Raw genomic sequence first — 55,430 nt, 5'->3', positions numbered from 1 at the left:
CCGTTTGATACGGATCAAGAAAGTTGTGTCTGGATAGATGATTTGATAGGCTATCGTAGGCGATTCGCTCCAACAGCTTTACATGCAACAGAGTTGAGAAATAGGACCATAGTCAGAAGGGGAAGACGGATTATTATTTTTAGGAAGGGGAAGGACATGGGAGAGCTTCCAGAATAAAGGGAAAGTGGATGGGCTGAATGAGGCGTTAAATAGGTCGAGGACGATGGGAAAGATGACTGGGAGGCAGAGATGTAAAAAATGGCGAGTTATATCATCTGGGCCAGCTGAGTTAGAGGAACGAGATCTAATAATCCTCAGCAGGGTATTCGGTAAAATGTACGGAAGATAGAACAACTTCGGCCCAGAGAACCCGTCTGTAGGATTCGAGAAGAGAGAGAGGGAAGAGGAGAAGGAAGAGGCGGAAAGAGGGAGAGAGAAGGGGGGATGGGAAAAGGGAGAGGCGGAAAGGGGTGGAGGGAGGGAGAAGGGTGAGGGAAGGAGGGTAATAACGCTTTTGATTGCAGTAAGTTTTAAAATTCAATCTAAATTAGGTTAACGTCGTATATCAGAATCATCCAACCAAAACTTAAAATAAAGCATGTGACGTCATTAAAACAAGCGAGATAGCGCGCATGTGCTCAACGTCGCGCTGATTGGGTTCTTCAGTATGATGAAGTTGTGGGACGATTTTCTCTCACCAGTTGCTTGTGTGCATGCGTTGAGAACATCCACAGCTTAAAATTGGCTTATATGTGATGGACGCATGCGCACGGAAGATTGGTAAAACAGATCGTTCCATAACCTTCTCACACTGTTTTAGTCGAGCGGATCCTGATAGCACACGGGTCTGATAGCACACCACCACTCGCAGCGGCCAATGCCTAGAGTTTTTCCGTTGGTTTGGTTAAGTCAAGATGATTGGTTGGTGGGCTATCGCACCGTGCGCTATCGGATCCGTTTCAATCATTAACATGGCCACGTTGGGCTATTAACATAAGTCTTCTAGTCTTGTGTTTTAAAACATTTTGATCTGATTATATTATATTTATAATTTAATTCAAATAATTAATATATAATTAAAATGATGTACTGTCAGGCCGTTTCCACGTGACCGGTGGGAACGGCGCGATCAAAGAATGCTAAAGATTACACATTTGTTGTAGTCACCTCTCGCTAAAATTATCTCGCGTTGCTCAGACGATTGTTCCCAATATCGCGACAATTAACTAACGCAAAAATCTATAAGTTGGGTGCCAGGCGTGCTCTCCGGCACGTCAAGTCACTAATTAACCAATCACAAAAAGTATTCACGCAATAACAGTCATTTAAACAAGCGAGAGCCGGCTAACACTACCCAATGGCCAGGGGCGTCTCTAGCTTAACTGCCGCCGGGGTACAAGGACTCATATGTCGCTCCCCCCCTCTAGTTTGCGGGTTTAATGATTAGGGACTTAGAGATGATGGCTAATTTGAGTGAAGTAAAGCTAAATATAGAAAATTATTCTTAATATAAATTAAACAACATTTTTATTTTTTTAAATATTAGTTATAATATTGAAAATAATTTTTTAACAGCTAAAATCAACTTTTCTTTTCACAAATCTTTTCACAAGATTTTCACAAATTCTTTTACAACATCATTTATATCTATGTTAATGTCATTTTTACTACTTATTATAGCTAAATTTGATAGCCTTGCTGGTGTTATAATTGATCTTAAATAATTTTTTATAATTTTTAATTTAGAAAATGATCTTTCACCTTCAGCAACAGTAACAGGTAATGTTAAGTAAATGCGTAAAGCAACCGATAAATTTGGAAATGTGCTAATTAAGTTATTTTTAAACAAATGTTTTAAAATATCAAGCGATGAAGCGGTAGATTTTAAATAGGTCGGTAAAATCTTTATTTCATTTTGTAAGTTGATTGCATTTATGTCGAAATGATTAGTTCCAAATTCTGTCAATTTATTTTGTAAATCCGTGCAGTATTTAAATTTATCATTTGAATTTATTTTTGTTAAAATGTCATGGTTGTGTAAAAAAGAGACAACTATTGTGATCAGTTAGTAATTCAAACCTTTTATCTAGTTTAGTTATAGCGGTGTCTAATAGAAAAAATAAATAAAAATTAACTTTAAAGTGCAACTCTGGATTTTGTATAGCGTCATCTCTACTTTCATAATCAAACATAGGCCTCCGTTTCCTAAGTTGTACAGTATTGATTGCTGAAAAACTGATCTCACAATCTAATTCTTCAGCAGTAACTTTTGATTCATTAAGCATTTCTGTATAAACTAAATCCGTCCGACGTTCAATCAAGTATCTTTTTACTTTTTCTAACATTTTAACAGCCTCTGGAAGTATTACAGTGGATTTTTGCATTATTTTACTTAGAATATTAATTTTTAAGAAAATAACATACTAAGTAATTAATGAACAAACAAATTTGAATGACTTTATTTTTGACTTCAAAGAATTTGCTAAGTTCTTTATGTCATTGTCCTTATTTAAATCGTTATAATTAAAAAACAAAGCATTATAAATGATTTCCAAATTGAAACAAAGAGTTTTCACGGCATCAATTCTGCTTTCCCATTGTGTATCAGACAGTGGCTTTAAAGTTAAAGTAGGAAATTCTTTTTTTAAGATTTGCCATCGCGATGTTGATCCCGAAAAAATACATATATTTCTTGGATAATAACAAAAAAATTAGTAACTTCCAGAAAACTTTTTGCTGCATCATTTATAACTAAATTAAAACTGTGTGTTGCACATGGTACATAAAATGTTCTAGAATTTATATTCGAAATTTTTTTTGTAAGCCATTTCTTTTACCTTTCATATTAGCACCATTGTCATAGCCTTGACCACGCATATCATTAATATCAGTATTTGAGTCTTTTTAAAAATCCAGTAAAAACGTTGTTAATCCTTGTTCCATTGTGTTAGTAATAGGACAAAATCCAAGAAAATGCTCCCTTATCTCAACATTTTTCGTTGAGGGATTTAAATAAACAAATCTAAAAACTACCGTAATTTGTTCCTCATGGCTGGTATCTAGTGTACAATCTAAAATAACAAAATAATATTTGGAATGTTTTAGAGTATTAATTATAGTTTGTTTAATTTTTTCGTCTTTTATAGTGATTAGTTCATTTTGAATGTTATGATCAAGGTAATGAGGCATCTTGCGTTGTTAAGCTTTTTCAATGCGATTAATATGTTCTGCTGTAACGTTATCAAATTTTGAAATAGTTTCTATTAATTGTAAAAAATTTCCATTATTTTTTTCAAACAATTTTTCCGTGTGTCCTCTAAAAGCTAAATTTTGTCTGGCTAAAAATTGAATAACGTATATAATTCTTTCAATAACTGCCATCCACCTCTTTTTTTCACGATTTATCTGGACCTGATTTATGCAATCTATAGGTTTTTCTTTCTTTAAATTTTGTTTTAAATTTACATATTGCCTCACATTTTGAAAATGTGCTGCACTTTTTTCATGTCGTTCTATATTCCTAGACAAATGACTCCAATCTTTGTAACCTGCTTATCATTAAATGCAGAATTATTAAATAACTTACAATAAAAACAGAATACAGAATTACTAGATTTTGAATAAAGGAGCCAATCCCATATGACAGTTTTGTTATTACTAAGCTTTTTAAAAAAATACGCAGTTGAAAAAGATCGATTTGATTCATCTGTTGGAAACTTTATATTTTTTAATTGTACTGACCCTATTTCAACTATTGACAATTTAACATTATCTGACATAACATGCCAAAGAGCAGGATCTGTCAATAAATCGATACTAAGTAACGGCTCGGACGACTCCAAAATATCATTACTAAGCTTAATGACTGATGTTGAAGCTGAGACTATTGTTGAAGTTCATGATTCTAATGTCGGCATTGTTGCAGCGACTTCTTCAAATATTAGATTCGTATCTGAACTCGTTGAAGGTTCTGACTGAAGAAATTTTTTGATTGAACTTGTACATTTTTTTTGCGTTGTCTTCTTTTTCCAATTTTTGTTTTTGATATTAAAAATCAAAAAGTCTTTTTCTTCCATCAGCCATTTATAATTATCTAATAAATAGTATAATAACAAAAATAATATCTATATTACTATAATCAAATAAATGAATAGCAGAATAGAAACAATGCGTAACTACTGTACATTCTCTGACTTACTGAAATTTGGAGATCGTTATGCATAAAGATATGATCGCGACGTGGGAAAAAGATTTATTTTAGGGAACATCTTCCCTTGGTGATTCAATGCAACAAAAGTTTTCGAAAAATTGCTCTTCATCGCGACCATATGTAATAGATAAAATAAATAGTTTGTGTAATATAATTGTATTACTAACATTTATCGCAGCTATTGTACTTTCAAAATTTTATAAATTATTAGAAAATTTTCTCGAAATCGGTAACTATATTTTACAAAAAAAAAAAAAAAACTAATGCAACTTACCTTTTATTCTACAGTTAATTGATGATACTTCGTAAAATAATGTTCCACTAAATAGGTAATATATCTAAACTAAAGAGCAAATGTCCAGAGAGAAAAGAAGGAAAAAAGTAAACTTTTTTACAAAAGAAGTACCCTTTTACAAATCTTCGGCCAAACACAATACAATTCCGTAGCGATAACGTACACAACAAAAATCACGTATATCTGAGGTTTCGCGAGCTCACAGTGGTGCGACGGCAATGGGCGATTGCGCAGCCTTTGAAACAAAATACGGCGACGAAAAGAGAAAGGGACAGAACAAATAATAGAGTTGACGCGTTTATATAAAATTCTTCCTTTAATTCATATACAAATGTAAATTTATTTTGCAACTGTATATGAATTGAAGGAAAAATTATATTTTCATAACACTTTCGAGTTTTTGTTTATTCTACTAGTGTTAAATTTTTTTTCATTATAATATTAGTAAAAAAGATTTTGGCTGGCTTCAAATTAAAAAAAAATACGGTCTAGCTACCGCCTAAGCTCTGCCGCCCGGGTGCCGTGCATCCTTTGCACCCCCGCTTAAGACGCCTCTGCTAATGGCAGAGGCGGGGTGAGGCAAGGGAAGTTTCTTACGCTAACTTCACGAGGAAGTCAAAAAGCAGGCGAGAAATTCGACGTAGATTAGTAGCAAAAATAATTAGAACATTTTTGGGATTTTGTACAGTCATCAATTTGTGGCGAACGAAAATCCGCCACATGCGCGCGCGCGAGCGCGTAGGCAAGCCGCGGGCGCTAGCGTGGTCGCGAGCGCCGGCGCTAGTTCAGGCGCTGCCGCTAGGCGGCTGTTTTCTCAGGAGTCAAATGCATCCATCGAACACATATAAAACGCGACCGCAACCCGTCAATCACGCACCCTCCGATCGAGGCTGAGCTCCTCCCTGGGCCCTTCAATAACGAGAATTGTCACTAGAGGTGCGTTCCTTTCCGGGCCCTCTATCTTGGTGTAACCAGAAGTGCGCTCCCTTCAGAGCCCTCAGTTTTTTGGTCAAAGAGCTTCGCGGCACGTCAAACTGCCTTGTCAACGTCTTCGACGGGACCGTCCCGGTCCATATCCGCATCCAGATTGTCCGGGCTGGATCTGCCCCAATGATTGCCAGGGTATCTTGATACTCGATCAAGGTGTAGCGTTCCTTCCTTGGAAGCTACGGGAGATCGAGCTACACCTACACGACGACCCTCGGTGCCGGTTCACCGCAGTCTGCACGAGGAGTTAAGAGACCCAGACGTCGCCGTCTGCTCCGACTATGTCCAGCGATACTCAGACGTCGCCTACGTCTACCACAGGCACTCCGTCGAGGCTCAGGAGTGTTGTTGTCGTCTCCGTTGCACCATCGCCTCGTTCTCCGCGTCCTAGTACGCCAGGGCGTTTCCTCTGCATAGAGAAACGCGAGAAGAAGAAGAAAGACAAACTGATCCGCAATCTATTCGGCAACTGACCGACATTTTTAGACGCCTCCGGGCGCCGCCTGAGTCAAAACCAAAGACAATATAAATCACACACTTACGCAATTATACTTGTATCACGAAGTAATTTTATTAAAAAACACGTTGAACATAGAGTGTGTGCTCATTTGTGGAACCTTTTGACACAATAAGCTAACCCACAAATTAATTTAAACCTTTGATGGTTTTTCGTCTTTGACTCCAATTAGGTTTTTTAGTGAGAGGGCCCTAAAAAGGGCCGTTTGGTTTTTTGAAGTTTTGGTTACGCCGGGCTAGTGTTCGACGATCCTCCAGAAAATTTACCGTGTTTCTTCGTCCATTGCTTCTTCCAACGAGGTGGCAGTTGTATTGAAGTCACCTTTCACTGGGTTCCCAATGTATCCTTGTTAATGGAACCGAGCTCAATGGTATTGCTGTCGGACCGGAGATCGCACCTCTCAGCTGTCGTGTTCAGCCGTTGCCGAATGCGAGAGATCTCGCTCAATGTGCAATTAATTTTGCGCATTCTTCTTCCTTGGGTGCGCGCGACGCTCGCGCGTGGCGACATCCAATCCGCGCTTCCTCGCGATCGCTGCTGTGCCAATGTCGTATCCTGGCCTGTCGCCAAAGAGCATTTGCAGGACCCTGGCACAAATCTATGAAGTATCACGGTGGAATTGGGTCCTTGCTTTTTCCTCTGTTGCGCCATCGTCGCTGTTGTTTAAATTTGACATAGGAGGTAGTCTCCGTCACCGCTCGCTTGATAAAGTTTCCGCTCCTCCATACTTCCAGCCAGCGTCGCGACAGTTTCCTCGGTGATTACGAGCCTCGTATGTTCCCAGAGTTTTCCACGCGACGTTCCGCGCTTGTTCTCCAGGTACGACACTCCGGCCGCATTTACGTTCCAACTTTACCTCCTCCTGGTAGCGTGGTTGCCTCTCGTTCACTGTTTCCCGTTGCCGGCTTCTTTGTTGACAACGATGGTGCCCGCAAATTACAAGTGAAAATAAATTAGTAATTAGTACTATACTTAATTATGCGGATTTGACCTTCTCCTGGAGACCGCGGTAATTGAGATGCGATTTTTGGTCCGGCGCGAACGCGAACCCGCGCTCTGTGACGGCTGCGGGACGCTGCTCCGCTGCAGCGGACTACAACGTCACAGTTCATTAATAGGAAATAAAAATATGTACAATAATAAGAAATATAATTTATTTATTGTATTTAGTATTTTAGTTATAATTAATAAATTTTTATAATTGCCAAATTAGTTCAAGGATAATTAAAAAAAATATTGGCTGTGTTTAGCAGAAAAAGTAGATTCTTTAATATGATTGATTTGTACATTTTGTTGAGAAAATAATTCCAAAATTTTGCTATCTTTAATAATAATAATCTTTTTTAAAATTTTCCTAAAAGTAAAAACATTTTTATGACAAAAATCTCACACATTTGGTTAACATTTTTCTTAAGAACATTATCCGTTAGATTTTACTTTTTCTATGATTTTTTTTAGATTGAAATACCTTTTTTATAAAAACGACATCAACAAAGGAAAACCTAAAGCGAAAAAATTTTTCACCATCCCTTATATCAATTCGGTATCGGAAAAATTTTTGTCTTTTTCACATAAGTATGACTGCAACGTGGCTTTCATAATCCCTCATAAAATAAACAAATTTGTAACTATGGGGAAAGATCATAGTCTATCCTGTAACGATGTAGTTTATACAATCAACTGTAAGGATTGTGATTCATCTTATGTGGGACAGACAAAACGACAATTAAAAACGAGAGTCACAGAATATGAAGTAGATATTAAGAAGGGCAGCTCCCCTTCTGTTATCTCCATACACCGTATGGGAAATAATCATGATTTTCATTGGGAGAATATTAAAATATTAGACAAAGAATCTTTGTATGTAAAAAGATCTATATCTGAGATGTTATTTATTAAGAAACAACAAAACGGACTCAACAAGCAAAGCGATACCGAACTCCTCTCAGAGGCATATCTTCCCATTCTTAATTTCCCTCTCTTAGAATCTGTACTCATCCCTTCTCCTATCCTTATCTAGCCGTTTCGACAATTCTCTCTCATATGTTCCCTGATATTCGTCTCTAAGCATTCCGTGCTGTCAACATCCTTCCTCAATTGTCTGTGATATAATTTCTGGAACTCTTAGGTTTGTTAATCGTTTGTTAATTTTTACTTTTTCACAATTTTATAATTATTGACTTGTACAGCTTACTTTATTATCTTTTTATTTTATTTATCATGGTTTTATTTTATTTATTTATTTGTTACGTCCTTCTTTACAAACTTTTTAAATGTTTGACTCATTGCTTATATTATTATTCCTTTAAATTTTAAAAAATTATTTTTTTTTGTTATCTTATTGTGACCGGTTGCATTTTTTTTATCTTATTGTGACCGGTTGCATTTTTTTTAACTTACAGTCTGTGTTACTATCAACTGTTCCAAAAATTCTATCTATTTGACACGTTCCACAAGGCCACCACAGAATGAGGCGTCTCATTTCAATAAACGGATAGCGCAGAGTTTTTGACTTCCAATTTTTGGTATATTTTTACATATATATATACCGGGTGTCCCAGACCACCCGTCCCACCCGATTTTTTCGTAAACGCGACATTTTAAAGAAAAATGTTTCAGACAAAAGTTGTAGGGTTTTAAAAGATCTATTTACTGATTTTATCAGTTTGACCTTGGATGGCGTCGCCAAGGTCAGATCAAAATAACATTAACTTTTTTAAATAGGACACCTCATTTTTGGTTCCAGAATCTAATAGCTGGTGTCAAGACCTTTCCAAAACACTATAAGAAAGTTTATTTTTGTTGAGTACTTTCCGAGTTGTGAGGCTTGAAAGTTACGGTGTACTGTTACCTTCAAGCGTCATAACTCGGAAAGTCCTTAACCAAAATAAACTTATTTATAGTGTTTTGGAAAGCTCTCGAAATCGACTACAAGAAAATGCAATGAAAAATATACCTGTTTCAGACCACCCGTCCCACCCTTTTAAAACGTAGGGATGTGCTTGTACAAAAAAATGGCTCAGACAAAATTTGCATGATTTCGAGGGATCAACCTGATGATGATCTTGAATTCGACCTTGAGATCGATCTTGGGCATAAAGGTATAAGTCAAAGTAACATTTTTAAAATGTAAAAACGAAATAATCGGTGCCGCCTGTAGGTATTAGCGTTACCTAAGGTGTACCACGTGTAGGTAACAAGATCGTACTTACACCTTATCGGGGTGCTTTTTTAAGGTGGTTCCCCTCGCCGTCACCTTTGTCGGGGTGCTTTCATAAGGTGGTTCCCCTTGCCGTCACCTTTGTCGGGGTGCTTTCATAAGGTGGTTCCCCTTGCCGTCACCTTTGTCGGGGTGCTTTTTTAAGGTGGTTCCCCTCGCCGTCACCTTTGTCGGGGTGCTTTCCTAAGGTGGTTCCCCTTGCCGTCACCTTTGTCGGGGTGCTTTCATAAGGTGGTTCCCCTTGCCGTCACCTTTGTCGGGGTGCTTTTTTAAGGTGGTTCCCCTCGCCGTCACCTTTGTCGGGGTGCTTTCCTAAGGTGGTTCCCCTTGCCGTCACCTTTGTCGGGGTGCTTTCATAAGGTGGTTCCCCTTGCCGTCACCTTTGTCGGGGTGCTTTTTTAAGGTGGTTCCCCTCGCCGTCACCTTTGTCGGGGTGCTTTCATAAGGTGGTTCCCCTTGCCGTCACCTTTGTCGGGGTGCTTTCATAAGGTGGTTCCCCTTGCCGTCACCTTTGTCGGGGTGCTTTTTTAAGGTGGTTCCCCTCGCCGTCACCTTTGTCGGGGTGCTTTCATAAGGTGGTTCCCCTTGCCGTCACCTTTGTGCATACGCATGTTGTTCAGTCTCGATGTTCAAAATGTCCACCACGTGCATTTATACAGGCTGTTACCCTACTTTGGAAATCATCCGTCGCCCGACGAATTTCGTCAGTATCTAGAGACTGAATGACTTGTCGAATTCTGTTTTTCATATCTTCTGCAGTCGTAGGTCGTTCGCGGTATACAAGGTCTTTTATTCGTCCCCACAAATAATAATCTAAAATTGTAAGGTCCGGTGATCGTGGTGGCCAATTATGTGGACCATGTTTACCTATCCATCGGCCGCGAAATATGCGGTTCAGTTGATGACGAGCAATGACAGACGTGTGGGCGGGACATCCATCCTGTTGAAACCACGTAATTTAGACGTAATTGGAGTGGAATATCTTCAAGTAAACGTGGAAGTTCGTTTTCGAGTAAATCGGCGTATAAAAAACGGTTTAAATTCTCTTGAAAGAAAAATGGTCCCACGATATGCGTATCAACAATTCCGCACCAAACATTGACTTTCCAGATACGTTGATGATCCATTTCTCGATACCAATGTGGATTCTCTTGTGTCCAATAACGAAAATTATGTGTGTTTATTTCGCCGTCACTTTTAAAGGTGCACTCATCAGAAAATAAAATACTTCTATGGAAATTAGGTAATTGTTGAGTAATCCAATTACAGAATATCAGTCTTTGTCTATGATCGTTCAATGTCATGGCCTGGTGAAGTGACATTCGATATGGATGGAATGAATTTTCACGAAAAATTCGACTGATCGTGCTTCGACTTATTCCACTATCTCTTGCTCGTCGCTTTAAAGAATCATTCGGGGTTACAAAGGCAGATGCAATTACATCAGGTGCTCTTACTGAACGAACTGATCGATGAATTTGCCTTCCCTTATTATGATCCGGCTGAACAATACCTTTTACAATTATTCGACGTTGTAAGCGACTGAAAACTTTGCGCGAATGTGGTGTATGATCGGGATATTCATTTCGCCACATTATTTCAGCTGCTCGAAAACTTCCAGCTCTACCCAAAACTGACATCATTAACGCAGCTTCTTCGTTCGGGTAAGGCATAACTACAAATTACGCTTACGACCGGGTTGCTTATTAGAAAACGTGAATTGGTGACGAGTTGCGTAATATTATGAATTCTAAGCAATGACTTTTAGGAGTGGTATGTAAGGGTGCTTTTTCGTGAAAATTACTTTATTGCTACAATAATCAACATTAAATGAAGATTAATATTAATAAATCAAGAATAAACGGCATCATAGAGCTGTACCGAATGTTAGAGATCTCGGTAATTAGGTATCTTCAAAACTCTACGCGTAGGACTATAGGTACACGCACCGGCAGAAATGGTGTCTCTCGACGCTAGCGCTCGGCTGCCGCACACACGCGGAGCCGCGCTCGTACGTGTGTCTAGGCTGCGCGGCGACGATCGGGGTGCGGGCGGAAAGTGGTGGGGGGCTTTACGATAGTGCATCCTCCTCGCTCGACGCTGGGTCGAGAGAGAAAGCATTATTCGACGTGATACCATGGGCGAAGTCGGTGTCCTCTGCTTATATTTTTCATTGCATTTTCTTGTAATCGATTTCGAGAGCTTTCCAAAACACTATAAATAAGTTTATTTTGGTTAAGGACTTTCCGAGTTATGACGCTTGAAGGTAACAGTACACCGTAACTTTCAAGCCTCACAACTCGGAAAGTACTCAACAAAAATAAACTTTCTTATAGTGTTTTGGAAAGGTCTTGACAACAGCTATTAGATTCTGGAACCAAAAATGAGGTGTCCTATTTAAAAAAGTTAATGTTATTTTGATCTGACCTTGGCGACGCCATCCAAGGTCAAACTGATAAAATCAGTAAATAGATCTTTTAAAACCCTACAACTTTTGTCTGAAACATTTTTCTTTAAAATGTCGCGTTTACGAAAAAATCGGGTGGGACGGGTGGTCTGGGACACCCGGTATATATATATTAGGGTGGTCCTTATTTATATAGGAAATTTTTTTTTTTTTCAATTTAAATAGTAGGACCCCCTAGTTCTCTTTCATTATACAAAAAAACAACCCATATAAAATTTTAGATCGATCGGATAATATTAACCTGTGCCCCATCGAATTTAAATTTGAAAAAATCGATTTTTTAATTCTTTTAACTAATCAGTTTCTAAAAATTATGTTACGATTAAATAAATACCAAAATTGTGTAATATAGAACTTGTTTATTTATTTTATAAGTACAAAATCTGATATTTATAACTATAAGTATGGTTTATTTAACGTCTCTCGACTATGTCCTGGATACCTTTTACGATAATCTTGTACCGCCTACAAAAGAAAGAACATTAAATTATATATAATAAAAATTAACAAAAATAGAGGCACAATACAAATGGAAAAGTTGAAAAAATATCAGAAACGAGATCTTGCAAACCTGTAAAATAAATTGTTTTTGAGATTCGTCATACGTAAATTTTGAGTTAAACTCTTCCATCAATTTTACACCTCTTTCCGCTGTATCGTTTACCACTCTCAAAGAATTTATGATTTTCCTTCCTTTTTTATAACTATCCTGATCTTTCCAGTGCATAGGATCTAGTTGTAGAAAATCTTGAGAAATTTCGAACCTACCAAATAATTTTTTCGAATTATTCGTAATTATTTCCTGGGGAAGATCTTTATTAAGGAAGTATTCCAAATCATCTAATTTGATAAATAGTTTCTTTCTCATTTCTTCTGGTTCTTTATCGTTTTTTTCGTCCGCTTCATTTGTTTCTCTGTCCAGAAGTATCTTTTGTGCTATATCTCTTCTCTCTTCATCACTTATTCTTTCATCAAATATAGAAAAAGCCGCACATTCTTCATTCAAATACCATAAATGGTTAATAAACTTATTAATTGCTTTTTCCGCAACTAATTTGTCGTCGATCTTATAAGCTATCAATTTTTTTAGAAAATTGATATCGTTAAGAGGAGCTTCGATCGCGTTCGGAGCAGAAAACCATGCCTCTGCATAGCATTTTATTATAAAACAACAAATCCGTCTTAGAGCTTTTTCCTCCTTATGGGTTAATTTGAATTGTTGTCTAAACATATATATTTTTAAGCAATATATTGCTTTGGCCATCCATCGAGCTAAATGACATGCTCCAGGCTGATGAAAATGTATTCCTCGTGATGGTGTCTCTCCTAAGAATATTATAATTAATTCTAAAAATTCTTGATAATCGTCACGAGGTAGATCTTCTTCAATTTTTTTTTTAGCATAGAGTAATATCTCATTTGCATCGTCTTTTAACATTTCTCTAACACTTGCATCTGACAACCATGTTAAATATTGCGTTTGGTCAATATCTTTCCATGTATTTTTGAACCTTTTGAATAGGGGTACGTCTGGTCCTTTACTAGGAAAAAGTTGTATTTCGTCAAATACGCCTTGCAGTACAATTTCGAAAATGTGATGACGGCAAGCCAGAAATAAAATATCACGATCCAGTTTTTGTTCCAAAAGATAACATGCACCTTTCAAACGACCTGTATTGCTTGCAGTGGTATCAAAAACGACAGCTTGAACAATATCTAATAATGACCATTCGTGTAAGGTATCGTAAACAGCCGATGATATTTCACGTCCAGTTCCCGACGAAAGTTCAGGAACTCCTAAAAGTTGCTCTACGTTTGGAGCTGTAGCTATGACTGGAAGACGATCAACATTTTTTTTTCCAGTAATGTCTGGAAGTATCTTAGAATCCCAATGAATAACCACAAAATTTAAATTCAAATTGTAGAATTTTGACTTTACATCCAGTGAGATCTTTTTACGATAATATTCTCGAGCTGTCTTAATGGAAGTTCGATTAATGACGAACTCTTGTGGATTTAAATTGATAGCATCTACGCAAGCTGTCAATATGTGAACAGCGTCCCTATCACTAATTTTACATCTGTCTAATGCTGCTGAGAGTCGAGCAGTCAAAATATTTTTTCTAGCTCTTTTACTTTTTGACAGCTTAGGACTCGAAGAAAAATTATTTTCTGTTTCCGTTTCTGCATATTCTTCACTTTTTGATGTGCCGGGTTGGCTAGAAAATGGTATATCTGTTTCAATTTCCATTTCCGACTCGTTAGAAGAATCAGTAAAAGAAGACAGATAATCATGTACTGAAATATATAGAAAAAAAATAAAAGGTTGTATTAAATTACATCTCACATCACAATTGCAAGGACGCAAGATAAATACAGAATTACTGGAAAGAAAAAATTCTAACACTAAAAGTTACTTTGTAGAATTATATTAAATAAATGTCACTTACCTGTACTTGCAATTTCACAATATTGTTTTCTTCTTCTTTGCAATTCCTTTTCTTCTTGCGCAGCTTTCTTCAATTCGGCAGTAGTTAATTTCATATCTATTCCCAACATACAACCAGGTCGTCCATTTTTCCTTTGCATAAGTAAAAATTCCTTATCTTCATTGATTTTTATTATATCTAATGCATTAGCATGTGCTATATCAAAGAGATTATTTAAGCTGTCTTCAAATTCTTTCTCTTTTTGTCTACAAGATATACTCGCTCGCGTTTTATGCTTTCCCAGCTTTTTGAAGTTTTCATACAGCTTCTTGCATTTTTTAATACAATCAGAACGATCTTGAGTTGGTATACGAGCCTTTTTCCAAAATATTAAACATTCGTCAATTACAAGAGAAGCACTGTCATGTAAGTTTAATTTCACTTCACGCATATTGTAAAACAATACACTTAAAACATCTCTTTGGCATGGTAATTTACTACCAGTAATTTGTTTTCTCATTGAACCGACAAGAAAAATAGGTTTTCGTGACATTTTCAAATTTGAAGAATAATGTATCAATGTAACTACTACGGTGTGGACGATTCGTGCACGATCCTGTTTCTGAGCGCCTCTGCGTGCGAGTTGTGTGTGTTAGTGACCGTGCACCAGCAAGAATTGACAATCGTCACACACACGAACACACATTGATTCGCACATTGCGGTTCTCCGTGCGCGACATAGGAACGTGTACGAACATCCGCAGCTTAGTAATTACAAAAAACAATTTTTATTTTTAAAATCAGCTGGCTAAGTGTACAGCGTTGTTGCCACAAAAAACAAAAGTCGACAATTATACTATTAACAATTATTATTACAATTATATTACCAATTTTTTTATTTGTTTTATCGTGTGTACAATTGACTCTTTGTACGACAAAACGAATGAAGGGAAGAACGATGTAAGTCCAATTTCTTTGAAAATGAGTTTGACACTTGTACAATTATTTTAAATTTTGGGTCCTATGGGGCACGGGTTAATATTTACTGATCGGTCCCAACTTTTGCAAGAAATAGTTATTTATATAATGGAACAAATTGAAGGGGTCCTGCATAAAAATATGTTAAGTTCGAAAATAAGGACCACCCTAATATATATATATCCTGCGAAATTTATAACATAAGCTTATTGTTTATAGATCAATTTGTATTTCACTGAGGATGACTAATAATTAAAAGGTCGAAACGTTTGAATTTCGTAAACATATCTTGTTTCGTTTTTGGCGTATAACAACCCGCGCTGCTCGTCAGCTCTTATTCTCTTTCATTTTGTATTTATTATGAGGTAAATGTCGCAATTATTGACAGTGTCCCAATTTATGACAATCGCACTCGTTTTCCTTAATAAGTCAGCTATATTGATCCAATATTTATTCTAAACATGTATTCAAACTCTAAATTTTATTTATGTTTGATTACAATACATTTCGAATAAAATTAAAGTTGTAAGAAATGTTAAAACAACATAATTACAAGCTTATTCTGACGGCGACAGTCTAAACGGTTGCTCTTCGTCATCTTAGAAAGTGACAGCTGATACTAGATGTCTGTTTTCTGGCTCTATGCAGTTGTGCTTTAAATAATTTAAAATAAGTGAAATGTTTTGTCAAGTTGAAAAAAAGTTACGAATATTTTTAAGCATAAAAATATCAAGGTTTGAAATTTTTGTAGTTAATTTATGTATGTCACTAATCGGTATTAGAATATCTATTTGTCCCTATTATTGACAACTCAGAAATAAATACATATAAAATGATATAAACGTATATATTTCTAACAGAACATGTAGTTTATAAATCTTATTCATTATGAAGTTAAAAATAACATTAATATCATAATTGACCTCTGTACAATTTAGAAAATAGTATAAATATCAGTTCTTACAAAATCTCATGTTTAAGTCAGTAATCGGGACACTCAATTCTGTACCAATTTATGATATCTCAATAATTATTACCGTTCCGAAAAAAGAACTACCATGAAAGGGGAAGGTTCCTTAAAGCGTGAAAGAGAGAGAAAATCGAACTTAAAAAGAGAGAGAGATTAAAACAAGCTTTGGAAAAAGAGGAAAAAATTAAAAAACGAGGAGGAATAAAAAGGAAAAAACGTTGAAATATAAAAAAAAATACTACAAAAGTTTTAGAAAAAACAGAACATGTCTAATAGATAGGGCAAAAAATAAATATGTTTTAAACAACATGTAATAAATAAATAAATATATTTTGTTAAATACTAAACGGTATATTTAAATATGTTTAATGTTTTTTATAAAAGCAGTAATATGTAATCAGTAATAAGAAAGTTAATATATAGTTTCTGTCAGCAATAGGAACAGTCGTATATTCACTTCCTCTCAATAACAGGGACGTTCATACGTTTGTCAGTAATAGAGGCATGCATATGTTATAAATTGGGACAAAACCAAATTGACATGTCATTAAATAGTACATCAGCTACTTTTCAGAAAATATTATAAACAAATTAAAATCTGCTCATAAATAAAAAAAAACAATACAATTAAAATCTCAAATGTTCAAGCTTCTTAACAAAATCAATTTTGTATACTTTCTTTAACATGTACATTATTAATTTATTAATTTATTATTATGATGAGGTTACTACATCACTAATTGGGACATTTATCTTATGAGCCTAACTATATCTATTTATTTTGTTTCTTTTGTGTTAATGATATCAATTTTAATCTTTATGTCCAATCTCTTTGCTGGAAATGTCTATATATCTTCTGGATCTGATAATTAATACTCACGTTTACTTTTCCCAGCTTGATTGTAATTAATTTTATTTGCCTCTTCTGCAGCGTATTTAATATGGATAAATTCATCTTATGCATCTCTCTTCGCCTATTATCTATGGTTCTAAGATACCCGAGCCAAATAAAGCCCACCTAACTTATTTTATTTTTTATAAATTTTATTTACAAAGATATTGAAATGAACTAAATGAGAATAAAATGTTTATTTCAACCACTTGCCAAAATAAAATTATCATCTATATAAAACATTTTTAAATAAACAAAAAAGAAATTTTTTAAACTCTGACATTAGGCTTTATTAAATTCTTGTGCTTTTAATAAGGCCCAAATTAAAAATAAATTGAAAATAACAAAAGAATTGAAGAGGTTTGCTTGTCAAATCTCGCGCTACCGCTCTCACAGCAGGAGAGCAGCACTCGCGCGCACTGAGCGCCACCGTACACACTTACTCGTTCATGCACTCAGACATTCATTACTGAACACACTCTCTCTTCTATGGCATGTGCCGCTTTGTATCAGCACGAATAAATAGATCTGTCTAATCCAATCGCTTCGCTCATTTCACACCCACGTTATCATGGTTATGGGCCCAGGTACGTAAGAAATAGGAAGCGAATCGTGCAAGCGCCAGTCCGGCACACGAGAAGATATAGATTCATAGCATTCGCGCGTAGACGATCGCCCGACAAGAACATAACCTCAACATGGCCACCCACGAAGCAAAGACCGAGACCCGTATAACGAAGCTATCGGATTGCAATTATAGAACGTGGAAAACAGAAATGAAGTGGTACTTGAGAGGTAAAGGCCTTCTAGATTACGTTTTAGGCACCGTTGCGCTGAACGAGAATGCCACCGAGGCGGAAAGAAAAGTCTTTCGCACCAACGATGACAAAGCCATGGCTGCTATCGGACTGCACATAGAGCCGAACCAACAGATACACATCAAGGACTGCAACAACGCCTACGAGGCGTGGTCATCGCTAGAACAGGTACATCAACCTATAAATAGAATTCGCATAATGCAGTTAAAGAAAGAATTTTATCACATTAAAATGAAAGACGATGAAACGATGTCATCATACGTAGCCAGAACTAAGATTGCGGCGGCTAACCTCAAACAGGCGGGTGCAGAGGTAAAAGATGAAGACCTCGCGTACGCTGTACTCGCCGGCCTGCCCGATACATACGAAAATTTAAATATGGCACTAGCGAGTCTGCCCGATGACAGATTCACATCTGTTGAGGTAATAAGAGTCTTACTAGCCGAGCACGACAGACGAAAGTCACGCAACGACGATACCTCCGCAGAAGCGATGGAAGCATTACAAATAAACAAAGGATCGAAAGGTACTAAAAGCGACAAGACATCGAACGCGTCTGCAGCAGAAAAGACGGCAACCTGCTTCAATTGCAAGAAGCCAGGCCATTACGCAAGAAATTGCCGATCAAAAACAGGTAACAAACAAGCCCAACGAGGCAACAATAGTAAAAAGAATCTTGATGCATTCTTAGTGTCTCTGAACAACCTCGACGTTGAAGAAAGCTGGTTGTTGGACAGCGGATGTACACATCACGTGTGCAAACGGAAAGACTGGTTTCAGAACTTCCATGAGATAGAAGGAGAGACCATCAACTCCGCAGCGAATCCCGAGAAGCAAAAGGGCACTCAACTATGCGCGAAGGGCAAAGGCGACATCGTATTGAAGACATTTGTCGGCAATGCACAGAAAGCTATAGTACTACGCAATGTTTACTACGTTCCGCACATTAGAAAAAATTTAATGTCTGTTTCACAGATTGAAAGAAAAGGGAAGGAGCTCACAATAAAAGATGGCAAAGTGAGAATACGCAACACACATACAGGAAAAATAATGTGCGAAGCCTACAGAAAGAACGACCTGTACGTCGTCTGAGCTGAAGTCGATTTGAAAACTGAGGCTCCAGCCGAAACAAACTTTGCTTCAGTCAAAGACAGCAGCATATGGCATCGTCGATTCTGCCATGTAAATAACAGAGCAATCAAAGAACTCGCTACACACAATAGAGTGAGAGGTCTGAACGATACCAAAATGGATAAATACAAATGCGACGCGTGTTACATTGGAAAATCAACGAAGAGTCCTTGTAAAAAGATTAAAAGGAGACAAAGCAACGACGTATGCGAACTGATACACTCGGATCTCTGTGGTCCGATGCCCGTCAAGTCTTGGAGCGGCAACAGATACTTTATCACCTTCACCGATGATTACTCGAGGAAAACGACCGTCATGTGCATACAATCCAAGGATGAGGTCACAGACTGCGTCAAGAAATACATAGCTAGAGTGGAGCGTGAGAAAGGAAAAAAGGTAAAGAGATTCCGAACAGATAACGGACTCGAGTACTGCAACAGACAACTTACAGATTTCTTTGAGGACACAGGCATAAAACACGAAAGATCCAACGTAGAAACTCCTCAGATGAATGGGATCGCCGAGCGAATTAATAGAACGCTTATGGATCTGATGAGATCAATGTTGAAATCTGCAAAGCTCCCCCAAAGGTTCTGGGCGGAAGCTGTCGTGACAGCCGCTTACATTCGAGACAGAGTCGGACATTCGTCAATCAAGGGAGACGTGCCACTCGCCATTTGGACAGGACGAACGCCTAGCGTTCAACATCTCAAAGTGTATGGATGTCTAGCATACGCAAACTTACCAAGACAAGGTCGAAAGAAACTCGACGACAGAGCAACAGAATGTTTCCTAGTTGGTTATGCATCGCAAACCAAGGGATACCGTCTTTGGTGTCTAGACAAATCAGATGTGATTACAACGAAACACGTACGTTTCGCTGAAGATAAAATAGGCTACGAATGGCTCTACAGAGATAACACGCTACACAGGTACAGATACAACAACACTTGGTCAGAGAGCGACAGCGAATCGGAACCAGAACCGACGACAACGCGTCGACACAGCCGATCAAGTACGAAGAAAGAAGAATCTTCGTCATCCCCAGAAGACGACTCGGAAAATAGTAAGGAAAGTCCAACGAAGAAAGCAATAAGCCAGACTAAAGCATGTCGGATAGTGGGGGAAACCGATGAACCTCCAAGGAAAGTTGGCAGACCGAAGAAGAAGAAGGTAATAAGAAACCTATACGGCAGAAAAGGGAAGCCTAAATCCAATACAGATGACCAAAGTACGTGCGACACAGAGGATAATAGCGAGGTAGAGATTCATCATGTCGAAGTTGTCAAGCCTCGTGATCTAAACGACGCACTTGCCTCACCACAGGCTACAGAGTGGAAGCGAGCCATCCGCGAAGAAATCAAGAGTCTAGAGAAACAAGGAACTTGGAAAGTGACAGAACTACCACGAGGTAAACGATGCATAGGATGCAGATGGACTTTCAAGCTCAAGACGGACTCCGATGGCAAGATATGTAGATTTAAAGCAAGGTTAGTAGCGCAAGGGTTCTCACAGGAGAAGGGTGTCGACTATCACGAAACATACGCACCCGTTGCTAACTTCTCAATTATACGCTTCATGTTAGCTGCAACAGCAAATTTTTCATGGTACACTCGCCACATAGACATAAAGTGCGCCTACTTGAACGGAAGACTAGACGAAGAGCTGTACATGAAGGTGCCACCCCTATACAAAGTTGAAGAAGGAAAGGTAGTCAAACTCAAGCGACCAATCTACGGATTGAAACAGTCAGGAAGAAGCTGGAATACTGAGATCAACAATTTCCTTATCGAAAATGGATTTAAAAGACTACGTTCTGCAAACTGTGTATACTGCAAGTGGCGCTGGACAATACTGGTAATTTATGTCGATGACATTTTTATATTCTCCCGAAAGAAGGCTCCGTTACTAGAAGCAGTGCAACTAATAAAGAATGGCTACGAGACAAGAGATCTTGGTAATATTACATACGCTCTAGGAGTGAAAATTCAACGAAACGAATCTGGCGATCTATAGTTAAGTCAGAGAGCATACATCGAGTCATTGTTGTCCAGGTTCAATATGGAAGAATGTCGAGCTGCCTCGACACCACTCGAACACGGGCTAAAATTGTCAAAAGAAGATAGCGCCAAGTCACCAGACGAAAAGGCAAGGATGATCAACGTGCCATACCGGCAACTCATAGGATCGCTGATGCACTTGGCGCTGTATACGCGACCAGACATCATGCACGCAGTAACGAAGCTATCGCAATACAACACAGATCCTGGCCAACTACATTGGAATCAAGCCAAGCACATATTGCGCTACCTGAGCGGAACCAGAGACTACGCCCTATCATACCGTGCCGAGAAGGCACCTGCAATTCAGATCTACAGCGACACTGACTGGGCAGGCGACCTCGACGATAGACATTCGTACTCAGGAACGGTCGTCGCCTTGGGCCAGAGCGTGATCCAGTGGAGATCGGCGAAACAAAAGAGTATCACCACTTCAAGCATGGAGGCGGAATACGTCGCATTATCTACAGGAGTGAAGGAAGCCATTTGGATCCAGATGTTCATCACCGAACTGGGTATGTCAGAACTACTTCCTCAAACCAGTGAATTGCGATGCGACAACCGAGCGGCGATAGACTTCTCGAAGAACTGCGTCGAGAAGGGGCATACGAAGCATATCGATATTGCCCATCATTTCGTACGCGAAAAACTAGACGAAAAGACAATCACATTGTCTTACATCGCATCGAACGAGAATCCGGCGGACATCATGACGAAGCCACTACGACGGGTTGCACATCAAGGAGGAGTGCATAAACTTGGATTGAACGTCGCAAAAGTGGGGGATTGAAGAGGTTTGCTTGTCAAATCTCGCGCTACCGCTCTCACAGCAGGAGAGCAGCACTCGCGCGCACTGAGCGCCACCGTACACACTTACTCGTTCATACACTCAGACATTCATTACTGAACACACTCTCTCTTCTATGGCATGTGCCGCTTTGTATCAGCACGAATAAATAGATCTATCTAATCCAATCGCTTCGCTCATTTCACACCCACGTTATCAAGAATTAAACATATTTTCTAACTCACTGTTAAAATGATTATTAATCACAAATACGAAATACTTTAAGATCTATTTTACTGTAAAACATCACAATTATTTTTAATTTTGTATATAATTAATATTTTAACTTTAAGGAATTCTGGCTATTTTAGTGCAATTTTAGCTTATGAAAAGTTAGCGTCATTGGAAATCATTATTCTCTGTTGCAAGCCACATACATAATAAACAAATGGCAATGGCTATAACAATAAATGTATAAGTGAGCCTTATTTAATAATACATTATTTATAATAAAGTATACTTATTCCAAAAAATCAATATATATATTTGTTTTTTTTTTCTACAGTTAGAATGTTAAATAATATTATAATATGTTGTAATAAATCATAAAATAATGTATACTTATTAAATTTACAACAAATTTTTATGAAAACGGCTGATTTCCCCACTTTGTTACAAGCCTTTGTTGCACTGAATAAACGTGTTGCTACCAGTATTAATTTCCAAGTCCCTCTTTATCTACTTCCTATGACACATTTTTTAAGCATATATTCTAAATATAAAGCGCATTTTTAAATGGTAAATTTTAAAGTGGGCCTTATTTAGTACTGGGCTTTATTTGGCTCAAGTACTTTAGTAGTAACTCGGTTATCTTCCAACGTACTTTCTGTTTTGTTTTGCTAATTTCTTCCTCAATGGCTTTTGTTATGCTTTGTCTAATTAAACTTTTTACTTAATTAATTGTCTAATTAATTGTCTAAAAAGAAAACTTAATTATATCTATAAACAGCTAAGCATCAAAAGTTAATTTTTGCGTTTTAATTTGCTAATTCTGAATAACGAAGAGCATGCGAAGAAAGTCGGAAGTCTCAAGTTTCTTTTCACAAAAATAACTTGTATTTTGCGAGTGTTAAAACTTGACATAATAACAATTTTATTGTACAGTAAAACGTGATGTGTGTCTCACGGGAGATGACGTGCGCGCAAGAGCCGAAAAAGATGTCGAGAGAGACGCGGCAAAAACACGATAAGGATTTACTTTCTTTATTCCGAATTTTTGCGCGAGATTGAAAACTGAACTGATGCTTCGATAACTATATATTCAACTTCCTTTACTTTGGAATCAAACATCTTACAATTATTTTATGGAGTTAGCATAAAGAGTGGGGGAAAAAGGTATTGTAAAAGTGATGATTTTGTTCATAACATTTTCTTTTTTAATTGAATTGTTCTATTTGTGGAATTCAAAAATCTATGAAATTATTTTTTTTAATGCATAAACAATATTAATAGATGTTCATTGTTATATTTCCAAATATAGCACGATGAACTCATTAACGTAAAATAATTAATCTGTTTTAATGTATTCCTGGAAAAGTATCTTTACTAAATTAACGATAGAGTGCCTTTTTGTAAGATTACACAGAATATTTGATTATCATGATTAGGTTTGATATACAAGTTTGACTATAAAGGTATAGTTAGCATTTCTTAATTTATCTATAAAACTTACAGTAGTACGTGTTACCTCTTACAGATGGGTGCGGCCAAATCTTGTTTTTTGTAATTAAGAGAACGTTAATGATAAGTCTGTGTTATCGATTAAACACTATTACTTTTAGACACAAAAATATTTTTATTGATTATACATAATTGTACATTCTTTTCTACACTTTAAGTATAATCAATAACACAAAGTGGAATTAACTATTTCATATAAGAAATAAAAAACAAATTAAAAAATTAGTTATGTTATTGATTTCTGCGGTTGACTTGTTACAACATTATTTCACATATAAGTTTTAGACTGTAAATAATATAATATAAGCATACTTCTTCGTCGGAATTACATAAAAGAATAATATTGTGTTTTTAGAAATGAGCTAGAAACTTCAGAATAAGAAAAAACTTAGAAAATTTGTGCACATGTGTGAGTGCGTTATTGATGTAGTAGTTTGTAGAGATATGTTTAAATGTTCTCTTTACATCAATATCGTACACGTAGGTCAATTCAAATGATAAAATTAATATCGCCAGGATTTCCTTAAAATGTACATCATGAGATAAAATTGGGAGATTTTTTATCACTATTCTAATACAATTCCTCTCTTTTGAATGTGATCTTCAATTTTGCTTCAAAGGAAATAAGAAATGACATATATTTTAACAGTTTATAGTTCCATAAAGTTATTTAGAAATTAGAGACAACTCCTTGAAATTATACGTCAAAATATATTAATAATATCTCAAATATTGTTTGAATGTTAAAAACATTAAAACCGTCTCTGTCAGTACAATTGGGTTTGTAAATAAATTTTTTAATTGAAAAATTTAATTGTTTTATCAAAATATAAGAACTATGATAACGATTTATTAAAATAAAATCAGTTAATTTGTTTATATTTATTTAATAATAAAGTTCAAATATTCATAAACATTCAAATGGATGAAAACGCATGCAACGCTATTGGTGTGACGTCACGATGTTGTTCCTTTTCCGCGCGCTTCGAGCCTTCCGCTGCGAGATATTTTCGGACAATTATTATTATCAAATTATAAACAAAAAGTAGCTCCAAATATGGGAAATTAGAATCAGGTTTTATTAAAGCTGACTCAACAAATTTGTTTAAAATAAACGCATTTATGGTTTGTGAGTTTATTAAGGTAAATAACAAATTCAACGTTCCTGAAGTTAAGAATGCAAAAGCTGCAATATAAGTTCATTTATTTCTAACATCAAACAAAGAGCATCGTGCAGCCAAAATATCAATAATCTCTGCTTTACGTTTTCGTATCTCATTGTCAGTAAGATGAAGGGAATATGTTGCAGTTCGTTCTCTATCGAGTTGACAGGAACAAATATGTGGCATAACTCCAGATTTTATTTTTATAGGCTCACCCATTGAAGAGAAACGAATATAATTTTTCATGTTATCTTTTAATTAAAAAGTTTCAACTAAAGAATTATTTGTACAACATGTCATTCTTAGATATTATTCTCATAACCTAACCTAATCTCAAAACTTTAAAAATATAAATACTAATGGAAATAATAGTTTGATATTGAATATTTACAACAAAATGACCCTCACAACAAAAATAATTCGATTTTGTTGGTTCATCCGAACCAATCGAAACCATAACTATAACCTTATTACTTCTTTGTGTAGTACTGTCACAAATACTTTAGCGGGTGCACTTTTCGTAATATTTTTGCACAAGGGCACAAAACATCATCGATAATTAGTCATGTTTATTTATCATGTTTATAACACGCACAGCCTAAATTAAATAAAAATCGAACATACAACTGTACTGAGTACTGTGTACAACTATAGGTTTGTTTTCTATTCCTGCACTAAACTGCACTGAAACGTTCCTTCTTGCTTTTGCTAACTTTCAAGCATCTATCTATTTCATTTTAAGTGCAAACTAATTCAGGGAGTTCAAAAATAGAAAACAAACGGCATACTGCGCTTTCGTAAACAACATCGTAAAGTCATCTTCGAGTTCGGATATTTTCGGGTAATTCCGGAGCGTTTAAATGATCAGACGCCTGACTGTGTTTTAAAATTGCTATAACTTTATAAATATAGTGTATATTGCAAAAATAAAAAAGTTACAAAAAAATTTTAATGTATTCTATCGATTAACAAAATGTTACCAAAATGGACTTAAGAACCGAATTGCTCTTCAATCGCTACCACATAAAGATTATAAATAAATTTAATATTATTGTTAAGGAATTCTGATATATAATATTAAACAGGGAAGAATTAAACATATCATTCAGTAATTTGTACAAAAATTCTGATTTATTCATTTTCTAATGGATATATCCCAGTCAGCACACAATATTTTTTAAATGTTTTTTAAATATTTATTTAATATTAATTTTTTATTGTACAATTCATTATAACAAAAATATTTATTAAACATTTATTAAATATTTATTTAACATTAATTAAATATTTAAAATAATGATTTAGAGAAAATATTTATTTAATACTTATTTAACGTTTATTTAACATTTATTTAACATTAATTAAATATTTAAAATAATGATTTATGAAAATATTTATTTAACGTTCATTTAATATTTATTTCACATTAATTTTTCATTTTAAAAAACATTTTTTAGAAACATTAATTTAACATTTATTTGTAACGCTGGTACTTTTCGGTACGGTTACTGGATTGCGTTCGGGATCGGTTGCTTGGATGTGCTCGCTGGATGACAAGGTTAGTGTAAATAATAACGCCGTGGTTTAATTGTGATAACGATACGAAACTACTTAAATGTATTCTTGAAGTGAGAGTGAGTACACAAAATAATAACGTCGTGGTTTAGATACAAAAGTATGAACGTGTAAAGACCTTTGTCAAATGTAGTTCAAATAACAATAATCACAATCTACCGGAGTGCTCGGTTAGGCAACGGCTGTTTACGCGGTTTAACCAAGGAACGGATTCGGGTAGCTCAGGAAACCAAACGAACGGTCTCGCGCAAGATAAGTGAACGGTGATTGGTCGGGACGGACAAAATATAAGTCTCTACGCGACCGAATATTTATACAACAGAACGACTTCAAACAAACTAAAGAAACTAAACGGACGGGTTTCGTCTTACGCGTTATGCGCTTGTAATTAATAATCGGAGTTGTTCGGTTAAACAGGATAACTCGGACAACGAACAGACGGATTCGGATTACGCACTAAGCGTGCGGAATTAATGCTCAAAGATGCCGCACTGCGGCAAACTCCGAGAGCCGTGAAACGGGTCGTGATTGGCCCGTGCGGTCAATCGGTTGCGATCGCGGTATCGACGATTCGCGGCGCAGCGGACGGTTCCGCGCTGCGCGAGTGTCGACGACGGTGACAGCCTGAGTGGCCTCATCTAGCGGGGTGAACACCCCGTGAGGTACGGTGTGTCGGACACGGGAGCGGCGTCGGCTGGATCGATCCCTGAGAATGCCCGGGGCGTGCGGAACGGTCGGACCGGATTGGTCGGACGACGAGAATGCCCGTCGCACGGCTAAGCGGATTGGATTGGCCGCGCGACGAGAATGCCCATCGCGTGACTGAGCAGATCGGATTGGGCCAAGCATACTTGGCCTCTGGGATGACGAGAATCCCCGTCGTACGGAGGTGGAAGCTGGGGTACGGGTACTCGAGGAGGTGCTCGAGTATGCCCGGCGCAGGAAAGGATCCGGTGAGATCAGATGGTCTGGGAGATCTCTCGTTCGGTCGCCCACCGCTGGCTTATATACGATTCCGCGCGGCTGGACCCACCAATCAGCGCGCCCGGTTGGGCTGGCCGGAGTGGGAACGCTTACTGAACGCGGCGCGTGGCGTGTCGGTCGCGCGTGGTAGCACGTGGTCGCGCTATCGTTAAGCTGAGCGTACGCACGTGCTCGGCTTTGATGCGTCGGACGGTTGGTCGGTCCGGAGTGGCGGCATGGTGGAGGGGTGTAACGTTACATATTAAACATTAATTTAATATTTATTTCACATTAATTTTTAGTTTAAAAAAACATTCTTTTAAAAACATCAATTTAACACTTCTTTAACATTAATTTAATATTTATTTCACATTAATTTTTTATTTGAGAAAACATTTTTTAAAAACATTAATTTAACATTTATTCAACATTTATTTAATATTTATTTTACATTAATTTTACATTTAAAAAATTTTAAAAACATTAATTTAACATTTATTGAACATTAATTTATTATTTATTTAATATTTATGTTTTTTTAAATAAACATTTTTTAACGTTTATTTAATATTGTTTAAGTATTTATTTTTCATTTTTATAAAATTATGTTTATTTATTATTTATTTAACATTTAAACTTTTAAACTATTTATTTTTCAATTATTATTGATTTTAAAATTTGTTTAAAAAATGTTTTGTTGTACTTGAGGTGTGGCGAAGGCAGAAAGGAGATGCACGCCTAGACTCCGGAGGAACACACTATTTACTGTAAAAGATAATCTGGGAGTCAATCATGTAATTTCACGTGGAACTTTTCACGTTTCACTTTTCACTTTTCATTTTTTCATTTTTCATTCATAGAGAGTGAATCATTCACGTGAATCTTTTCACGCACAGCGATTATGTATGGACAATGCGCGGAAGTGAATTTAGGTTGCGTTCCGAAATTCACCTTTAGGGGCTCGAATCTGTCATCGCAACTATCAAGCGGTCGTGAAAAAGGTTTCTAGCTGCTTTTATAGTATAACTTTTACTGTAAAAATTTAATTATATAAAAAAAGAAATTGTAAAAAAATATATTCATAAATAAATAGCAATATTTCTTAATTATATTGCATAAACTTATTTTACAAATATAATATATATTACATTTATTTTTGATGATCCATATATTGTAACAACTATTTTATTATGTAATAATCTAATTCTAAAATTTACATTGTAATTTAATACAAACATTGTTTTTCAAAATTAACTTTAATTTAGTTTTATATTTATGCAAATTTTAAAGTAAATTAATTTCATTAGTCATTAAATTTAACTTTGTTTAATTAAAAAATATTGAATAATTTAGAATACGGACTTTTATCAAAACTGAATTCCCCGTTCACACATGTATTTTCCAAATTTATAAGTTAGAAACACTTACATGATTGATTAATATTCTATTTCACAAGATACACCTTTCTTATATCATTGTGTATCAAAATACGTTAAAATATATTTTCATCTAAATTTGCATTTGATGAAGACTCACTCTATATAATTATCAAAATATCAACTTGTCAAATATAAATATCAAACCTAATTATATCACAAAAGCATTATTTTTATTGGGAGGGTTCCGATAGCGCACATCCCGATAGCCCACCAATCAATCATCTTGACTTATCTAACCCAACCTACGGAAAATCTCTAGGCATCTGCCATTGTGAGTAGTTTGTGTGCTATCGGGATGTGTGCTATCAGGATTTGCCGCCGATTTTTATTTACTTATGTACATTAGCTTATCCTGTTAAAAAGGTTAACCCTTTCAATAATACCTCTTCAAACTGTTACCACACCGTTACCACACTTTTATTTTAATTTCGAAATACATACAATTTATTTATTCCCTAAATTTTCACCTTTTCGCTATCACGGCTGATGGCAAAAAAGTTCACGTGAAAAAGTTCATTTTTCCGCTCATGAGTGAGTTACCTGATCCCGTGGAATCGTACGTGATTGTGCAGTTCACGTGAAACTTTTCACTTTTCACGTTTCCGCCCTAAGGAAAATGTTACATGATCGACCCACTGAGCTGGACGCAACGCGGACACTCTCGTGCACACAGATTGCGCGGGGAGAGACAGACACGCCGCAGGCGAACGGCGATCGTGCAGACGCACACGTAGACAAGACAGGACTTGCATGGTTATGGCCGGTCGCTCTTGGCGCGCCATCTCGCATACATCACACATAGGCACTCGCCGCCCTCCACTCATTCGTGAAGCGCGGAAAACAATTTTGTCTTAACACTCCCGCCGTTTGAGCGCATAAAAGCTCTTTAAACCCAGCATGGAACACAGCAAACCAAAGTGATTTTTTGGTAGCGGTTTGGTAAACACGTCGGCTCTTTGCTTTTCAGTGGGAACATATGTGATATTAATATCTTCTTCCGATACTTGTTTTCTTAAGAAGTAGTAACGTATGTCAATGTGCTTGCTTCGCTTGTGGAATTCGGAGTTCCTTGCTAGTTTGATAGCGCTCTGGTTATCAACGTATAGTGTCGTAGAACTAAGGCTCGTGCCCTCGACACTGCTTACAAGTTTTCTGAGCCACGTGACTTTGTTTGCTGCCGCTGCAACCTCTACATACTCGGATTTTGTCATACTTAGTGTAACATGCTTTTGCAGTTGTGATGACCACGTCACAACACCATTAGACAAGAAAAATGCGTACCCGGTGGTTGAACGACAGGTGTTTATGTCCTTAGCCAAATTCCCATCGGAATATTCGGTTAATTCTCTTTCGCTTCTGCCGCCTATATACGCGATACCCCAAGTTGCTTGTACCGATTAGATAGCGAATAATACGTTTTACAGCCTGCCAGTGGCTATTATTATGTTTATTTAAGTAACGATTGACAGCGTTTACCGCGTGGGCTAGGTCTGGTCGCAAAACTACCATCAAGAACATAAGGGAGCCTATTGCTTCCTTGTATGGCACATTGTCTAAACTTAACTCTCCTTCAACGTCGCGCAAATCTATATGGGGATCGAAAGATACGCTAATGGTTTTGGCGTTGTGCATCCCGAATTTCTCTATTATCCGTCGCTTGTATACTTGTTAATAAATAAATACAATTTTGTTGCATCGGTCGCGCTTGATTTGTAACCTGGCAAACACTTTCGCGTTTCCGACTGTAATATTGAAGCAAGAACTTAGAGTTTTAAGTACATTTTCTAGCACGCGTTGGGATTTCGATGCCAAGAGATTTATGATTCCAACACCGTGGAAATTATTTTAGGCCGTACAATGATTTTTCGAGTTACAGGCTAGGCTGTTTTTCTCACCTTCTACAACTAAAGCTTTGGGAATCTTCATCCACATTTCTTCTTCTAACTCGCCGTAGAGAAAGGCAGTCTGCACGTCGAATTGTGTTAGCTCGAGATCTTTTGCGGCTACCAAAGCCAGCATCACTCGGAGCGAGTCGTAGCGTACACCGGGCGAGAAGATCTCCTTGTAGTCCAGGCTGTTGTTGAAAGCCTCGAGCACAGAGTCGGGTTTTGTACCAACACACTTTTCCTTCTGCGTCTCTGAGTATTTTAAATACCCACTTCGAGTCAATTAGCTTCTGGCCGCTCTTTCTCGGTTTGATCTCCCAAGTACGGTTCTTTTAGTGTGCCTCCAGCTTACCTTTCACCGCCTCTTTCCACCGATTAGAGTCCGGACCTGTGATTGCTTTCCTGAAAGTACATTGAATTCAACGATATTTGCTTTATTCCTATCTGGTGCCTTAGGGTGGTCCTGTCTCATAACACTCGTGTTTCTTTAGCTAGAGCTGGCTTATCCTCAGCTTTGTTAGCTTGAGACTCGTTTTGTAAGGCTGCTGCTTTTCCTTCTTCATTTTTGGTTTCTTGATCTTTGTCCATTTGGATCGTTGGGAGTTTGAGATCTGAGCTGGATTTGTCGTCTTCGATGATTCGGTCTTCACGATGTTTCTCGACATTCTTGTTTATCCTGACGTTACGAGAAATGACAATCTTCCTCGTCTTTGTGTCGTATAATCTGTAGTTCGTGGACTCAGCATGGTAACCGACAAGTATCATTCTTTTCGCTTTTGGGTCGAGTTTTTTTTAGAATTGTTTGTCTACGTAAACATACGCATCCGATCCAAATACTCTCACATGTGACAGCTCGAGCTTCTTATTCATCCACATTTCATATGAAGTTACAGTCGAATCCGTTCGAGATGTTGTTCGATTGAGAATGTAGATGGCCGTGGATACGGCTTCGGCCCATAGGAATAGCGGTAGCTTCTTGGCGTGTAGCATTGTACGAGTGCTCTCCACGATGGTTCGGTTGTCCTTTTTCGCATTGCCGTTTTGTTCCGCCGTGTATGGGGCGGTTGTTTGCATCTGTATGCCTCGGTTTGACAAATAACTCGCCATGTGAGCGTTGACGTATTCCTTTCCGTTGTCAATTTGTAGTAACTTTATTCGACGTCCGAATTTTATTTCCACTATCTTGTCGAAAATCTTGAATTGATTGAAGACATCTGATTTGTGTTTCAAGAAGTACACTACTCGGAAACCTGAGGCGTTTTCCTTGAACGTGACGAAGTATCTCGATCCGCCAAGAGATTCCGTTAAAAATGGCCTGCACACGTCCGAGAGTATGTACTCCTTTGGTTTTATAACTGCTCGTTCGTGGTCGCTTTGCTTAAATTTCAGTCAATGTGCCTTCCCTAACTGGCACGCTTTGCAAAAGAATTTCTTGACGTCTGTCATCGTCACACCTTTGATTAATTTCTTGTTGGTCATTTCTTCCTTTGTTCTAGCGTTGACATGACCCAGTCTCTCATGCCATGTTCTGATAGTTGCTGCAACATTTGCATCCTGCGTTGGAGGTTTCTTAACTCGGAACAGCATTTTATATAAATTATCTTCTTGTTGGATTTCGCTGTGACTTCCTTATCACGCTTTACAGTGACACATCGATTCTTAAAGGTTATATTGTAACTTCTTGACGTGCACTCGCCAACTGAAAAAAGATTCTTTCGCACGCGCGGGATGTATAGAACGTTCTTCAGCTGGGCTTCGCGCCATTTTCCGTCTACTAATGCCTCAATTTGGATCGTTCTGATTTCTGCTGCTTTGCACACGCCGTCGTCGCCGAGAGATACTGATTCGCCCTTGGAGAGAATACGTCGAACCACTCGCGATGTGCCTTGAGGCACCGCTATCTATGCCACACTTCATTTGTGTCTGCACATAACAGTTTCTTTTCGTTGGCGTTCGAGGGACGTGCTTTACCGACACGACACTCTCTACCGGATGTCGCGATCATGAACGCGCACTTCTTGCCACCCGACTCTTCGTCTCTCTTCTTCTTTCGGCACTTCTGCACAAATGGCCGGGCTTTTTGCAGTAGCACTTAAATTCCTTACGTGATCTGGCGTTCGATTTCTTGTTCTGGCTTTGTTTAGGACTTTCTTCTTTCTTACTGACACTCATGGCGGCTAGCACGCTCGCCGTTTCCTCTTCGGCGGTTAGACGGGTTTCCTCTTTCAGTAACCTTAATTGCAAATTATTTAGCGTCTGACTCTCTGCGTCCATGCTGTCCCACGCTGTAATGAGCGAATTATATTTGGACGGCAGGCTTGCCAATATTTTTGCCATAACGGCTACGTCGGATACCTTTTCTCCGACGTCTTTGAATTGACGAGCCATGTTTTGCATCTTGGCGAAATGTTGCACTACTGAATTGCTTGTATCCATTTTATACTGATAGAATTTCTGATTCAGTATCGATTTGCTCGACTCGGATTTCTGCTCGTGAATTGTAGCCATTTTTGTCCACATCTCTCGTGCCGTGATGCACGTTAACAAAGATTGTAAGTGATTTTCTTCTATGGATAACGTAATGACGAACATCGTCTTTGCGTTGTCCTTGTCCCACATTTTTCTTGCAGGGCCTTCCTCGGCTGGCCTGCCTCTCACACCATCCACCACGTCTTTCACGTCGTACGCGACAAACACTGTGTTCATTAGGAATTTCCACGTCTGGAAGTTTGTCCCGTCAAACTTTTTAATGTTTCTCAAAGATATTTCGCTCGACATTTTTGTGACAATTCACCAATGGCTTTCTTTCACGCCTTGTGTCCGACTGATATTTTACGAACGTTGATTTTTGACTTACATGCGTTTGCCTGGGCCCATAACCTGTTCTACTTGAAGTGTGACAAAGGCAGAAAGGAGATGCACGCTTAGACTCCAGAGAAACACACGGTTTATTGTAAAAAATAATCTGAACTGGACGCAACGCGGACACTCTTGTGCACACAGATCGTACGAGAAGAGACAGACATACCGCAGGCGAACGATAATTGCACAGACGCACACATAGACAAGACAGTACTCGCATGGTTACGGCCGATCTAGAGTCCCTAGAAGTAGATAGTCTGGACATCTCGGGATTCCACGTGATTGGATGCACGTCATTGTGCACCTAAAATAGCAGCACCAATACGGATCCCTGTTTAATCCTCTTTAGCCAATGCGATAACAGGATACAACACGTTCAAGTGCACACAATGATAAACATACACACACATAAAGCTCACGTACATACACTGACATATTCATCACCGACATTTTAGGGGCATGTCCAAACTCTACTTCTAGGGACTCTAGGCCGATCGCTCTTGGCGCGCCATCTCGAATACATCACCATAGGCACTCGTCTCCCTCCACTCATTGAAGCGCGTAAAACAATTTTGCCTTAACCTGTTTTAATAACATCTATAAAAAATTAACTTAATTATATATATTTATATAAATAATATACTTTAATTATATATATTTCGTCTTTTCGATAACATATATTGACCTGATCTGTCAGTGATGTACATGTATTAGTACAAAGTGTTTACAAATCATTACGAGGGATCACTTTGCAGCGATCACACAGGTGAAGCAACCGGGGTCGCAACTTGGATGGGTGACCACGTAGAAATTTTCGAAAAAAAATTCTTGAAAAAAAATCTCAATATTAAAAAAAATTTGTTTAATGTAAAAAGAGGCATGAATCCACTAATTTCAACGTTTTCAAAAAATTTTTTATTGCAAAAATTTTTTTAATGTTTTTTTTAAATATTGTTTTGCTCATTTATGCTTCGTTAAAGAAAACGTTTTTTTAATGTTTAATAAACGTTTTCTTAAATGTTTAAAAAACGTTTTTATAATATTTAAGAAAACATTTTTTTTTACATTAAAATAAACATTTTTTTAAATGAAAAAAAGGCACTTAACCTATTATTTTTAAAGTTTTTATAAATGTTTTAAAAAATGTTTTTTAAATGTTTTTAAAAACATTTTTTAAATATTGTGTGCTGATTGGGTACTGGTTAAATCTACCAAAATTCCAAACAATGCAACTAGATTATTTTTCTAATGTTTAATACTACTTAAACTTTTTAACAAAATCAACATGAAAATCGAAAAGTTGATTAACACAAAACTAAATAACAGAGCTCATGACCCAGTCGACAAGACTGACACACCCGTGGAAAGTAGAAAGAAGTTTTTGGTCTTCTCATACATTAAAGACGTGACAAATAAAATATCTGCGTCCCTAAACAAAGACAAAGTTTTGCTAGATTTTAGATGTTTAAATAAAGTAGATAAATTTGTTAAAAAACACAAAGATAAGAACATAACAACAGAATGTAACAACGTCGTTTATAAATTAAATTGTAATGACTGTGACACCTCGTACGTAAAACAAACAAAAAAATTAAAAACAAGAATCAAAGAACACATAAACAACAAGAACACATAAACTTGAAACGTCTAAGTTATCCATGATTAGCAAACACAGATTATTACAAAATCATTCCTTTGACTGGGAGAATGTCAAGATCCTAGAATTTGAACCCAACTATTTTAAAAGATTGATATCCAAAATGATACATATCAACAAACAAAAAAAAATGAACTAAATCAAAAGACAGATACATAACTGCTAGACGACTGTTACAGCACGATCTTTAACAGATTTGTCGACGGTTAGAATGCCTAAAGTCGAGAATATTATTGTAAACAATAGAATACTTGGCAAACATAGGCCATGCTCGCTCCGCAGCGCCAGTCTCCTTTGTCACGCCGATCAGTAAAGATCATTATACTCTTAAAGTTTAATGACCAGCGTTGAACATGTAACGGCTCTAACGACAAACTATAAATTTTGACATAACACATTTTTTTTCTTTGACACAAATAAGTTGTAAAAAAACGCGCATAAAATTTTTATTGTATTTATTACTTTATTTTTCTTTTTTCTCAAAAGTCCTGATGGTCAAATAATGTGCTTGAATCGTTGTGGCGAGAAGCAAATGGTCAAACCTTTGAACACGATTTGTTTCGCGTATGGGGAAACAACGAAGCACAGAAGTTGTTAGATCATGGAGTATATATCGGATCATAATCGAATTGTACCGCCACTTGCGTTGAGAACACTGTCGTCGGGAAAAACTTGCGATGAAAGCACTGAGATAATTATGTAAAAGTACACACTGAAAAACACTCCGTAGAGTCAAAATGTTTGTGTTTAAAGATATATAATATCTTAGAATAAATAATAAATTATAATTTTTTGCTTTATACAAACACCTAAAATTCTTGCTTGTTTCTTTGGCCTTACTCATTTACTTGTCAATTTTATTATACATCGTTGAATTCGTAATAAAATAAGCTTGTGCTTATTTAAAGAAATAAAAATTTTTAAAAAACGAGATAAGTAGTGAGGAAAAATATGAAAAAAAATTAAAGAAAAATTTTCTTTATTACTGTTACAAATTATTCGTTGTAGTTTTATTTGCATAATAAACTGGATAAAAATATTGGTCTTTACTCTCACGTTACATCAGGATTGCTCCATATTTTTGACTAGAAGGATTAGTATGTAACTGCGTTTTTTCTTTAGCTCGATATAAGATCAACAATGATTCTTTCGTCAATATCTTCTTAAGTTCCTCAACAGCATTTTCTTCTTCTTAAATAAAAGTCGACGTTGGCTTTAAGAAAATGTTCATGCAATTTTTGAATAGCCTAGAATAAATTTACGAAAATATTCACTCAATCCAAGGAAACTTTGTACTTGACAAAGCGTCGTTGGGTATGGAAAACATTGCACAGCTTCAATCTTACTGCTGAATGGGCGCACATAATCATTTTCTATTAAGCGGCGTCTACAATGAGATCTTAAGGTGTAAGATTTAAGCATTAAGTTTTAAGCATAAGTCCCGGTCTACAATTAATGTTGTAAGACTTAAGCCGTAAAAAATTGACCAATCATGGTCGATTAGTCCCGGTATATGTTCTCTTTCCTTCTTAGCAACAAGTTGTTATCTGTTGCTAAATTTTTTTTTTGCGTTCACATGTATTTTTCTTTTTGTGTTACAATAGCACATAATAAATAAGTTATAGAGGAGAAGAGAGTAATATAGCACTCATTTCTCTTTTATTGAATAACTTTGTTTATAATTAATATTTTCTATTAAAATTTAAACGATTACATTTATCAGAGTGTTGTTTGTCAGACAACACTCTAGACTCAAAGTAATGAAATATTTATTATTTAAGACGTGATTTATAACAATCTAAAGCACTGCATAATCGGTAGAAGAAAAAAAGTAAATGTAATATGGCTATCCATAAAAATAATTTTAAAAAATTAGGTTAGTTTTAAAGAAACACAGTACCTTGTTACAAAATTATATATTTTCAATTTTCTACCGTTTAAAATTTTCCTGATGTAGAATTTTCCTGCGTTCAGAAGCTTTAGAAATACCATTAGAAATATTATTAAAAATATCATTTTATTTCTGTTTAACATTAAACAACAAGCATAAATCTCTAATGTTTCTAAACACCGCTCTTTAGAATGATAATTGATTTATCAAAGAAATTTTTCAATATAAAAATTTTGCTTAAAATATCATATTAACAAAATTCCATATTATTGTTTTGACTTTGTATAACTCGAAATGTATACGGTCAAATAAAAAGTTAAATAACAAAAAGAACACTCGAATATATGTATCTTCGTGTGATAGTACACTCAAGTTTAAGAATAATGAGGAAGTATATGTAATTAAAAGTTAAAAGTGTACCTTGAAAAAGTTAAAAGTGTTCAAAAATAAAAATGCCTTATAACAATTATTAGGTATTATGTATTGGTGTATTAGCATCACGAAAAAACAGCGGGCTACTAAACGAATAACTCCATAAGCAATTGTTAGAATACGTCACATAATAACTGAAATAATAGGGGTAGCCATATTGTCGACGGTAGCCATAATACTCTCTTCTTCTTTATTGAATTATGGTTTAAAAAATAATTATTTATCAAATACAACTGTATCTTCTTTTTTTTTTTACAAAAACGTCTATTACAACTCGTGTGTCTAGTGAATTTTTCTTTCTGCGTTACTTCTCAGAGGCGTTACATCGCTATTCTAAAGCGCTAAAGCAAGAAATTTCAAAATTGCAGAACAAAATATATGTACAAATTTGTAACAAAATGTAATCTACAAAATTGAATGTAAAAATTGATGCATTATATGACAGACGTTGATCAAACGGGTAGTAAACTTAAAACAAGAATAACCAAATATAAAAGTTATATTAACAACTATAGGTTTTTTTATTCAGTGATTACTGACCATAGATTGCACCACATAAATTAAACTTGGATAACGTTAAAGTTTTGGATGACGAACGTTTTTTAGATAAATGCTTAATATACGTACTTGAAATGTTACACATTAAACGGTAAACTAACAGTATTAACTTATAAACGGATATAAAATTTTTGAACGAAAAGTATACGTCGATTTTAACTCTAGTTTTTCACACATATTTTTGCTCTCTGTAAGGCGTAAAGTCCGATCGTAATACTGGTGGTGCCATTGGAAAGACAATTTAATTTCCTTTATTTTTACTTCAAACCATTTTGACGTATTTCTGATCTGTGTTGAATTATAATGGATAATGTAAAAACGCCTTTTCCAATCCGATTTGGAACTACTGATTCTAAATCAGACCATTCCCTGGTCCAAATCAGACACTCCCATTTTTATCAATTTTTAAATAGAATTTCAAAAGATTATAATGTATTTTTTTAGTATTGAATTAAACGAGCAATTTGACATTAAAAAATAAAATTTTCATTAAAAAAAACAAATTAGTATCAACTTATATAGTTGTAGTTGTTTTCCGATCATGTTATGATATTGTTATTATATATAATAATTAAAATTGAAATTAATAATATTTAATTATTCCAAATCTGATGACTTATAATACTTTACTAATTTAACATTTCTAGGACAAGATTTGGTCAGCCGATTACCAGTGCTACTGGTATTATTAGGTATTGATTAGGTTGTATTTCGGCGTAAAAATCCGATTTGGACATGAGTCCTTTCAAACTTTGAAAGAATTTTTACAATAAACCGCAAAAGAGATCACAAAATGATTGATATTTTTTAATTCTGCATTCTTTAATTATCTTAAATCAATTATCTTTCAACTTTTTAATATCTTTTAAATAATAATTTACAAAAATTTCTTTTTTTTTTTAATTTTCGCACAAAGGCCGAAAATGCATATTTGCTTCTATTCTGTGATGTGAATATTACAGGTATGACAGAGAACTGCTGTGACGTGCTCAGTGTTTTATAAGGACTTTACATTATAATGCACGCAAATCTGTTTAATCGTACTCATTTAAATTAAAAAGGTCCGATTTGGAACATAGTCCAATTTACCCCACTTTCCCCTATATATATTTATATAATATTTTTTATTTATTTTAATATAAACTGTATTACAATATTACACATTTTAGACGCATTTTACGCTGCGTCATATTCTAGGCTTCTCAGAAGTTTACTAATTTATTACTGCATTAATCACTTATTTTAAATATTGAAAGTACTTATTGAATGATGCTGAAAAGCATAATACGCTATTAATTACTTATTTTAAGTACACTGAAAAAATACTGTAATATGAATTGAAATCTAATTTGATTTTATTACTTAAATATCGAATTTTGAGCTGTTATCAATATAGGTAATTGATTCAGCTGTATTTTGTTGAGTCAGTTATATTTGTTGTCTTTATTTTTAACTTTTTTATTCCATGAATACTATTATTGAATTAATAAGAATTTCCAATTAGACTGATGCTGTTGATTCAACAGTATTTTTTCTCTGTGTATTAAAAGCTAAACAGTGGTTTTAGTATTTAAAAGTAGCAAACTTCTGTATGATCTGTAAGGATCAATACAATGTTCTCTTTCCTTGTCGTTTGCGTACTGTAGAAAAAATAAGATTTTTATATTTATTATATAGATTTGTTAGATTTATTGAGAATGGCAGACATACACTAAAATGTATTAAATTCTGTTACAGAAAGTATTAATAACAATGCTTTTAATAGTCAAAATAAATATTTTTTTACTAAATTTAATATTACCAATTTAATATTGCCAGAATTAACTTTTCCAGTGTATAATTGGATTTGTCATACATGTTCCAATACTATATTTTTTATCTTAAGTATAAAAAAATCACGAAACATGTATTCAATATAATTGATTTTATAATTATTTCAATAAACATTATTTATTTAAATATTGTATTTAGATCCTAATGCTTACTAGGAGGTAAATTTCTGTAAATGTTACTTATACTTCTAATATTTTGATATATTTCTATGTAATTTGAATCTTTGAACTCTCGTTACTTTTAGCACGTATTATGAAAACTGTTCGGAATGGATTCCAATCGAGGTTATTCTTTGTTTCATCTAGAATATACAAGAAATCTAAAAAATAATTGAATAATTTTGATTGGAATCCATTTCGGAAAGTATTATAGGACGTGTTTTGAGATTATAAATATCAGTCAAAACGGATTGTATATTTAAGGGGGAAAATCTCGTGTAAAATCGATTTTTTTACGTTTTTTTTGCTAAAATTGTTAAAAAATTATCTCAAAAAAAAAAAAAAAAAATTAGAAAGTTATAAGTGACTTCCTTTTGTGTTAATTCAAAGAAAGATGAGTTGGCCGGAGCGCGTAGGTATAGACAAGTATTTGTCGGGCGCTCGGTTTTTCAGTCTCTTTCTATTTTTAAAATGAGTTTGGCAAGGAGTGGGGAAAAGAAAAATATTATTACAGTTATACTCAGAATGCCAATAAAAGCTTCAATGCGACCGTTTGGCGTTTAGCGCCAAAGCATTTAAATTGTGTCACAAAAATAATTGAAATAGCTGCTTATTTAGCTGCTGGCATTTTTAATTATAGGTTTTCATTTTTATTGCAAATAATGCAAGATATGAATATCCAAATTGTTAGTATCCAAGCAAAGTTATTCGCGGACGCCTATGATAAACACCGAATAGAACGGCAGGAGCACTGCAGCCTCAGTTCAACAAAAGAAGCCCGTACTGCTCGTAGACCAGAAAAAATAGCTGAATTGCAGACCTTTGAGGAAGAAGAAGACTTGCTGTATGGCCCTGGAATTGCTGATTGAGCAAAAATTGAGGCAAGTTTAAATAAATTACAATTTTTTACAATTTTTTCTTTACAAAAACTTTAAACGCGTTTTTCTCAAAACGCTAAATTTTGCGCGCCGGAAAATGTAACTCAAAAACTACTAGACCGATCATCTTCAAATTTTACATGCTTATTTTCCAACTATCTGGCCCCAGCATATACCTATCTGGTCATTAATATTTTGCTTTAAGCAATAATTATTAACAATTGTTTAAAGTGCTTTTTCTTGTTTATGTCGCCGTTTTTGCAATTTTAAGAATTTTTTTAATTATTTAGGTATATGCTGTGCGTTTTTACATAAACTAACGAAATTTTTTTGAAATTTTTGTTTTAGATTAATTTTGTGACCTCGGCGTTTTCCGGCGCAAATTCAAGGAGCAAACTTCAAACAGCTGCCGCCATACTGAAATTTTTCAACAAAAAAATTTTCAATTAGTTTAAATATTAAATATTATCGTATATTTTGTCATTTTTCCATATATTTTGCCATATTTTTTTAAAAAATTCGAGAAGAAACGGCTGTTTACACGAGGTTCCCTCCTTAAACGTGTTTTGTAAACTGTTCTTTTATTAATTAAGCGATACAATTTATTCGCTATCTCTTTCTTAGATGATTTCTTTTGAATATAATTATTATATTATTTATAGTATTATAACTTAATATTTTAATTTATTATATAATTTATTGAATCAACGAAATCTGTTTGTAACATACATATTTGTCTGTTTTTTTTTAACAAACAATTTTAAAAATAGAATTCTATTTTTTTCTCATTTTATTTCTCGATAAAAGACACACCGAACGTAATTTATAGCAGCTTTCGCGATTGTTTGTTGCTGGTATTACTAGATGGTCTAGATACGGTTAGTTACAATGAACTTAATCACGATCTCTCTTTCATAACTTTTCCATCTCTCTCCGTCGTTATTTATCGGATTTATTGGAATACCTTGTGTCGCAATATCGCAAGTTCGAAGATTTTAATTGCGCGCGAGATGTTCCGATATGCATCGAACGGAATCGGCGACGAGGACGGTGGTCGATGACGATGGGTCGCACAATCGACGCTATTTCAGCTACTTCTTCGAAAGCACCGACAAAGTGTGCTTCTGATAGACGTATCTGGGGCAGATGTGCATCGGAAAATTCTTCAGACATTTACTCGTCGCTCGAACTCGCGCATGAACTTTCCGTGATGGATTAAACCTTTCGCACGCTTCCACCATTTATGCGTCGTTTCGCGGTGTTGCAACGTATAATATTGGTGAATGCAAAAGTTTGTGTCTGATTTATTATTAAAATTCGAGCAATAATTTGGCTTGTAAACTTTTTTTAATAATCAATAGTGTAATCGTCGTCTTTTACAATCTTTTCTCGACGTTCTACAGTGGCATACGGATGCTTCGATCATAAAACGACATCGGTTTAGCATTAGAAGAAATATCATTTTTGATGGCTTACAAAGATGTAAATTTTTTTTCTCTTAATCATTTTGCAATGATTGAAACAAATGATAATGATATGATATCAGGAGAAGACGGTAGGTGTGATATCCTGTTTCAGTTTTTTTTTAGTTTGTGTAAGGTCTGTTTTGTAGTGTGTGATTTCACGGTGAAAAACGATTTCCATACGGTTGATCAGAATTAAACAATTCTCCTAGATGCTATCTTTAAATTGTTTATGGAATAATAATTAAGTAATACTTGTCAGAAATAATCATTTGGCCAACATGAAATAACTCAAAATAAATTATATTTTTTGTGATATTCCACCAAACAGACACCTTTTACAATACAAATCAGCTTTCGCTATGAATTCTGCACGCTTATTTGAGAGTTTCCAAATGCATTTGCGTTAAACATTATTGTACAGGATCTATTTTTCAGTTATAAATCGATCAAAAAATGACTTTATTTTGTTTATCAAACAGAGAAGCAGTTGCAGAAACTCGATTCAATTTGTTTGATTTGGTTAACAAATGCGACATCCATATGTCAAGTTTCAAAGTGTACTTAATCACTTTTTTAAATGTCGAAACGCAATCTGTCAATTTTTAAATCTTTTAGCAATTTCTTCTGTTGAAATTTGTGTTTTATTTTGCACTAAATTGCGCAATATTATCATCTAGATCGTAAGAGCATAATTGGTCGTCAAGATGGAAATTATCACGTTCAAATTTCGTAAACCATTTCTGAATAGTTCGAATTGCTGATGTATAACAATTCTGATAGACATCTTAAATATTTTTTACAGCTGTTGCAACTGTTATACTCTTTCAAAACTCAAAACATAAAATTTTAAATACAACTCTTCTTTGATTATTTACAAAGGAGGATGTTTAAAATAGGTCATTTTTTGCTTTAAACCGATACTAAAGTTATTTAATGAAAACTATTTATGAGATCCTTTAAAAGCTAAAAATAATAATTATTTATTCAATGAAAGTTTTAAAAAATCGGAATTTATTGATTGCAGAATTAGTCATATCAGTGTTTTTTTAAGAGCTTTGTTTTATATTATTAAAATGAAATTAATTGTGTATTTATGTGCTAAAAAAGATAAATAGTAAATGCAAAAAATATGAGATTTTGGTTCACATAATATATACAGGGCGAAAATACCTGAAGCTCTTAAGGGGGCTGAAGTGATACTAGAACTCACTTGACGTCGGTATTACAGATTCTTCTTTTCGAGCGAGAGATGAGTGGCACGCAGTTGTGCGCGAGAAGAAGGATAAGAGGAATATCGCTAACAATAAGTCCGCGAATAGGCTAGTGCTCTTTATCCAACGCATTCATGAATATATCATCTGTCCTTGTTCTGTAGCCACTTATTGTATAAATCACTAGATTTATATTTGATAAAGAGATATTTATTAAGACGTATAAACTCTTTGACAGGCAGAATAATAATAAAAAAGTAAATGTTAATAACAAAAGATGTTTAGTGTGTTGCTAAGTAACAAGTGTAGAAAGTGTAAGTGTAAGAATAAAAGTGTAAGTGAAAGAGTGTAAGAACGCCACAGTACTCCCCCCAAAGCGACGACTACGTTGCGAAATGAACTTTCTTCTTAGCCGGGTAAGTTCTTAAAGGTCTTGAAACAGGAACAGAAATAGAAGCGGGAACATCCAAACTGGTAACAGGTTCCGTAGAAGAAGAGCAAGGTAAGGAAGTAGAAACTGCGGAGAAATCTTCTCTCGGAAGAAAAGCTGGTTTAAGCCGTTCCGTAGAAACATTAACAATATTACCTGAAACGTTTATAGAGAACAAATAATCAGAAATACGTTTGACAACCAGAAAAGGCCCAGAATAAGGAGGTTGAAGAGACTTCTTGACAGCATCATCACGAATCCAAACGTGAGTACAATCAAAAAGATTTTTATGTACAAAAGGAGATTTCTTGATGTGATGACTGGTTGGTGAAGATCTAACATTCCTCATATGAATTCTGTGTTTTTCTAAAAAGATTTCAGGATCCGCAGGAAAATCCTCTTCAATAAAAAATTCTCCAGGAATCCGAAGAGTGGTTCCATAGAGTAGTTCCGCAGGTGAAGCTTTTAAATCTTCTTTAAAACATGAACGAAGACCAAGAAGAACTGAAGGAAGAGATTCTAACCAATTCTTCGTCTGATGACACATAATGGCAGTCTTGAGAGTCCTATGCCATCTTTCCAAAATGCCATTTGAAGCAGGATGATAAGCAGAAGTTCTTTTCCGGTCACAACCAATCAAATTGGTTAAAGCCTTGAAAAGAGATGCTTCAAACTGCGATCCTTGATCCGTGGTGATGGTTAAAGGAGAACCGTATCTAGCTACCCAATGAGTATAAAAAGCTGTAGAAACAGTGTCAGCAGAAATTTCCTTAAGAGGGATAGCTTCAGGCCATCGTGAAAAACGGTCAATAATCGTGAGGCAATAACGAAAATCTTGACAAGATGGAAGGGGACCAATCAAATCTAAATGGACATGTTGAAAACGCTGATCAGGAATTGCGATTTAAACAGGAACATTCTTCGTGTGTCTTGAAATCTTAGAGCGTTGACAAGATAGACACGTACGAGTCCATTCTTTAATGTCCTTTTTTAAAGATGGCCAAATAAATTTTTGCAAAAGTTGTTTAGCTGTTGATCTACCACTGGGATGAGCAAGACCATGAACAACATCAAAAATTCTCTTGCGAAGAGGTTTAGGCACATAAGGACGAATTAGTTCAGAAGAACAATCGCAATAAATAGGAGAAGTTGAGCCAGAAAGAATAAGTTTCCTTAATTGAAGAGAAGAGTTCGAAGAAAGTAAGTCTTGAAGTTCTTCATCTTCTTTTTGAAAATCAGCCAACTCATCAAGAGAAACTATAATTGGCATTGAAACTGATTCAATTCTTGAAAGAGCATCGGCTACAGAATTTAACTTGCCTGAAATATAAACAATATCAGAAGAAAATTGGGCTATAAAATCCAATTGTCTGATCTGTCTAGGAGATGCTTTATCAAGTTTCTGCCGAAAAGCATAAATCAAAGGCTTGTGATCTGTTCTAATAATCAGTTGACGTCCTTCAAGTAAGTATTTAAAGTGCTTGATAGCTAAATAAATACTAAGTAGTTCTCGATCATAGGTGCTATAATTCTTCTGAGTTTGATCAAGTTTTTTAGAAAAGAATGCAATAGGTTTATTAACATTATCAATGGTTTGTTCTAGAGACGCTCCAACAGCAAAATTAGAGGCATCACAAGTTAAAATCAAAGGAACGTGAGGTGCAGGATGAGAAAGAGTAGTAACTCGAAGAAGTTCTTCTTTGCAATTTTCAAAGGCTGTTTCAGATTCATTATTCCAAGTGATAACTCTTCTATCTCTCTTGCGACTATCCTTTAAAAATTCAGTAAGTAAAGCTTGATGTTCGGCTGCATTTTTAAGACAGCGACGATAATAATTGATAATGCCAATAAATCTGCGCATATCATGAATTGTCTTAGGTCTAGGATAATCAATAATAGATTTTATTTTTTCCGTTGAAGGTTTAATACCTTGACTTGAAACTAGGTATCCAAGGAAAGAAAGTTCTTTTTGTCCGAAAAGACATTTGGCTACATTAATTGACATTCCGGCCTGTAATAAACGATTAAAAATAATGCGCAAATGGGCAATATGTTCTTGTTCATTTTTGGAAGCTATAAGAATGTCGTCAAGATAGCAAAAAGCAAAATCTAAATCACTGAGCAGTGAGTTCATTAATCTCTGGAAAGTTTGAGCCGCGTTACGAAGACCAAAAGGCATGACTAAAAATTCAAAAAGTCCAAAAGGTGTGGTAACGGCGGTCTTGTGAATATCCTCTTTGGCGACGGGTACTTGATAGTACGCTTTTACTAAGTCAATCTTGGAGAAGATATTCTTACCATAAAGTCCAGAGGTAAAATCTTGAATATGAGGCAGTGGGTAACGATCAGGAACAGTGACCGAATTTAACGCACGATAATCGCCACAAAGTCTCCAAACATTTTCCGATTTGGGAACCATATGTAAAGGAGCTGCCCAAGTACTACTCGAAGGTCTACAAATTCCTTGTTCCATCATGAACTTGAATTCCTCCTTGGCGAACTTGAGTTTTTCCGGAGAAAGTCTTCTGGGAACTGAAAATTTAGGAGATCCTTCCGTGATGATACGATGTTCAATTCCATGAGACTTCACCGAAGAAAGAGGAGCAAATCGAGTCCAGGAAAATCTGCTAAAATCCTGTGATAGGGAGAGTCGGGAGACGTGGTACATATAGATAATTGTGAAACTTCTTGGATCTTTCCAAAATGTTTAAGGCCAGTAACAGAGTCAATCAAACGTTTGTTTTTAATATCAACTAGGAGATTAAAATATCCAAGGAAATCTGCACCTAAAATGGGACGTTGAATATCCGCGATGCAAAATTTCCAACGGAAATTTCTCCTGAGGCCAAGATCCAAAGAAAGAGTTTTAGAACCGAAAGTATGAATTTGAGTACCGTTAACAGCAAAAAGTTTAAAATTAGCTGGTAATGATTTAAACAAAACTCTCTTAGGTAATAAGGAAATATCAGCGCCAGTATCAATAAGAAAATGTAAATTAGAAGATTTGTCAAAAATTACGAGGCGGTGACAAGGTAAACCGTTGTAAGCAGCCTCAATCTTCAACGGCGCTTCTAGTTTTCCTGAGAGTCAGTAAGAGTTTTTGACATCGTGCAAGGAATGGTACATTTCTTTGCTTTATCACCAAATTTTTTATGATAAAAACAAATTGACTGATCTTTAGAAATAGTTTTTTTATTCCGTGAATGTGATCTAAATTTTGATTTGCTTCTAGATCGGCTAGAAGATCTGCCACGACGATGAGAAACTTCAAGCGCAGTAATTCTTCGTTCCAATTCAGAAAAATCCGGTTGTTTAGAGGTTGATTGCGTATTAACTTCCGCGACTTAAAAACCAGTATCACGTTCAACAATTTTATCCGCAAGTTCCGAGAGCTTGACTAAAGGTACGTTTTCAACAACAGCAAGAGTCGCTTGAACTCTATATGGTAAGCGTTGTAGCCAAATCGAATGTAAAATGTTGTCTGCTAAAGAACCACCGGATAATTGACGGATTTCGCGTAAAAGTTCTGAAGGTTTCTTGTCATTTAACTCAATACCGGCTAATAATTGTCTCAAACGTTTTTCTTCAGAATCCGTGAAACGGTGAATTAGAGCTTTCTTTAATTGATTATATTTATCAATTTCAGGCGGATTTTCAACAATTTCCGATATCGCGACTAAAGCTTGTTCATCGAGATGACGAATAACAGAACTATATTTAATATCTTCGGAACGGATACGGTATACAGTAAATTCACTCTCAATCTGAGCAAACCACAGTTTAGGTTGCTTATGCCAAAAGGTTGGAAGTTTCAACGAAATTCATTAGAATGGATCTGAGTGGACTCACCCAATAACTGATGTTCTATACCAGAAGATAAATCTAAATTTTCCGTTCCGACCTGTTGTTGAAGTCTCACAGTTGATGCTGTAGTCGAAGTCGACGGAGTCAACTCAGATTTAACAGGAGTTCTGTCCACAGGCATTTTATCAATGATTTGATGTTTCCAGAGAAGAGCCAAGACGATCCAGGAATCAAAATTCGAAGATTCTTGTTGACACCAAATGACACTTCGGAAATCAAACTTCCCGCGTCAAGAGATATTCCAGCTCACACCGTGATCACGTCGGGGTCACCAAAAATGTAGCCACTTATTGTATAAATCACTAGATTTATATTTGATAAAGAGATATTTATTAAGACGTATAAACTCTTTGACAGGCAGAATAATAATAAAAAAGTAAATGTTAATAACAAAAGATGTTTAGTGTGTTGCTAAGTAACAAGTGTAGAAAGTGTAAGTGTAAGAATAAAAGTGTAAGTGAAAGAGTGTAAGAACGCCACAGTTCTTTGACTTTAGCGCCATCTACTGCAAGATCTTTTACCTACTGTGTTCACAATAACTGCTCTATTTACCATGGTTTACCTTTGTTAGATGCACAAATTTTAAGGCACGCATATCTTTTATATTACACTTGTATTGTAAACCAAAGTTCGAAAACTCTACGTTGTTTTTGCGTGTAATTCTCACCTCATAATAGTCTTATTTTGTAGAAAAAGACTGTCCAATATTTTTATGAAGCAAATATTGGCCGTTGACAGCTCTAGATGCCATGTTGGAATCAGATTAGATAAAAAGATATAAATTTAACGTTTTTGGTATAAAATTGATCATTATAAGGTATATCAATGCCTATATTTTAATTGACGAAAAGGAGTTTTAAATATGTAAGTGCAATTAGAAAAACAGGGTGTGCAAAAATTAATCATTTTTAGGTGGTAAAAAAGGACATTCCTTTAAATATTTGAAGTATTTCCCAGTATTTTTCATTTATAAAGTTTTGAAATGTACAATTAATTTTAGTATTATTCAAGGTGTACCACGCGGAAATTGTCTGGCAGATTTTAAGTCTCTTTTGTGCGTGCGTGCGTGTGTGCGTGTGTGCATGCGTGCGCGCGCACGCACGCACGCACGCACGCACGCACGCACATGCACACAAACGTACACACATGCACACGCACACACACGCACAAAAAAAGATGTAAAACCTATTGTACATACAATTTTCGCGTGGTACACCTTGGTAATGCTGAAGCCAGTTGTACATTTTAAAATCTCGTAAATTGAAAAGTATTTATTGGGAAATACTTTAAATATTTAAGGGTTCGAGAATTTTTGAACATCTTGTATACATTATGCGAACCAAAATCTCATACTCTCTGCATTTACTACTTACTTTTTTTATCAGGAGGCGCGGTCGCGTCTCGCGGTATTTTTTTTTTTTTTTTCATCATCAGCGTTAGCGTCATCATCAGCGTCAGCGAGAAAGACCAGCGCCTCTTTTACGCGAGTCAGCGAGTTCAAGCATAATGAGATTATCAGATCTCAGTAACGGCTGAACCGATCAAGTTCCGAGTAGTCTCAATCGATAGCTTGGGGAAAATTGCATAATAAAAGTGTTTTTATTTTTTCTCTCCGTGCCCTACGAGCGGAGATATCGCGACGCAAAGTCCAAATCTCGACGATTTACATTTAAGATACGTCATTATTATTATCGTCGCCAAGCGAATCTTGTCCAGTACATTTTTTCGACACGAGTAACGAGTGGCGCTCGTTACTACACTATATTAGAGTCCCTAGAAGTGGAGAGTCTGGACATTTCGGGGTTCCACGTGATTGGACTGCACCTAAAATGGCAGCACCAATACGGATCCTTATTTAATCCTCTTTAGCCAATGCGATAACAGCATACAACACATTTATGTGCACACAATGATAAACATACACACACATAAGGTATACATATGTATACATATATGTACATACACTGACATATTCATCACCGACATTTTAGGGGCAGATGTCCAGACTCTCTACTTCTAGGGACTCTACACTATATCAGCCAGCATGCAACCATGTGATGCATCACGATGGCCGCGAGTGTCGCGACAATGATTGTCGTGATATCATGGCTTTCCTCACCCGTAACCTGAACTGAATCGGCAATATATCTCGGTTTGCGGGACAGACGACATTCTTTTTGCCGATCGTCGCTAAGAGAAACTTGTATACGTTTTCGACACGGAGTGGTGCTCATTATAGCCGTTTTATGTGATTATGGGTGCGTTCCTTTTCATGCATAACATAACATGCGATTCACGCATAACATAACATGCGATGCATCATTTATCCTTGTTGTTTTTCAACTAACTAACGTTAAACGAGGATATATAATGCATTATGCACGTCATGCGCATCTCATGTGATGTGATGCATGTATATCGTATGGTACTATTTCTGTATTTTAACAGAGAAATTTTTCTATGCTAACCCATGTGGTACTCTCTTTAATTCTATACGAAACCTAAGTGATTCTATTTCTGCATTTTCATTGAAAAATCTTCCTATTCCTAACCCAAGTAGTATTTACCCAAGTGGTACTATTTGTGTATTTTAACAGAAAAATTTTTCTATGCTAACCTATGTGGTAATTACGTTTAACTTTAAGTCTACAAAAGTATATTATTGCTTAACACTACAAAACGCGTGATATCAGTACAAAATTACCTTTTCAAAAAAAGGTAAAAAAAAGGCGGTATTTATGTGTGTGCGCGCACCTTATCTTTAATTTTACCTAAAAACACAAGTGATACTATTTCTGTATTTTAACAAAGAAATTTTTCTATGCTAACCCATGTGGTACTCTCTTTAATTTCTATACAAAACCTAAGTGATTGTATTTCTGCATTTTCATTGAAAAATCTTCCTATTTCTAACCCAAGTAGTATTTATTTAAAAATAAATATTTTTTATTTATTTAATCCAACCTAAATGTATTCTTCCCAAAAAATGTATGAAATCTTTAAATTGCGCCATTTATAAAGAGAATATGTTGCTCTTTGAAATAATTGCTGTACTACTTTTAACAAATAAAATGCAAGTGATAGTATCTTTATTTTTTAAATAAAATCCAAGTGGTATCTTTAATTCCTTTCTAAATAAAATTCGAGTGATACTATCTGTGTATTTCTATTGAAAAATTTTTCTGTTTTAACCTAAGTAGATGTACTTAATTTTAAAAAGTTTCAAAGGAATATATAACATTTAATCTTAAAGAATTAAGGAAAAAACAGAAATGAGAAAGTTTTATTAAAATATAAAATTTTTTAACTACAAAAAATTGCCGCTGCTAGATGTTTAAATATCTAAATAAAATGTTGTAAAATATTTATTATAATAGTCATGGTAACTTAGATAATTATAATAATTTACAATGTTACTTGTAAAAATTATAATGATTTACAATGTTACTTGTAAAAGATAATAATTTACAATGTTACTTGTAAAAGAAACAAGTGTTGAAGAAATTTACTCATTAACTTACTTCGCGTAATTACTTTATTTTATAACGCATATCTTACAAGTGTTACATTTATCGCATTCTTTCTTATGTCAATTCTTTTCATTGCTTTTTTTATCTAGCAGCGGCAATTTTTTGTAGTTAAAAAATTTTATATTTTAATAAAACTTTGTCATTTCTGTTTTTTCCTTAATTCTTTAAGATTAAATGTTATATATTCCTTTGAAACTTTTTAAAATTAAGTACATCTACTTAGGTTAAAACAGAAAAATTTTTCAATAGAAATACACAGATAGTATCACTCGAATTTTATTTAGAAAGGAATTAAAGATACCACTTGGATTTTATTTAAAAAATAAAGATACTATCACTTGCATTTTATTTGTTAAAAGTAGTACAGCAATTATTTCAAAGAGCAACATATTCTCTTTATAAATGGCGCAATTTAAAGATTTCATACATTTTTTTGGGAAGAATACATTTAGGTTGGATTAAATAAATTATATAAATACGCAATTATTTTTATTTTAATAATATAAACTAAAGCACTTAAAAAACACTTATATGACTATTCAGCAATCAATAGTAAATCTTAATTTTTCAAAACTTTCCTTGGACCTAGTAAAGAAACAATTATTATTTTCTGGTTTTAGCAGGTCGCATAATTAGTTTTCAATTAATAATTTAGGTGTTAGTTCAGGGCATAAATGGCCTATTTTTAACATCCTCTCTTTTCACAATGTAAAAATCAAAACACACTAATCTTTCGCTCGAATAACCATTGAACATCACTTTTCCATATATGTACAATACGTACACATAACAATTAATGACGCTATTACACAACTCTTCTAATTTATTGATTCAGGCATGAATTTTTGTACTCTACCTGCCGCTATATTGCCGCTTTAGCGACAACTATCTAAACGATGAGTAAATTATTGTAAGGTTTTTTTTATTTTTTGTGATTGGCGAACAGCACAGAAAAGACGTCCTATATACCTAATGTTTAGTATGGTCGCTTTACCTAGAGCGATAGAATTTTAACACTTCTTTGTATTGTTAGATTTTGTTGCATCACAAAACGCGAGGGGACAAAGTTGTGACTTCTTTTCTTTTATATTGGACTCTTTCTCGGGCCAAAGTCACTTAGATATCAGTGAAGGAAATTTTCGTTTTCCTTTCTCTTCTTCCCTTTTCTCTGTTCTCACTAAATTTTCTCTCCTCGCAACTGTGATTGGAATTTTCAAGTGGGTTCTTCTGTGATCGAGATGAGAGAATGCCGGAGAGCGACACCAGCTCAACTATGGGGCAGGAGAGGAGGCGGCACGGAATCTTCGAAATTAATGAAACTGAAATTCGCCGAAAGTTTCCTTTCAACGGAAATCACGGAAATGCCTATCGATTCCAAGAAAGACTTCACTCTTTCACGAGAGAGATGTTACTGTGTCGCGGAAAGGGGGAGAGGGAAGAAAGGAAGAGACTAACTAGTTGCTGCGGAAATCGATTTTCATCATCTGGGTAACATTACCCAGCGGGATTCGTAACTCAATATTATTCGACATCACCATTTGTCTGTGATTGATTTGTTACTTAACAACGACGGATTCTTCAAGGGAATTTATGCTTGCGAATAACCAACGTAAAAAGAAAGACGCGCCGTTACGCACCTTTTTCGTACAACAGAGATGCTTTTTTAATTTTTTGAGGATGGGCTTTCTAATTAAATAACTTATGGAAGTTGTATTCTGAGAGTTTTTGATGTTGCTGAATTCAATTCCGATCTCAAAATTCTAAAATTTAAACTTTAATATAACGGATTAATTTCAAAGAATAATATATAACTTTTGTTTTAGAGAGTTCGTAGGATTGCTGAATTTAAATGTAATTTGAAAATATCAAAATTTAAAAAGATAAGTTTTAATGAAAAAGAAATATATATCATAGGTTTTATAATCAGAGTTTGGAAGTTAATGCACTTATAAGCATCCGTCCAATTTGGTTACAAGTTACAAAAACAAAACTGGAAACATGGTTACTAAATGTTAGAAATTCCCTAAAAGTTTTACTAAAAGTAATTTAGACCATTTTTTGGAAATTCTGTTTGCCATATTAAATTCTTTATTTTTTATCTCACAAGGAGATGACAAGAACTGTGAAATGCGACATTTAAATAACTCATCTTATGTCGTATTTAACAGACGAGCTTGTTTAAAAGAAAAGTATACAAAAAGTATAAAAAGGTTAGGAACCTCAATTTCTGAGAAAATTGAGTTAAAATTTAATATCCGAGCAGTCGTATATTAAGTATTAGAATTTTACGTTAAGCAAGAAAGCATAGCTAAGAAAATTAAATACGCATTCTAGATAGCACAATTGATTCTTTTAAATTCGAAAAATATTCACTCTCTTAAGTTTTTTTTGAATTAACGTAATTTGTTCGAAGTAAACTGAACAAGATTTTGTTTCTGATATTAAAAAAGGATATCATAAAATTATATCTTTTATTTCTTATAAAATTAAATTGAATACTTAAAGCAGTCCTTTTTCTGTTTGTAATGGGTTAAAAAAGTTTATTTTTACTTGATTATAAAATAAATTATAACGCAATAAGCCTGCATAAATCAAAAGTAATTTTTGGATCGACTTAAGACTGGTGATAGAAAATTCTGTACAATAATGTTCAATGCAAACGCACATAGAAAATAGTAAATAAATGTGTAGAATCCATAGTAAAAGTCAATTTGAATAGCGGAAAGATAACGCTTTCTCTTTGAGAGATTCCAAAGGAATAAATCAAACAATGTATAAAAACACTATAATTAAAAAAAAATGTAAAAAAGTAGGCAAATAAAAGTTAGGTGCAGTTATTGAGGAGCAATGATTTAATTTTAGAAATCTTAAATGCGTACAAATTTTATTTTATTTTAATTTTAATTATACTCGATATCAAACAATAGTGTGATCAAATCATGTTCTTTTTTATTAAATCGCAAGATGTCTTCTTCGTACTTCTATTGGAAGTCTAATAATTCCACAAGATTGAGTCCACTGTGATACTCTGTAAATTTTTTGGAGTGGAATTTCATCTAAAAGAGTGGAATTCCATTCCAAAGATTTTAGAGAGTTATTACCATAATTATTTATAATAAGCTATAACATTAAAAATTTTATTCATTAAAAAAGGATTATCGCAGTCTTGCGTGTGACAGACTTATTTCAGTAAGAAACAATTTTGCATTTTATTATATTTTCTAAAACTGATAAAAGAAAGCATGAAATTAATGAATGTTTTCAATCATTTCGGCCTTTTAATAATGCTTTATAAGTTACTAGCTATTAATAGCAAAAGGAAACTTTTGTTAAATCTTTCACTCTGTTGCTTGTTTTGCATCCGTTTACAACGCAGAATTGCGTGGTGAGAGCTTCCCGTGCTGAACATTAAAAGGTTATTTACACATTAAAAACTTAAAATTTTTTTCTCAAAAATACTTTTTTGAAACTTTTTTCTAAATTATAGAAAAACTGAAAGTTATAAAAATAATTTTTCCAGATTTTTTGAATTGCAATTGTTTAAAATAAAGCTCGGCAAAAATGCACATTTCGACCGATTTTCAGCTAGCGCTATACCCTTTACCTCACCAACATGCACGTAGTTCAAATGTCTATTGGCGTTTGAATTGCGTGGCAAGTATGCAAGTAATGAGGTAAGGGAAAAGCTTTAAACTGAAAACCAGTCAAAACTGTTTGCCGAGTCTTGGTTTAAAAAATTCTTAAACAAAAGAAAAGAACTTCATTGCAATGTTTTCATATTTTTCTCGTAAACTAAAAAATTTTTTGCGGAAATTAAACAAAAGAATTTAGTTAGCATTGTTAACAATAAAATTATGAAATTTTAAAAAACGTAGTTCAATTTTTAATTGTTTATATTCGATTAATTTTGCAATAAAAGTTCCTTTGGAATAATTTATCTCCCAAAGCATCATTGATGTGCAAAATTTTCAAAAATTTTTAAAAGATGACTAATTTATTTTACACGGAATAGTCCACATTTACTAAACTACTTAAAAAGAGAGGAAGAAAGGGTGGAGGAGTATAGGGGGTAATGCTAATGCCGACGTTATACAAAGTGTACGCGATGATTCCGGGGGCAAGACTGGAAGGTG

General features: G+C 35.1%; 2 protein-coding genes across 3 annotated transcripts; one reads left to right on the top strand and one right to left on the bottom strand.

Annotated features, from left to right (window-relative positions):
• Positions 1 to 11,811: 11,811 nt before the first annotated feature.
• On the bottom strand, positions 11,812 to 15,280 carry LOC120358663. 2 transcript variants are annotated; one of them, XM_039453599.1, is made up of 3 exons: positions 14,147 to 15,280; positions 12,268 to 13,994; positions 11,812 to 12,161 (listed from the first exon to the last, which is right to left on the bottom strand). In XM_039453599.1, the coding sequence occupies exons 1-3, from the start codon at positions 14,676 to 14,678 to the stop codon at positions 12,093 to 12,095; spliced, it is 2,328 nt and encodes a 775-aa protein (XP_039309533.1). In that variant the 5' UTR covers positions 14,679 to 15,280; the 3' UTR covers positions 11,812 to 12,092. The 2 variants fall into 2 exon arrangements, with proteins under 2 accessions (XP_039309533.1, XP_039309532.1); XM_039453598.1 differs by having other exon boundaries at positions 11,812 to 13,994.
• A 5,695-nt stretch (positions 15,281 to 20,975) lies between these two features.
• Positions 20,976 to 21,764, top strand: LOC120358686 (secreted RxLR effector protein 161-like). Its single transcript, XM_039453722.1, has one exon. The coding sequence runs from the start codon at positions 20,976 to 20,978 to the stop codon at positions 21,762 to 21,764; it is 789 nt and encodes a 262-aa protein (XP_039309656.1).
• The last annotated feature ends 33,666 nt before the right edge of the window (positions 21,765 to 55,430 follow it).

The sequence above is a fragment of the Solenopsis invicta genome, chromosome 9 (assembly GCF_016802725.1).
Source record: "Solenopsis invicta isolate M01_SB chromosome 9, UNIL_Sinv_3.0, whole genome shotgun sequence".
Classification (NCBI taxonomy): Eukaryota; Metazoa; Arthropoda; class Insecta; order Hymenoptera; family Formicidae; genus Solenopsis; species Solenopsis invicta.
This window is presented reverse-complemented; position numbering and strand designations above follow the sequence as displayed.

What these genes read in the sequence shown, in the direction of transcription:
- LOC120358663 (XM_039453598.1), bottom strand. Translation starts at nt 14,678, where the DNA reads ATGTCACGAAAACCTATTTTTCTTGTCGGTTCAATGAGAAAACAAATT. An exon ending in TTGTGAAATTGCAAGTACAG is followed by an intron (nt 13,995 to 14,146) that starts GTAAGTGACATT and finishes TATATATTTCAG; the next exon opens with TACATGATTATCTGTCTTCT.
- LOC120358686 (XM_039453722.1), top strand. Translation starts at nt 20,976, where the DNA reads ATGGAAGAATGTCGAGCTGCCTCGACACCACTCGAACACGGGCTAAAA.